General features: G+C 36.8%; 3 protein-coding genes and 1 non-coding gene across 6 annotated transcripts; 2 read left to right on the forward strand and 2 right to left on the reverse strand.

The window, feature by feature from the left end:
- Positions 1 to 3719: 3719 nt before the first annotated feature.
- LOC133788231 (uncharacterized) lies at positions 3720 to 10773 on the reverse strand. Of its 3 annotated transcripts, none has more exons than XM_062225625.1 (19): positions 10440 to 10773; positions 10139 to 10218; positions 9615 to 9637; positions 9126 to 9313; positions 8911 to 9027; positions 8789 to 8831; positions 8489 to 8577; positions 8238 to 8333; positions 8102 to 8156; positions 7396 to 7492; positions 7012 to 7198; positions 6447 to 6615; positions 6328 to 6365; positions 5832 to 5904; positions 5626 to 5730; positions 5501 to 5526; positions 4546 to 5407; positions 4385 to 4434; positions 3720 to 4294 (listed from the first exon to the last, which is right to left on the reverse strand). In XM_062225625.1, the coding sequence occupies exons 2-19, from the start codon at positions 10178 to 10180 to the stop codon at positions 4161 to 4163; spliced, it is 2394 nt and encodes a 797-aa protein (XP_062081609.1). In that variant the 5' UTR covers positions 10181 to 10218; positions 10440 to 10773; the 3' UTR covers positions 3720 to 4160. The 3 variants fall into 3 exon arrangements, with proteins under 3 accessions (XP_062081609.1, XP_062081607.1, XP_062081610.1); XM_062225623.1 differs by having other exon boundaries at positions 10139 to 10321; XM_062225626.1 differs by lacking the exons at positions 8789 to 8831; positions 9126 to 9313; positions 9615 to 9637; positions 10139 to 10218; positions 10440 to 10773.
- Positions 10774 to 25296: 14523 nt separating this feature from the next.
- Positions 25297 to 27434, reverse strand: LOC133789692 (uncharacterized). The gene is made up of 2 exons (XM_062227467.1): positions 26073 to 27434; positions 25297 to 25987 (listed from the first exon to the last, which is right to left on the reverse strand). The coding sequence occupies exons 1-2, from the start codon at positions 26405 to 26407 to the stop codon at positions 25912 to 25914; spliced, it is 411 nt and encodes a 136-aa protein (XP_062083451.1). The 5' UTR covers positions 26408 to 27434; the 3' UTR covers positions 25297 to 25911.
- Positions 27435 to 41005: 13571 nt separating this feature from the next.
- Positions 41006 to 42063, forward strand: LOC133788232 (probable glutathione S-transferase parA). Its single transcript, XM_062225627.1, has 2 exons — positions 41006 to 41509; positions 41599 to 42063. Exons 1-2 carry the CDS (start codon positions 41195 to 41197, stop codon positions 41938 to 41940), a joined length of 657 nt encoding a protein of 218 aa, XP_062081611.1. The 5' UTR covers positions 41006 to 41194; the 3' UTR covers positions 41941 to 42063.
- Positions 42064 to 42455: 392 nt separating this feature from the next.
- Positions 42456 to 42563, forward strand: LOC133792916 (small nucleolar RNA snoR100). Its single transcript, XR_009874383.1, has one exon. It is a non-coding gene; the product is annotated as a small nucleolar RNA snoR100 (small nucleolar RNA).
- Positions 42564 to 72089: the final 29526 nt, after the last annotated feature.

The raw sequence follows: 72089 nt of genomic DNA on the forward strand, positions 1-72089 counted from the left end.
GAAGTGGTTCCTTTGCAAAAGATAATGAGGTCGTCAGCAAAACAAAGATTAATAAGATTCAAAGACTTACACATAGGATGAAACCTGAACCGATTGTCCTTGGACGCCTTGATCAGAATGCGAGTAAGATACTCCATCACTGTGACAAATAATAAAGGAAAGATGGGGTCTCCCTGTCGAAGCCCCTTTCCATCCTTGAATTTCCCTTGAATCCTTCCATTTAGAACCAGAGAATAAGATGATCCCCTCAAGCATACCATAATCCAAAAGATGAACCGACTTGGAAAACAAAGCATATTGAGTAAGTTTTCCCAGAAATCCCAGTCAATAGTATCATAAGCTTTCCTCAAATCTAACTTCATAGCGCAACGAGGCGAACTATTCTTCCTATTGTATCCTTTAATCAGATCTTGTAAAATGAGGACATTGTAAGGCAAGGATCTCTGTTTTAATAAAGGCTCCATGATTTAGATTAATCAGAGAAGGAAGAACCGCTGCCAGCCGGTTGCAAAGCATTTTCGAAATGCATTTGTAAATAGTGTTGCAACAAGCAATAGGTCTGTATTCAGTAACATTTGATGGCTGGTCTACTTTCAGGATGAGAGATAGGATAGTATCATTGAGCAACGGAGGAATTCTGCCTGATGTAAAGAAATCTAAAACAACCACAGAATTTTCCTTGCCTATATCCTTCCAAAGAACTTTGAAGAATCCCGCTCCATATCCATCCGGGCCAGGACTTTTGACTGAATTAATACTAAACATAGCTGAGCGAACTTCTTGGTAAGTAAAAGGCTTTATTAAGTGCAGCTGGTCTTCCAAACTCAGAACAGGACCATGTTTAATACAGTCAGGATCAAGCTGACCTGTAGCCCTGCTAGCATTGCCCAAATGATTCTTAAAGTGGTGAAAATAATGATCAACAACCTTAGCATAATTATCCACAAAACAGCCATTATCATCAATATAAGAAATAATGCAATTAGAAAACTGCCTCTGTTTCAAGCTTGCATGAAAAAATGAGGAATTTTCATCTCCAAACCTGAGCCAAGTAATCTTGCTTTTTTGACGAAGTAAGCTAGTATAAATCTTCTCATGCCTGAAGTAAGCCTGCTGCGCATCTTTTTCTTTTGACAGTAACTCAGCATTTAAAGGATCAGAACAGAGAGCACTTTGGGCCTGCTGGTATTTAGATTTGCTCTCCTCGTAATTACAAGCAACATCACCCATAGTTCTCCAATTGAACTTTTTGAGAACATGCTTAAGTCTTGTGAGTTTTCCAACAAGGCGAAACAACCCTTGCCCCTCTAAAGGAATAGACCAGTTATGAAGAACAATTTCCCTTAATTTGTCATGAACTGCCCACATATTGAAAAACCGAAAGGCTTCACTCCCAAACTACGGAAACCCCCCTGTTTAATCAACAAATAGCAATTGTCAGAAACCACATCCCATTAAGCATATGTTACAGCTAACGGGAAGACATCAATCCAGCTTTCATTGGTGAAAACTCTATCCAATTTAGAGAAAATCCGAGCTTCTCCATCTTGTTAATTATAATTAGTCCATGTGTATTTAGGGCCCAAAGTCTTCATTTCAGTTGCCTCTCCCAAAGCCAACCATTGTCGAGCATCCTCCATCTCTTTAACAGAAATAGGTCTTCCACCAAGACGATCATCAACATGGAAGACAACATTAAAGTCTCCCATAATGATCCAAGGGGTAACCGGTCTCTGAACATTAGCTAAGTCAGACCATAAAGATTTCCTTGTCTCCAATTGATTAGAACCATAGACAACCGATAGGCAATAAGCCAAGTTCACACCAATCAAATTAACTCTACAGTGTAACAACTGAATAGTTTCCTGAATAATTTCAACCTTCACCATGTGGGCTTTCCAGATGAGCAAAATACGCCCCTCCACCATAGAACTACTATAAAACCTCCAATCAGCAAAAGATGAGTTCATAAGATCCCTTATTCTGTCCCCTTTTAATTTTGTTTCAATCAGAGCTCCAAGACCAATTTTATTCTTCCTGCAAACATCAAGAATTGCTTGCTGTTTATTCTTATTGTTTAAACCCCTAATGTTCCAACTCAAAATGTTGTTGCAATCCATTAAGTTCAATGGGAAGGGGTATATCAGCTGCTTGCTGCTGGTTTGCCTGCAACATACTGAAAGTGTTCCTATGCAGATCAGGCTGTGGTTTATCAACAAGTTTCTTCATCCCAGCCTTTCGAGGGGTAACCCATTTGGATCCACTAGGGACTGATAGAGCTTCAATAGGCCTAGGCACCTCAAGAGATTCTTGCTTATTCTGGAAGTTGTTATTCTGGGCATCAGCAGCAATATCACCTTCTGCATTATCAACTGGATTAGCCTGGTTTGAAGTCTTTGTGATCTTCTTTATAGCAGTTGGGGCATGCTTACAGACAGCAGCAGAATGACCCTACTTCTTACAGCTAGAACACTTAGTTGGTAACCACTCATACTCAATGGGTTGGTCCATAATCTGACCTCTCTCATTTAGATAATGAATATGCATTGGGAGATGTTCTGCAATTTCCATATCAACTAAGATTCTAGCAAATTTGATCATAGTCCTTGCTTTTGTGACCTTGTCCACCATAATAGGAGTGCCAATCGTGCTAACTAGAGCACTCAAACAATTAACACCCCAATATTGCAGTCCGAGACCAAGTAATCGAATCCAAACAGGGACAGATTTTACTGACCTTATAGACTCAACATCTGATGACCAAGGCCGGAGTATTACTGGTTTCTTCTCAAAATGAATCACTCCAGATTCAAGCACCATATCCCTAGTTGCCCCATCTCGAAACTTAAACCATTGTGAATCCAGAATTCATCCGGGCCACACGATCAATGCCAAGGTTACCTCAATTCTTCTGATAAACCCTTCAAATACAGCCAGAGGAGGATTTGCCCCAATAACCATGCAAATCAGGGTAGATTTCCAGAATGACGCCTCCACTTCAATCTCATCGATATCCAATTGAGCCACCAGCTTACCATCTTGTTGGATTGGGTCCTGAAAATGAAGCCTCGTATATCCAAAATTAGGAAGGGATTCCTTAAACTTAGACCAGTTTTCTTTGGCTGAGTCTTGGAAAGACTGTCCTTCTACTTCAGCTGCCCAGGAGGCTGATTGAGATTTCTCAGCAATGTCATCTTGAGGCACAAGATCCAGGAGCAGTGGATTCACACTCTTCTCCTTAGACACTTCTGCCTCCAATTCTGTTCATTCACACTCTTCTCCTTAGACACTTCTGCCTCCAATTCTGTTCTTTCTTCCTCTACAATCTGAGCATTGGATGAAGGGAGCTCCGGATCAATCACTCTAGCAAGCTTCTGCACAAACATTTTCCTTCTCGCCATGGAGAGAGAGAGGCTGTGACCACGCTTAATTCTTTCTTCTTTATCTTTAAGAGCTGTAGTTTTACATTGGGGAATATCATTGATTTCAAAAAATTTCTCAGGTGATTCGTCTGAATAACTAATTCGTGATAAATGTGACTCGCAGTATGTAACTACAATTCCACACCATCTTAAAGATAATGTAATTACAATTTTGTTGTTTTTTTTTTTAAAAAAAAACCAATGGTAATAATCAAACACTTAATTGGATTTTTTTTTCTTCTTGTAATCTTTTTTTAGTTACCATTAATAGGCGATAATAGTCTGAATTCAACGTACAAGATCAAAGAGCACCACGTTTCATCACGGACTACAAAATGTCTAGAACGTGGGATACAGATCAGACTATATATTATGAGATGCATTACGCTCCTAATGTATGATCTTAATCTTCTTCGTCTCATTTTGCTCTGATAGTTTCATTACTCAATTCCTGACCTTATTCTATCTAATTTAGTTATTATACTGTCTATAAAATTCGAGCGCACATTCCATGGGAATATATAAAACGCAATTACACCAGTCATCAAGGAAAGTTCCAGACCTGAAATGAGTTAATATTGTCCAGTACTTGATTTTTCTTTTCCTTCGCCATTGGAAGTGACCTGAACCCATTTGTGTAATCAAACTATACGAAGTTCACTTCCACTGCTTTAGCAAAATGAAAGCATATGCAACGAAAGTGTTCGAAAGCCATCTTCACGGCATTAGATGCCTTGCCTACATCAATCTTTTATGCACACAAAAGAACTGGAAAACATAGCTTTGAAACATTATTGCTTGGCAAGATGAATCGACATAACCACTATTTTGTTTATAACCAAACCTTCCTTCATGCCCAAAATCTTCTACTTCTGCATTAACATGAATACATCAATATTTATCTGCCCAAAAGTATAAAGATCTCAAATTACATACTGCTAGAAATAACGGCAATTAAGTACCTTCTTTCCCATTTTTATTTGGAAGAGGAGTTTTATCAGCACAATCATCCCTGGAAAGAAGAAAAATAAAGCGTAAGCACTACAAGTACTTTTGAGAAGTGCAAAAAAATGAATTCTATAAATGAGTGGGAAAACAGTATTCCTATTTTTGACTAACATACTCATATTTTGGGCTCCCAGATTTCTCAGTAATGTCAACGGATCGTGATGTTTCTTCAGGATCAGGCAAGCCTTTCTTCCTATCTTCTTGTTCAATCTCCTTTGAATATGAAGCATCTTTAGCCTCCTTGTCCTCACAGACCAAACCCCCATTTCTAATACAAAATTCTTCCCCCAGCTCAGATGTTCCACAGTTGGATGGTTCAAATTTCGGCTTATATTCAACATCTTTGCTAAAGCTTTCTTGTGCTGATAAATCAGGTGATGGGGTCTCACCCTGAGAACCAGCAATAGAAGATGAATCTTGAGGCCGCCTCCTTAATTCACAATCTACATGAATATCTGGCTCCAAGTCCAAGTTCATTGAGGAAGCATGCAGAGGAATCTTAGGGGTGAAAATCTCAGGAGGTGAACATTCAGGAGGCTCACAGTTAAATCTGTCCCACAAAGGGCTAGCACCAACATGTAATTTTGGGGTAGGAAATTTACTGAAAGGGTCTTTGTCCAAAAAATCGGAGTGAAAGCCATTATTTTTTGTTCCAAAATTTTGATTGAAAGAGTCTGAGCCAGGAAACATATCAATTGTAGTGTGTGCTTTCTCAAAGAACCAAACATCTTCTGCTCCAAAATTTTCCTGAAAGCTTGAGGGATGTGATGGTTTTAAATTTGAATTATTTATCATATTTGTGTGCTTTGCTGAGCCACTTGCCATATTTTCTCGTTGGATGTCATCCTTGTTTATATTGGCAACTGCCTTCTTTAAACCATGCTTATCACCAGAGCAAGCAAAAGCATTGCATTGTCCTCTCCTACCCTGCCTTGATGTTGAGTTTGGTAGGAAATTACCAGTTGCCTGATACCTCGCTGACATTATTGCATAAAACCAGTTCAGCATATTAAATACAAATGCCAAAATGAGAATAAAAACAAATGATTGTGCAACGAAAAAAAAAATACCTGCACTTGATGAGCATGATTCCTCACTGCCAAAATTTACAAGAAGATGAAATTTAAAAACTCAAAATATGACATGCAAGTCTAAAGAAACCTTTTGAAACCACTGTGTCACATTAACTACTTACCTCTGCAAGCTCGAGTTATCAATTGCATCCTCTGTCATAAAGCAAAACCGATCTGGTGGGCTTGTTTCTGGTTTAAATTCCAAGATCCTTTCTAAAGTTGGGGCCCTGTCTACCATCACATTGACTGAACCTTAAAAAGATAGAAATGTTCCCAAGAAACAAAAAAGTTTGCAATATGCTGCTTGGACCTCTAAGCAGTAGCGTACCTATCCCAGTTGGACATTAAGTAGTCATGGTCATATTCTGGTGCTGGGTGCCGAGTATATGAAAATGTTGACTCTGGTTACAAAAGAGAAGCGATGCAGTAACATAGATAAGAACACAAATATAGATATTTGTATAGCTTATAATAAGATAACTGAATGTAGCATAAAATAATTCCATCAACTTCCATAGCAACAAGACCATAATAGTTGGAATACTGAGTCACCCATATATATTCAGCACAATGAAAAATATATATTCTCCACATAACTAGTTTGAAACTGCTTGAGGATTTAATCCCTATTTATGACTCAATACATCACTTGCCACTGCTGCCAATGAATAGGTAGTAGAAATCTCTAAATGAAGTGTTTTTTCACCAAAAATTGCAAGTGAAAACAGCAAAAAGGAATCCACTCAAAAGGAACAAAAAGAAATAAAGCAAAACAAATAAAAAATTGCGAAGAAAAATTAAATACAGGATGAGATAGAGAGCACCTAATACACCAAACTTGTTCGGGATCCTGTCACCAGCCCTGTAAAGATATAACAGCTTTACCACGAAGGTTTACATGTTGCATCTAGAAACAGAGCAGGGAAAAGACAGAATTAAAGACCTCATAGGTTGATGAAGGCCTTCGAAAGAAAAATCTTCCATGTCATTGTTTGAATTTCTATATATCACATGGTCAGCCGAATTGTCGTGAGTTGGACTTTGCCAAGTTTTCCTCGACATATCATGTTCTCTCTCATCAAAGAACCTGTGGTGTGAAAAAGTAGGCCTACCTGGCAGACACAAGCCGGAGAAAAAGAAGTCAGATTACATTTCCCTCCTGAGAACATTTAGTAAAGCACAGAGAACTGCTTGAATGGAAGTGCAGCAAATTAAATGTTGATAAAGAATACAATGAGATGTAAATAACAGAAACAGCATTACCCTGCATCGTCAGTGTCTTATTCTTGTAATTTAGAAATCAATGAAAAATCACAGGCTAAAAACAATAAAAAATTCCACTAACAATTTTTTTGTAAGCTTGAGAATAGGATTAGATTCTACAAATATGCATAATCTTCAAATTGTTACTGGTAATATACCCTTATTCAGTTGGGGGTATCAAAATTAAGATCTAAATCAGCATGGTCAAAATGATTGTTTATGAGGAAAAGCATATGTATATCTACCAGTCCATTTATCTTCATTGCCATGACCGAAGGCCCTATTTCTTTTACTACTGCAATTATCCTGTTGCCAACTGTCTCTGACAGTAAACGAATTATGTTGTGGACTGTTTATTGGGTCCATAATATTTGGTGAGAACTCCAAATAATCACTACTAAGGGGAACATTAAGACCATCCATCATTGTATCCTGCATTTATCAAGTTAAAATAATCAGTCTAGTCACAATTGACATAGCACAGCTTAAAATCAACTTCCAATTTCAATAAAAAGAGTGAAGGATGGTTGGTAACTTGGGCAAGATTGTGCATATGAAAATAAGCAACTTCAGAGCTAAGCTAATAAAAAAAAGCACAATAATAAAGAAACTCGAAAAGCTTGGACCACCTCAAATTCAAGGTCATCCATCAGAGAGTTGAATTTCCTAGATAACTTCTGCCGCCCTGCAGCCCTCAGAGGAGAGGAGATACCATAGGAAAAGGTTCTACAGTGACAGAAATGTATTGTTGAGTTCTTAAATAATTGAATAGAATTTATTGTTTGGTAAAATTACAATTAGGTCACTTATTTAAAGCATCACAGTAAATTTCAGTTCATTATAAAACCAATTTTATTTTTATTTTGAAGTTGCTAAGTTTGTTTCTTTAAAATTAGGTCAAAATATCCAATTTTCCTTCTTTCTTTCTTTCTTTCTTTTCAAAATAAAAACCATGTAGTTTTGAATGAATTCTTCTCAAATGAAGATAGCCCCTACATTGCATATGATGCCTACATCTTTTGTATTGAAAATAAGAACCACAAGAATAAAATTCAGTACAGAAGAAAAAAATACATGTACTCTAGTGGGGAATTAAGGGCCGTTTATATCAACTAAATGATATATATAATCAGATTTTATGCAAGTTATAATTTATGCATGTTGCATAAACCTTATTAAGTCGTACATTAAGAACAGGAATGTTTGTAAGCACGACAAATTATACAGTACATACTTATCATAATAAATTATACATTACAGAATTTCGAGAATAAATTTGCAAAAGCAGAAAAGAAAAAAAAACATAAATAGTCCATTGGAACTGCTTCTAGTTACCTGCTGGATTGTTGAGGTGAATGGACTGGTGTTTCCATTCCTACTTTACCCAAACCTAAAAGGTGCATTAATTACGTACCCAGAAGACTACAAGCCAGTCAAAACACTGATAGATATTAAGATTGCAAGACCACACCTTCAATTGAAAACGCAACATGAGCTTCATGTCCTGGATTTTCTTCAACATTGCCATTCAGCCCATCATCACCAAGCAAATCAAGAACAAACAACTCTACAGAAAGTTTAATGACCATCAGAATTTTGGAGGGTGGGGGGAGAGAAGAGGGACAATAATTAGCAGCATAAATAAAATAACTACAGCATGGTGATTCATAATATGATGCAGTAAAGCTGTCAAGATTAAAATTAATAGTCAGTGCGACTTACGATGCTCTGTAGTTGTTGGTCGCTGATCACGTTTAGAATCAATTCCATTGAGAGCATTGTTATGACTATCAGGAGCACTAGGAGAAAACCTGTGAGGTAGTAAATACATCAAGCGTTCACAATATATGAGCACAGACAAAGTTAAGAGACCCTTAAAAATAAGAGTTGATTAAATACAAAATAATGTGAGTTCTTGGTGTTCATCAAATCATTTACAGGTGGAAAAAGCTACTTGTTCAATGGATTTAACGGAAATAGTTTTGTGCGTAAAACAGTATGCAAATATGGCAAGCGCATTACTTCTTGTGGGATGCTGTCTCCATTTGAAACCCCGATGGAATCGCTGTTACAGAAAACAATCACCATTCCTTAAACTAATGCATAATACTAAATAAATAAATAAGACTTAATAGAAAGCATACATTGTTCCTTAATGCCAACAAAGTTGGCAGGACCAACTCTGTCAGGAATGATAACAGGAGAATCATTGGTGATATTATACTCCCTTGTTGAAGCATTCACATCTAGATTTTTTCTTTCTGCAGTGTTGTAACTGAGGTAAGTAATGGAAACATCATCAACAACGTCTATAGAATAGTAACAGTGCAGTTGTCGTGTTAAAATAATTAAACAATACCACTAAAACAATCAGATTTCCTTTCTTTGGCATTTGTTGACAAGTTCAAAAGACTCAGTATGTCCAGTGATCGATGTTCTTTCTGGTACTGTCCAGATATGTCCGTTTCATCAGCGTAGGTCTCACACCTCTCTGTTTGTGGTTGACACTGCTGTTGTCGTTTCCTTTGTTCAAAGTATTGCTTTTGCCTATTGAAATTTTTTGAAAGGATTAAAACATGTAGACTTGGTACACCCAATACACATCACTAATTATGATCTTTCATCTAGCTCTCAGTTAAATTTTATAGATTCGATAGCACTTATTTCCCTGTGCAGTGACTTTCCTCCTTGATCCACCCATCCATTGCAACATTCTTAGAGGTTCAGTATTAGACTTCTAACCAACTTTGTTTCAAAGCAAGGAAGGGGGATATCTTTCAGCAACAACCATACTTACATGAATAATGATTGACAATTAATTTACAGAAATGGAAAATGATTTTTTTACCTTTTCTGTGTGGATCTCCTTGACTGAATAAATTTCCCATTTAATAAAGTGGCATCATGCACAAAGCAAATGCTTCAAGAGTCAGAAAAAAATTCAAGGCATCATATTAGATGCTATGCATAAATTGCTCCACAGAACTTCATGGCCATTCTAGTAAGAGTCTAACTAAATCAGAAATTACCTCTTGTGCAATTTATTTTTAAATTGCCATTTCTTTTAATAATTAAATATACCACGTAAAAGTACCAAACTATATGTTAAATATTGAGGTACGATATAGCAAAGAATTAGAGTTTACAAGTTTGATCAAATGAACCTTGATCCTAATCTCATAACATAATGAAAGGCAAAGAAACCAACAGATTCTAACGGATGAATTCATAATTGTCATTGATTCCTGATGAAAATTAAGTTTCTCAATTCTCAAACACGGTGTACAACTTTTTAATACCATACTGTCCATGAAAAAAAAAAAAGAATGAAGAATCCAACAGTTCCAAAAAGAAGAGAAAGCTCATACTCACAGTAGTGACTTTCCTCCTCGATCCTCCCATCCATTGCAACATTCTTAGCGATTCAGTCTTTGGACTCAAGACCCAAAAAACTGAAACATAATTGTCATTTAATAACAAATATATTATCTTATCATTCATAACGAAAGAAATCTTCGAAGGAACCAACTCCACCAATAATATACTTCATTTTTCCTATAGAGAAAGCTAACCAGGAATTCAGTTTCACTTACAAGAATTTAAGCTCATTGCATTTCTCAAAAAAAAAAAAGCGCAAATATAGAAATGAACAACACAGAAACGCATACAGTACCTGATAACGACGAGGGTGAAAAGATGGCGGCAGGAGAGATGGAGAGCGAATTTAGGGTTTTTGAGTGAAATTGAGAAAGGAAATGGAGAGAATAAGAAGAGAAAGCAATGTGTATGTGATTTAGGAAAGAAAACCCAGAAAATGTTGGAGAACTAGAAATTATGGAGATTTAAGAATAGTCGATGGTGATGATGGAGATTTTTAAGTTTCTTTCCCGCCACGGAAGCGGAAGATGGTGGAATGGAAGCTGAACTTATTTTCTTTACGAACATTTGCATTAAATTAAACCGTATTAATTTTGAATTCTAATGTTTCTTTTTTTTTTGGCAATGAAATTCATTCGTATAAAAAGTTTAGAATGTCATACTCAATTAAGACTAAATAGCTTGGAAAAAAGAATAGAATTCATGTAGTTTTACAAATTCGTCGAACACTTGGTAAGGGCAAAGTAAAAGTTGAAATGGGAATCTAAATCTCTTTTTATGTTTGGTTCAAATTTTAAAAGTTAAAATTAATAATTTATATAGGTCCTACATATATTTTAAGAGTAAAGTGAACTCTTTTGTATATCATCTTACATTTTTCAAAACAATTCAACTACTTAAAACAAACACCCCTATCACTATTAGCATATCAGAAGCAATCATTTAACAGTTTCATCCGCCAAACAACATATATGAATCACGAACACTTTTTGGACAATAAATTTACAAAATTCTCTTACAAAAAATCTAAGGTATTGTTTGGTATCACTTAAAAAAAATTATTTAATTAATTAAAATTTGATAATTGAACCTAAAATAAATTTTTAGTAATTCTAATTTAATTTATTATTTTTAAAAATTTTAATTAAAATTTATTAAATTTTGAAAATAGAAAAAAAATTTAAACCATTTTCGACTTTTCATTTTTTTTCTTCTTTTTTTTAAATCAACACATCATTTTATATTGTTAAACAAAAAATAAAAATAAAAGTTATTAAAAACATTGGTTCTGTTTGGTAAAAATTTTATTTTTTATTTTCTTAAACATGAAAATAGAAATAGTTTTCATTTTTTAAAAATAAAAATGTGTTTGGTAACTACTTTTGTTTTTTATTTTTAAAAATAAAAACATAAAAAATGTATTTGGTAACTTATATATTTGGCAAATAGTTTTGGAAGTCATGCCAGAGGAGAGGAGGAAAGAAGCCCAAGGTTATCCGGGTGAAGAGGAAAATAAATGAGAAATTGTTTAAAAAATAATTAAAAGTGAGAAAAATGTGTTTTCAAAATTTAATAAAATTTAATGAAAATTTAAAAAAGTAAAAAATGAAAACAGACTTACTAAACAAACTTTCCAATTTTATTGTCAGATTTTTAATTAAATAAATAAAAAATTGTTTAAATAATGGTTAACGAACAAGCTCATTTATTGTTTTTTGTTTATTTTTTATTTTTAAAAACAAAAAACAAAAATAGTTATCAAACATATTTTTGTTTTATAAAAACAAAAATAAAAAATAATATTTTCATTTTTATGTTTAAAAAATTCAAAAACAAAATTTTTACTAAACACAACATAAATCATTGCAAAAAGAATATCATTTAGAAAGAATAGTTATGACTGCTTAACAATTTGATTTAACAAAACTCAAAGGAAGAAATCCCATCCAATTCCGCCATTATAGCCACAATTTCTAACAGTATCATTGTAAAGCAACCTACAAAACAGAATACAAAATACTACATTCAAAAAATAAATAAAATAAAAACAAACATCATTTATGTATTGACATTCATAAGGTGTCAAGAAAATTGAAACTTATATACCAAGACAAACAGAACAGTGTCAAACCCAAAGTCACACTTATTTAGGTCAAAGAGAAATTGATTCTAGTATAATTTTTAAAAAGTAAATAAAATAAAAATAGAAAAACTGAGAAGATAATGGAAAGATTCATTAAAATTTTAAATCTTTATAAATTAGACAGATCAAAGAAGAAAATAAACTTATCCGGTCAGTGGTAATACTTCAAGAATAATCCTTCAAGGTTGACAAATAATCATCAACTTCATAAAACAAATTATAACAAAACAAAACTTAATATAACATAACAAAAATATTGGATTTGATCACTTATAAATAATTTTAAGATAAATGGGTGAGAATGACTTTTTTTAAAATGATTTTGTATTTTTATTGACTTTTATAATTTTTTGCAAAACAATTTTTGTCTAAAAATTTAATCAATTATCTAAATTTTTTGATTAGTTATTTAAAATTTTCAACAAATTATCTAAATTTTTTAATCAGTTATTTAAAAATTTTGACTAATTATCTAAATTATCAAAAGTCATTAGTTGGCAAATTTTTACTGCTATTACCGTGAATTTGTACCATGAAAAATTATTTAATAAGAAATGGTATAACGAAATAGAATAAATTATTATGAAGCGGGACGAATAATCATTTCAGCAAAAAAACGAAATAGAGCAGATTATACATATATTGAAAAACAAAACAAAATAAGATTATATATATATATGAAATATATTAGATATTATTAATTCAAATATATGATATATGAAGAAAAGAAAACACGTGGATTTATCACGTAGAGCATCTTAGTGGATATTGAAGGAAACTTATTTAATAGATATTACATTTGTTTGTTTCTTTGTTATTTTTTATTTTGTAGGTTGTTCTCGGTTACCTAAGCTTAATGTGTAGTATTGATGGTGGCGTTGGACCGGCTACTTTTGTTGGGACTTTCAGTTCATATTGTTGAGGCAGATTATGTAACATATGTGACTGCATTTTATAAGAGATATTCTTTTTCCAATGACCTTGGGTCTTTGTTAGAGAATATAACAAGTATGTTATCCAAGTTTCTAGAAGTGTCCCTAATTCATGTTTGTAGTTCAACCAATGTGGCTACTCATGAAATAATTGTACATGCTCTTAGGATGGATCGTTAACTTATATTGGTTAGATGACATCCCTAATTATCTTCATAATGTTTAGTTTTTTAGTTGTATGACCTTATTATTTTATGAATGAAGTTTCATAATTTAAAAAAAAACATTTGCATTAAATTAAGGGCACAACTACAATGATGATGCATTATGCACTATCATGATAAATTATATATTTTCAAGTATATGTATAAGTTATAATCTCAATTTTTTTTACATAATAGTGTTTTTGAAATTTTGCAGAAAATTCTCTGTGACTATAATGAACATCGTCATGTAAAAAAATTAGGTCCGCGTATATAAAAATGTACGAACACCATTCAAACCATGCACTAAGTTAATTTTCTTTTAAGAACACACATAATAATGCTAAATATTTTATTCATAAAGATGAAGAGATTAATCTGACACTCACCATTTTACCCACAAATCACAAATTATGTATTGTAAATTTATTCCTATTTAAATTTGAAAATTGATTAGAAAGAACAAGAATAACGATGGAACTTTGTGTTAGATATAATATAGTAGAGAAGAACGAAATATTAATATATTTAATTGAAGAATAGAAATACAAAAAAAAAACATTATAAAGAATAAACCAAAGCTGAGGCACGCGAAACGCTTTCCTTAAAGCAGATTTGTCCCCTCTACCTGAACGGTGCTAGAGGATTCGAGAGCAACCACTTCCCAAGATACAACATCTATCAAGCAGGACGAATGCACCATTGCGTCTGCTTAGGCGAACTCGAAACAAACATTCCCTCTATCACCAAAAATTACTACACAGACTGAAGAGAAAAAGAAAAAAAAACTAAGTGTGTGATGCTCTTTATCTGGGTCCTAGAATGAGAGGATAAGCCTCCTTTTATAGGCTTCATGGAGAGTTGAAAAATGTGTGAATCAAGTGCATTAATGCCTAAATATCCAACAAATCTAATATCTTAATATCTAAAAATAAATAAGAATTAATTACCCTTATTCTGGTAATATCAGCAGTTACCCAAAGTGATTTTCTGATAATCAATTAGAATTAATCACACTTATTCTGGTAATATCAGTTGTTACCTAAAGTGATTTTCTGACAGTCAATCAGAATTAATTACACAATATTCTGATATCTTAATTTTGACCAAAATGATTTGCCAAAATCAATCAGAATAAATCACACAATATTCAGATAATATCATTACCATTTTAGGCATCAATTTCTCATTCACGCAATATTTTCCAACAATCCCCCACATGAATGAAATTGATCAACATTAAGAAACAAAGACTCGACACGACTCGACACAACAAGGTGATAGAGTTCTCTGATTGATACCTGCATAGGATAGGTGGGTGTTAGCCTTTGAACCTTCCCTTGTGAGAATATATTTACTTTACTAATTGAACAGTAGACGCGATGTCTTTGAACTCTTCTGTCATTTGTGTAAACGATGATATATCTCACACAAATATCTTTCCGGCATAGTTTCGGTTCTCATGGTTATGTTCATTTTGGCCGTGAACATCTGCCTGGTTCTGTGAGAGGTTTTAGAGAATTGAGCCCCCATAATTCTCCTTCGAAGCGGCCTCACTTCTCTCTCACATATGTGACCTCTTATCTAAGAGCAATCCCGCATTACTCTGCTCAGACTTCCGATGCGTAAGGGTCATTAAAAGCTTGAGCTTAGCCTCTTTTACAATGGACATCACTATTTCAGCATTGGAATGGGTAGGGGTAATCCCCCACAGTGATCCTACTCAGTCTCAATAATTAGGTTGTCCCATTGAACCTAGATCTTGGGATCTCCAGTCAACTAGGTTGGGTTTCCTTTATATTGACTTTAATTTCCTTTGGGCTTAAGTCACATTCTTTCTGATGTCTTTTCAACTTGATCTCTGTTTAACCCTTTGGTTAGCGGATCTGCAATATTATCTTTTGATTTCACATAATCAATCGAGATAACTCCAGTTGAGATCAGTTGTCTAACGGTATTATGTCGTCGACGTATGTGGCTTGGTTATCACAATATATGCATATTACAGGCACAGGTTTAGGCCAATCTGGAATATCCTCCAAGAAATTACGCAGCCATTATGCTTCTTCACTACATTTATCCAGAGCTACAAACTCGGATTCCATCGTGGATCTAGTGATTACAGTTTGCTTCGATGATTTCCATGAAACAGCTGCGCCACCTAGAGTAAACACATATCCACTAGTACCTTTCGAATCTTGGATGTCAGATATCCAGCTTGCGTCAGTGTATCCTTCAAGAACAGCTGGTTCTCTAGTATAGTTCAACTCATAGTTACGAGTATACCACAGGTACCTAAGTACTCTTGTAATTGCCTTCCAGTGTTCAATACCTGGATTACTCGTGAATCAACTTAAAGTACTTACAGTGTAAGCAATATCTGGTCTTGTACAACTCATCAAGTACATTAGACTACCTATCACTCTAGCATACTCTGCTTGAGAGACACTGTCGCCTTTATTCTTGGACAGATGATGACTTATGTCAATTGGTGTTCTGGACACACCATAATCATTTTTACCAAATTTGTTAAGAATCTTGTCCACATAGTGTGACTGACTCAAACTAAGTCCAACTGGCGTCCTTGTAATCTTTATTCCTAGAATTACATCAGCCAGTCCCATGTCCTTCATATCAAACCTTGAGTTCAACATATTTTTGGTATATTTTACCATTCGTTGGTTGCTTCCGACAATGAGTATATCATCTACATACAAACAAAGAATAATATATCCATCATTTGTATTTTTGATATAAACACATTTGTCACACTCATTGATTTTGAAGCCACTGGTCATCATGACACTGTCAAATTTTTCATGCCATTGTTTTGGAGCTTGCTTAAGTCCATATAAGGATTTTACCAATTTGCACACTTTCCTTTCTTTTCCTGAAGCTACAAAACCCTCGGGTTGTTCCATGTAGATTTCTTCATCAAGATCCCCATTTAGAAAGGCAGTTTTTACGTCCATTTGGTGGACTTCAAGATTTCGCAATGCGACAATTGCCAAAATCATTCTAATAGAATTTATTCTCGTCACAAGAGAATACGTGTCAAAGTAGTCATGGCCTTCTTTTTGTTTGTAACCTTTTATTACAAGTCTAGCCTTATACTTATCAATTGTTCCATCTGTTTTCATTTTCCGTTTGAAAATCCACTTGGACCCTAGAGGTTTACATCCGAGAGGGAGGTCAACAAGTTCCCAAGTGTGATTTTGCATGATGGAATCAATTTTGCTTCTTATAGCTTCCTTCTAGAAAGGACCCTCAATAGAGCTCACAGCTTCTTTATATGTACGAGGTTCTACCTCTACCATATAAGTTAGAAAATCTGGTCCAAAAGAATTTTCTATCCTTGCCCTTTTGCTTCGTCTTGGCTCTATTTGGACTTCTTCACTCTCCTCTTCTATTTCTTGCTCATGGATATTCTCATCAATGATCTCAAATGTTCGTTTAGAAGAGCTTGGTTCATCCCCATCAGGTTTACAAGGAAATATATGTTCAAATAACGATGCATTTTTTGATTCCATTATCGTATTCTTGTGGATGTCAAGGTTTTTAGACTCGTGTACAAGGAATCGATATGCGTTGTTATTTTGCGCATAGCCAATGAAAATACAGTCAACTGTTTTAGGACCTATTTTCATCTTCTTTGTCAATGGTACTACAACCTTTAAAAGACACCCCCACACTTTTAAGTACTTGTACGAAGGTAGCCTACCTTTCCAAAGTTCATAGGGCGTCTTTTGTTCTTTCTTTTTGGGAATCTTATTTAAAAGATAGTTAGCCGACAAAACGGCTTCACCCCACATGTTCTGTGGCAATCCAAAACTTATTAACATAGCATTCATCATGTCCTTTAGAGTGCGATTTTCCCGTTTTGCTATTCCATTGGATTGAGGAGAATAAGGTGGTGTGTCCTCGGGAATAATTTCGTGTTGTGCACAGAATTCACCAAAAGGTTGTACGTATTCACCACCACGGTCACTTCTTATCATCTTAATTTTCTTATTAAGTTGATTTTCAACCTCTCACTTATAGAGAGTAAATTTCTCTATAGCTTCATCCTTGCTTTTTAGCAAGTATACATAACAATACTTTGTACTATCATCAATGAAAGTAATAAAGTACTTGTTACCTCCTCTTGTTTGAGCAAACTTTAAATCACAAATGTCACTGTGAATTAAATCAAGGGGTTCAGTGTTTCTTTCAACCGTTTGGAACAATGACCTGGTTAGTTTGGCCTCTACACAAGTTTCATTCTTATGTTTGGAATCAATATTAAACGTGGGTATGTGATTTAAGTTAATCAGTCAATGCAAAGTATCATAATTAACATGACCTAGTATACCATGCCATAAATTTGAAGACTCAAGCAAGTAAACGGAAGAAGTAGTAGTATTATTATTATTAATAGTCTTTGGCTTAACAGCCATTACATTCATCTTCCACATTCCCTCTTTCACATAACCCTTCCCAATAGGAACACCAGCTTTAGTCAGTACAATTTTTTGGGACTCAAAAACCATCGTGAACCCATGTATGCTCAGCAGCGGTCCAGAGATCAGATTTCTGCGAATGTCAAGCACATACAACACATTATGTAGCTTGACACTCTTTCCAGACGTCATCTTCAAGTACACAGTACCCTGCCCCTTTATCTCAAAGGTTGCCGAGTTGCCCATGTAGATCTTATCCCCATTTCCCACCAAAGTAAGGTCGGAGAAGGCAGACTTGTTCGCACAGACATGATGAGTAGCTCCAGTATCGAGCCACCATTCTTTTGGATTAACATCCACCAGGTTTATTTCAGAGACCACAGCACATAGGTCTAGGTCAGTGATCTCTTGGGACATGGCTTCCACAGCATTAGCCTCATTTCCTTTCTTTTTTGGTAGTCTACAATCTGACAATTTATGTCCTGTCTTGTTGCAGTTAAAGCACTTCCCTTGGAATTTTGGCTTCTTTGAAACTCCACCTTTTGGTCCTAGTTTGGACCATGGCTTGGCCTTAGGCTTCTTCCCCTTGGATCATTTGTCATGCTCCACCATATTAGCCTTGGCAGCATTGGGATTTGAGGATCGCTTCTCAACACTTTTGTTATCCTCTTCAATGCGAAGTCTACGAATGAGGTCTTCAACACTCATTTCCTTTCGCTTGTGCTTCAGATAGTCTAGCCATGCAAGGGGTAGCTTCTCTATAATAGCAGCTACTTGGAAAGACTCACTCAAGACCATCCATTCAGCATGTATTCCATGGATAATCAACTGAATATCTTGCACTTAGCTTATCACATTTTTGGAATCCACCATCTTGAAGTTCAAGAATTGGCCAACCAAGAATTTCTTGGCTCCAGCATCTTCGGCTTTGTACTTGTGGTCCAAAGACTCCCACAATTCCTTAGCCATTTTCTTCACACTGTACACACTATATAGCGAGTTAGACAAGCCATTCAGAATGTAATTCCTACAAAGGAATTCAACATGCTTCCATGCCTCAACTGCATGTTGAGTTTGCACATCTACTTCGTCCTCTCCAATAGTGGGAGGATCCTCTTTCAAGAATCTCACAAGATTCAATGTTGTTAAGTAGAATAGCATTTTCTGCTGCCAGATCTTAAAATTCACACCAGTGAATTTTTCTAGTTTCTCATTATGGCTCACAGGAACCGTTGGAACCGAAACTTGCACAAGCTAGTCCCTTGAGGATTAGTTTTTTGTGGTCGAAGTCGGAGTTCGGGGAGATCCAACAGTGCTTTCAGTAGGAATGACATCCATATTTTCAGTCATATCTGAACGATTACATAATACTTAAAGAAATAAGTACATATACATTTATATTGTAAAATAATATAAATTTGCATATGAAAACTAAATATCCATTATGTATATATAATATAAATAATATATTATGTAATACTCAGAGAATACATGTATACACTTGTATCAGATAGTATATGCAATATATTAATTCTCATGTATGTATACATACTTTATTGTAAATATGAGTATGCAAACATATGATAGAAAGATAATATATGTGAACAAAAAAAAATATTCATATCAATATATATATAAATATAAAGTATACAAGTGAGTTTATATATGAAAAATACACAAAAAGAATTACATATATTATATATTCAATACACTCAAGAAAAGATTGATATATTTATTCAGTTGATGTAAATATAAGAGTACCTGTATTAGCATATATCTATATATATATATATAATTTATATACACATTACCACGGAATGGGATAAAAAAAAATTGGCATATATCCATATTTGCATATGTAAGAATATAGATTAATCAAAATCAATTTGTATAAGGAAACTTAATAAATCTGTATATAAGAAGCATGTGAATTTCATTTAATATAATATAAAAATATAATGTAATAACCATATATACATATACATGTTTGTAAATTTAGGCTTAACATAAATCTCCCTAATTATGAATGGAATCATGTGTGGATGTAAAGAATGAGTAACATGTGTATATTAATAAATGAGAAAATGACATCAATCATATAAAAAATATATAAAACTTTCATATCAATATAAATATATATATATATATATACATATCTTAAAGAAAATTGAGAGCATAGAAAGATAATAAAGATATTATCAGCAGCGATTAAATAGCAAAAAAAAAAAAAATCAGAAATGGTTTCCGCCCTTCAATCTGATCATTTTCTCTGAAGGAGTCTAAATCTGCTTTAAGATTATTAGACATAATATAGTAGAGAAGAATGAAATATTAATATATTTAATTGAATAACAGAAATACAAAAAAAAAATACATTATAAAGAATAAACCAAAGTTAAGGCACGCGAAACACTTTCCTTAAAGCAGATTTGCCCCCTCTACCTGAACGGTGGTAGAGGATTCGAGAGCAATCACTTCCCAAGATACAACATCTATCAAGCAGGACGAATGCACCACTGCGTCTGCTTAGGCAAACTCAAAACAAACCTTCCCTCTAACACCATAAATTACTACACAGACTGAAGAGAAAAAGAAAAAAAAAACTAAGTGTGTGATGCTCTTTATCTGTGTCTTAGAATGAGAGGAGAAGCCTCATTTTATAGGCTTCATGGAGAGTTGAAAAATGTGTGAATCAAGTGCATTGATGCCTAAATATCCAACAAATCTGGTATCTTAATATCTGAAAATCAATAAGAATTAATTACCCTTATTCTGGTAATATCAGCAGTTACCCAAAGTGATTTTCTGATAATCAATCAGAATTAATCACACTTATTCTGGTAATATCAGTTGTTACCCAAAGTGATTTTCTGACAGTCAATCAGAATTAATTACACAATATTCTGATATCTTAATTTTGACCAAAGTGATTTGCCAAAATCAATCAGAATAAATCACACAATATTCAAATAATATCATTACCATTTTAGGCATCAATTTCTCATTCACTCAATTTTTTCCAACACTTTGAACATCATAATTGTGTAGTGGAAATTATTCATTTTGGCATTTGGGTGTTGTGATAATTTTATGTAAAATGATATTTATTTGGTATGTGCATTATAAAAGTTATTATAAAATAAAGGAAATTTGTGGCGAAAGTACCTAAATTATTAGGTTTGTAACACTTAAGTACCAAAGTTATTTTTTTGTCAGCAAAAGTACCTTCCGTCTATATTTTGTTGCAGTTGTTTATTTTGCCGCTAAGTCAAGCACGTGATGTCAAATTTGCTTATATCCTGGGTACTTTTGTTGCAAATATCTCATAATTTTGGTACTTTTGCCGCACATATCTATTAAATTAGGTACTTTCACTACAAATATTCATTTAATTTGATATTTTCACCAACACGTCACAAACATACTTAACAGTTAAAACTGACGGCTGCAACAAAACATAGACGGAAAGTACTTTCATCGACAAAAAAATAACTTAGGTACTTAAGTGTTACAAACATGATAATTTGGATACTTTTACCGCAAATATCTCTAAAATAAATATCAAATCTATCCATAAATAAATATTTATAATAATAACAATATATGTTTTATGTCTGAGCTCATTTGAAAATCAATTATTCTTCTAAAAGAAATTGCATACATACATATGAATTAATAAATAAAAATATCATATATAATTTTTCAAATAGCAAGAAAAACGTAATTAACATAAAAAAGAAACAAAAAAATTAAAACTAAAATCTTAAATATAAATTTTTTTAATGTTGTTAGATATTCTGATTTTATGTATAAAACAATAACAAGAAAAAAAATTAAAGAAATCATACTTAATTTTTTTTAAGAAATATGAAGATAGAATATTTTTAAGAAAAAAGAAATCCTATGCTAACAGTTATTTGCACAAAAATTTAGGATAAGGATGAATTTTTTTCCTTTTATTAAAAAAATGTAAAATAGGTATTATGAAATATTTATTAAAACAAGAAAATAACTTCTTTTTTTAGAAGTCATTCCTGAAGAAGCTGATGAGTTATTGTTTCTCTAAAAAATCTTCTAAATTAAAAAAATATTTTTTTATATTTCATCCAAACATACTAAAAAATAATTTTGTGACTTCAAAAGTTCTTTTAAAGCCATGAGAAACAGATATTTTGTCTTTCTCAATAAATTTCACTGAAATTTACAAAATAAAATATAATCAAATTTCATAAAACTATAGCACCTCAATTATTCATTCCCATCTTCTCTAAGTTTTTTTGTTGAAATTACTATACACAACCAACCAATAACATTTTTTTTTATAATTATCTAGTTGAAATTGTAATACACAACTACGAACCAGTATTATTCTTGTCTGATTTCTTTGTTAAACTGCTATACATTCACAACTAGTTAATAGCATTTTTGTCTGATTTCCTTGTTGAAACTGCTATGCAAAACCAACCAATAATCTTATTATATGATCTGTTTGTTAAAAATGATATATAAAACCAGCCATGTTAACCTTATTATCTTATTTTCTTGTTGAAATTGTTATATACACAACCCTTAAGTAAATTTTTTGTTTAATATCATTACTAAAACTACTATACAAAACCAACCAAGGATCTTCTTATGTGAATTGCTTACTAAAACTATACAAAACTAGATAATAACATATTTTAACTAGTTTGCATCCTTCAAAATATAAAAATAACAACTATTAACCGTCTTATGTGCTTTGCTTACTAATTAGATACAAAACCAAACAATAACCTTTTTTTAACTAGTTTGCAATCTTAAAAAAGATGCAATTGACAACTAATAACCTTTTTTTTATGTGATTTCTTTGTTAAAACTAGTATACAAGACAATTTATTAACCTATTTTTTATGGTTTGCATGCTTAAGATGACAAAAAATGACAACTAGTAAGCATTTAAGTTTGGACACTTGAAAAGTTGGTAACAAATCCAGATTGAGTCAAAGTTAGGCATTGCGACGCTTAAGCACAACATCGCAGCACTAAAGTCTCAAAATGCTACCATATAACTTGAAGAAGAAGAAAAAATTGTAACCCACCTAAAAGGCCATAAATTTTGCATGGTTAAATGCTAAAAGTTGGAATAATACTCAAACAATGATATATTCATAATAATTTTACAAAAAAAATGATAATTTTTGATAGGTTACTACCAATAATTCAACAACCAAAAATAGTGAACATAAATAATAAGAACAATTCAATTTTAACTATATGTTGATAATGTCACTAGTTTGTATAAATTTGAGACAAGGGTTCGTGGTTAGGATAGAGATAGATAATCATATATTGGTTAGGATAGAGATAGATAAACATATATATAGGAGAATTCTCTTATAGTGGCTTCATTTTAAGCCCTACCGGTAGGGCTTTCAGTGTTCTCAACCCGTGAACAGATTTCGGCACAATTTTTTTTTATGACCGTGTATATTGTAGCTATTTAGAGCATCCTGCAAATTTTCAGAAAATTCCGAATAGTTTACAATATCGAAAACTAGGTTCAAACATGTTGTTGCACGCGTGACTAATTTTTTTTATGTGTGTGGAAAACAACATGTTTGAACCTAGTTTTCGATACTGTAAACTATTCGGAATTTTCTGAAAATTTGCAGGAAGCTCTAAATAGCTACAATATACACGGTCATAAAAATGTCGCGCCAAAAACTGTTCACGGGTCGAGAAACACTGAGAGCCCTACCGGTAGGGCTTAAAGTGAAGCCCCCCCCTATAGAAGAATTGTCCTATATATATATATATTTGAATAATTATACCACGATACAATTTATGTAAAGTCTTTAATAAGGCTAACTTTGTAAGATGATGACCAACTTTTGGTGGGGAAGAATAAATTACATTGGGGGAGTTTGGATAAATTATGCAAACCTAAGAAGATGGGTGGAATGGGATTTAGGGACCTTGAATCATTTAATAAGGCCATCTTAGCTAAACAAGGGAGGCAGATAATTTCCTACTCCAATTTTCCTAATTGTGGCGTCGATTGTGTGGAAGCCTTTGGTGTGGGGAAATGAGGTGTTGGAAAAGGATTATGTTTGATAACACTTTTATTCCTAACGATGTTTTTATTGCAGATTCGAGACTGGAGAATGGAGACCAAAATGGCCTTTTCCTAGAGTAGCTTTTTGATAGGGAAGATGTGCAACGCATCCTTTGTATACTTGTTGGCTCTTATACTGTTAAAAGTGGATACCACCAAGTGATTAGACAAAATGATGTGGTTGAAGGCTCCAACATGGATACAACAATAAGGTGGTAGAAGTATTTTTGGAGACTTAAAATCGCAGCAAAAATTAAACATTTTGGGTGGAGGGTGAGAAATACCCGTCTACCATAACTTGAAGAAGTGAGGATTAGATGTCAATTTCAGATGCTGGAGATGTGGGTTAGCTGATGAAATATGGCTCACTGTCTTTGGAAGTGCCAGGAGGTAAGGAAAATTTTGAAGTGTTTATATCTATTTCCAACAAATGAAAGGGTGTATTGATGATAACCCTTTGGACATGTTGGAAAAATATTGTGTAACACTATTTTAAAGTGACATTTTGATGATCATTTTTACTCAGACTCACTTGTTATTAGCGAGATATCTTTGGAGATTTCTGTTCTCCTTCATGAGTTTAAAAAAATCAAGTATTAATGTGCTCAAAATGGTTATGGGGTGAATGATAATTATCACCTAAAGTAGGCAAAATGATAAGGGAAAATAATGAGATTTGTGTTAGTCACACATGGAAATTTGAGTATCTTTTCAAAGGGGTATCTATAGAATTCCATATCCTTAGTTTGGTAAGTTGATAAGAAAGTAGGCTCTCTCTTGCGCACGCATGGGGGTGCAAATCATTGCGGGTGGAGCAAAAATACATGCATCTTATGTGCACTCGCGTGTCCTACAGGCACAAATGCAGTCTCATAAAGCCCATTCTACATTAGGATTCTTTTGCAACCCATAAATGTGTCATTGCATTCAATTTGAACATCCGTCCACTCATATAACAATTTACCACATACATCCCAATCTTATTCAAAGTAAATTTATTTGACTCAAACACCATGCGAAATCCATGGTTGTTAAACAGTGAACTAGACACCAAGTTCTTCCGGATTTTAGGCACATACAATGGCACATTTACTAAAGTGTAATCAGAATCGGACTAAATCAATTGAAAAATGAATGGGAATAAAATATGAAAGAATCGAAATCATTATTTGTATCATGTTTTTACTAAAATTGTTCAAAAGATAATCATAATAATTTTATGTTGTCTACAACATTATGAAATGTAATCGGAATGTTTAAATTGACTAAATTACCATTTTTTATTAAAAATAAATAAAAATAGTTATTTTATGAGATATATTTTCAAATGACAAAATTGTCTTTTAATTTTTTATATATAAAAAATAAAATAAAAAAATAGAAGTCATTACCTTAATGACATTCCTTAGATAATTGAGGGAAAAAAACATTCTCATTCTTTTCCCCCTTATCCCACCAAATTATCTCATTCTTTATTTTAGTAAACATGTGAATGAAAATCATTAAGGGAACTCTGTCAGTGGGCGTCCTTCTTGAGGTCTTGCCCCTCGTGGATGGGGTTCTGAGGTAAGAGCTTTTATTAGGAGACTATCTTTGTGGAACTTTTTGACTCCCTTAATATCTATAAGGGTAGCTAATCCTCTTGCTCACCAAAGGTGGAGCAATCGAAGTTAGGATTTTGCCTCCACATTCCATAGAGGGTGCGCTCTATGGATTTGTATTCAATCTCAGCCAAATTTGCCTCTAGGAGAGTGACCCTTTCCTGCAACGTTGCAACCTTGGCTTCTGTTCCCTCAAGATTGGCTTCCAAGCGAGTGACCCTCTCCTGCAACATCGCGACCTTGGCTTCCACTCTCCTATTCTTTTTTGACGATGAAGAGGCCTTTGCCAAGGCCTTCTCAAGCTTAAGCTTGGTATCAGTAAGTTCCCTCTCAAGCTCCTGAACCTTGACCGTTAGACGGTCCCTTTCAGCGTTAAAAAAAGAGAGGTCCTGTGCTGAGTCGGCGAAGTGTTGAGCCACCAAAGAAGCCTGCAAAAAAATGATGATGATCAGCAAACAAAGAACCAAAAAAAAAAAGGAAAGAGTAAGACCAATGTGAGACACATTAACTCACCCAAGTTGTGGAGCGCACAAGAGTCTCCCCAAGCAACCTCTCCACTCGGTCTTAGGAATACCCTCAGTGACCCGGGTATACCTTTTCCCATAAGAGGCTGCCATATGACCCACCCAGGGTTTCCCCTCTGAATCAGGGGCGCCTGGCTGAGCAAGGATGGATGACCCACTCACCGAAGGAGGAGGAGGCGCGGGAACACCAGAAAAATGGGGGCCCGATGGACCAAGATTGATGAAAGCATGAGGAAGAGTATCGTATTCCTCATAAAAGGGCACGACAAAGCACCCTAGCATGGCCTGCGGACCGCAGGAATGAGAGGCCATGTCACGATCCATAGGGACCAAAGGAGGGCACCCCCTAGGAGACGGAGATGACCGGGGTGGGCGTTTGGGTTCTGGGGAAGCCTCCTCAGGCACCCACTCCGCGTCACCCCTGTCCGAGTGATGTTCAACTAAAGGCGTGTTGACGCGGTTCTTCGCCAACAGGTAATTAAGAAAATAAGAGAAAGATATTAGTGGTTAATAATGAACCAAAACAGATGAATGATCCTAAAATGGACTGATGACACAAACACGTTTTTAGGTGGTTCAAAGGTTAAAATCCTTCTACTCCACCAGCCAATATTATTGCTATATTTATGGTATTCTTTACAAGGTATTTCGTTACACCATAGAATCCAACCCTTTGCAACTCCCAGGGTCTCCATATTTATAGGAGAGGGCACCTAGGAGTTGGTAAGGGGGGTCATCCCGTGACCTTCTGACCCATCATGTCACTTCTGTGACATTCATGATTAATTCCTAAAACCTGACAAATGAAGTGTGGTCTAATCAACAGGTAAGGGGGGTAATGGGCCGCACGACCCAACCCAGTCGTGGGTGCCTGAATACGCACGTTCATGCTGTGTGTCCGAGAATTCAGGGATATATCAGACACGTGATGTCTGATATATGCACGTTTACATTGCGTGGTTGACTTTATAAGGAATCACGGCTTCCACCTCCAGCTCGTGCCCCGAGCTGGACGCCTTCCTGACCTGCGGTCTTTATTTTCCTGACTCGGCCCTTAACTAATCTTGGTGAACCTTTGGTTACCTTGAGCTAAAGAGGTAGGACCTGACGACAGCAGCTCCGGTCATGTGGTATCCACGTGGCTGATATAATTAGGCCATATCTCAGCTCGCTAATAGCCCGTGGAAAATCAGGGCGTACAAGGCGCCTTCTTCCTTCACTCGGAAATGTGCCACAACGCATAAGGATCCGAAACTGCGGATGAGTTGTAGCGGTTCAAGTTTACCATGGTGAAGAGGCGGGCGACCATTTTCTTAGCGGGGTCGGCATCGAGGAAGGTGTCCACTGGTGCTGCCTCCGACTCGGGAATCTTAGGGTCACCAAAATCCTCTGCACAATCAACACAATTACCAATATGAACATAAGTTCCGAAATAACCAATTCAAAGTAAAAGGAAGATAAGCTTGAAGTACTTACTTGGGGACGAGCAAAAGCGTTCACATACAAAAAAGAAACCTTTCACGAAGAAAAAGTCCTGCTTTTCAGGACCCCAGGTTGGATACAAAGCCATCTATGAGGGAAACCTGGGAATTGGCCTTCTGCAAGAAATAAAAGCCTTTGGATCTAGGGGTTGGCATGAGGTTATACATAAAGTGCGCCTCTCGAGTCGTAGGAGCACGATGGTTGAGCTCAATAAATGCCATGTATAGGCAGCTCAAGGTCAGCCAACTGTTAGGCGCCAGCTAGAGCGGAGCAAGGTCGAAATGGTTAAGGATCATGATGAAGAACGGGTGTAAAGGAATGGTCTCACCCGCCTTCAGGATATGCTCGCTCATGGCCATGTACCCCTGGGGGCAATTACCGGCCCGACAGTTATTGGAAGGAACATAAAACTTGTATTCCTTGCCAATATGGTATTTAGCGAATAGCTCCAACAGCCGATTCTCCGACACATTGGACACTATAGAAGACGCCAATAGAGGACCAAAATCTGCCCCCTCGGGAGCCACCTGCCGCCTCACTCTCTTTGCCATATCTGCAAAACCAAAGGAAAAAGGTGAGGTAGAAACAAGGCACTTTACCCTCCATTTTTTCTTCCTAGCAAGGGTCTTCCACCGAGGCGCTGAGTGTGGGAGCATTGAGCAAGGGTGAATCGAAAACAGGGTTGAGGGGAACCCAGAGTGACCTCATGGCAACCATAAGAGGAGAATGGGGCAGGAGGTTCAGGTGGGAGATTCCCCTCCATGAACTCCAACTCCATCTGTGGATCAAAAAGACTCACTCTAAGGTTTGCAATGTGGTCACTAAGGTCAAAGGGGAAAGGAATTCCATCACCCCTAAAAAATGAATCTATTTCACTCTCCACTACCCAGATTTTACGCCTAAGTTCAGCCATGTGCTCAAGGAGACGTATATAGGCATGCCTCAAAGTGTCATAGTCTTGGTGAGAGTTGTTTCAGGGGACTCCGAGTCTGAAGATAAGTCTACAAACTCGACCCTTGGAGGAACGCCAGACGATCCCTCACATGCCATGGAACCTCGTCTCCTAGGTAATAAGGGTGCACATGTAAGTGAAAAGGGTGCTACAAAACACAAAGGAATGGGCTCAAAACCTCTAGACACGAGCACTCTAAATGACTAACTACGGAGTACAAACAAGGGTATGTAAGTGGATTAGCTCACAACGAGCTCCGGCCAAGGCAACCCGTCCCGAGTAGTACTAATTTAGACCCAATGAAATAAGAAAGAAAGAAAGTATACCTTAAGTAAGAAAAATCGGGCACTGTCACGGTTGAATGGAGGCCAAGGGTCGAAAGTACTGTCACGGTCGAAAGGAGGCCAAAGGTCGAAAGTATCGTCACGGTCGAAAGGAGGCCAAAGGTTGAAAGTACCATCACGATTGAAAGGAGGACAAGGGTAAAAAGCACCACCGCGATCAAACAAATGCGAAGGGTCGAAGGTACGCGCCTACAAAAATGAAGGAGATATGAGTTTTAGTCTCCAAGTGCCTATATGGATATTGGCATAAAAGAAATGAATTCAAATAACAAAAGGGAAGGACAACCAAAGTGAGGTTGTGAGGAATCAAACCCCTTACCTCTTGAAGGCAGTAAGGACACCAAACCCACTAAGCTAAGAAGATAAAGTGTAAATATTAGGCTAGAGATGAAGGTCTATTTATAAGAACCATAAGCTCACCTTAGCCATTGGATCCGTTGCTTGATCAATGGTCAAGAAGGGGGCTTGGCACTTGCCTTGGGATCCGTAGAGCACAATGATAGGCTCACATTCACTCTCAACATCTCTTAGTAGTCTTCAACTCCAAAGTGTGTTTTTTCTATAATGCCAAAATGAAGAAGCAAGCAAATACCTCGTGGGCATCCCAAATGCATCGCACCTTGAAGTCTACAAGAGAGCCTAAAGACTCTCTCGTAGACTAAGGGGAAAGTGTGAACACCACATATTGGACATGATCCTGAAAGACCCATGCCTCACGCAAGGCCTTCGCGAGGCTGACCCATCTCGCCCCATGCGAGGCCCAGGCACACTTCGCCTCGCCCACCTCACTGAAGGTCCTACAGACCCGTGCCTAGGTGTCGCGCATCTAAGCGCCTTGCACCACCAGCCATGCACCCAGGCGCCTTGCGCCTAGCGCTTAGCGCCATCAGCCGCGCGCAACACTCACGCGAGGCACCTCTTGCGACCCTCTCGCGCGCACCACCTCGCGAAATGACCATGTCACGCGCATCACCCGTGCCTAGGTGTCGTGCACCTATGTGCCTCGCGCCACCAGCTGCGCACCTAGGCGCCAAGAGCCATCAGCCGCATGCAGCACTCACGCGAGGCGCCTCTTGCAACCTTATCGTGCGCACCACCTCGCGAGATGACCCTGTCGCGCGCATCTCCCGTGCCTAGGTGTCGCGCACCTAAGCGCCTCGCACCACAAGCCATGCACCCAGGCGCCTAATGTCATTAGCCGCGTGTAGCATCACGCGAGGCACCTCTCGCGACCCTGTCACACGCACCACCTTGCGAGATGACCCTGTCGCGCACATCACCTGTGCCTATGTGTCGCGCACCTAAGCGCCTCGCACCACCAGCTGCGCACCTAGGCGCCTAATGCCATCAATCGCGTGTAGCACTCATGTGAGGTGCCTCTCGCAACCCTGTCGCGCTCATCACCTCGTGAGACGACCCTGTCGTGCGCATTACCTCGCGAGACGACCTTGTCGCGCGCATCACCTCGCGAGACGACCCTGTCGCGCGCATCACCCGTGCCTTGGTGTCGCGCACCTAAGCTCCTCGCGCCACCAACTGCGCACCCAGGCGCCTAGTGCCATCAACCGCGCACAACACTCACACAAGGCCCCTCTCGCGACCCTGTTGCACGCACCACCTCGCGAGACGACCCTATTGCGCGCATCACCCGTGCCTAGGCGCCACGCACCTAGGCACCTCGCGCCACCAGTCGTGCACCCAGATGCCTAGCGCCATCAGTCGCGCACAACACTCACGCGAGACGCCCCTCGCGACCCGGCCTCGCACACATCACTCACGCGTGCCTCCTAAGAGGACCCCAATATCTAAAGGTAAAAACCTAAGTATAACTCAAAGAGACCGTACAGGTACGAAGCATGTACGAGGTACGACCCTTGAGACCCTGGATGTCTGATCCTAATATACACGCCAAACAAGTAGTGGTCGTACGAGTGAGGCACCTGTTGTGGTCCTCGCCAGCCAATCTCTGACACTCTTACTAAGCAAGTAGTGGAGGCACATTCGAGTACTAAAGTGGAGGTGCTCCCACAGACTTTGACCATGTACTAACGCCGACACCACAACCTTCTGCTCCACAATGACCTGTGCCACGACCCTGACAATCTACATACGTACAATCTTGTCCCATGGGACCACAATGTATCAGAGGACATTAGAGCCCCACTATAAATGGATCTTCTCCTCTCCATCTAAGGGGTTGGAAATTTTTTGTAATATCAGACTATTCTAAGAGCCATATACAAGTTCTTCTTCTATTGTACACTTGCAATTTTTCTCCAAATTTCTACAAGTTCTTTTGCATTCATTAAGTTCTGATTAATTCTTTGAGTTTTCCATCCATATTTCGGTGATGAGTTTTTGCCATCAACACATATCAAAAGCAAACTTGGCCAACCCATTAAATTTGTTAACATACTCTGTACTATCATGTTTCCCTGAACCAGATTCAGAAATTCATTTGTCTTTGCAGTCTTAACTGCATCACAATAATATCTCTCATTAAACAACTGCCTATATTCTTCCCAATTCATCGCAACTGTATTTCGCGTCTGGGATACCACTTCCCACCAATTCTAGGCATTCTTCTATAACACATACGTGGAACAGATCACCCTATCGTGACCTACCACCTCCATAAAGTCGAGGATGAAACTAACCATGCTCATCCATTGCTCAACTCATAATGGATCTAGGCCTCCCTAAAAAACTGGAGGGTAATATTCCTGAAATTTCTCATATAGTAATTCCCACCTATTCCCAACCCTAGGCTGAGCCAAAACTGGTGTCACTCCTATCATAACAAAGGAAGAGGTGTTCCCTGACAGAACCTGATGTTTTAAACACCTGATATCTTCCTCTTGCCTCCGCAATCTTGCTTGCATATCTATAAACACCTGCTGCCAATTCTGAGGGGCAGGCAGATGGCTCTAGCCTTGGCTATAATTTCCAGCCTCAATATAAACACCACCGGGTCCCATTAACTGCCTTGGATACATAACCTCTGAATTTTTCTGTAGTCAATGACTTGACCCATTGAGCATAATGAGCGCATCCCAAAGCCTTCCCACGGGAAAACCAAAAATCACCACATTCACATACCATTGTAGTGCTAAAATACATGCTCATAAAATTCATGCACCAATCAATAAACTCTTCTCTTACAACCAAAATATCATGTTCTCTACTCTAGCATACAAACAAAACATTCATATATCAACTAAGCAAGCAAGTACATAATCATATCAATAGTCAAGGGTCATGCCCTATCAGAATATCTCATGCTTCCTAATATTGAATGCAAGTAAGGTATTTATATCCTATTTAAGCAGTTAAACACACAACCACATAAATAGTTACCAAACCTTGAGTGGAGCTTGTATTTAATGATGAGTGTACATGCCCAGCGTGTCTTCAGGAACCCTTAACCTTGGCATGCTCTTATACCAAGATGTAATGCCCAGCTTGTCTTCAGGAACCCTTAACCTTGGCATGCTCTGATACCAAGATGTAACGCCCTCCTAATCAAGGACCGGTACACTGTGTATTTTAAATAGTGATAGACCCGCTAAACGAGTCATTTGACCATAATCGTGTAACTAAACGTGATTAATGGCTTAGGGTTAAATATTTTGGTCAAAGGTATAATTGTTTCACTAAAATGGTTACTTCCATACATGGCATCCCAAACTATATTTAAAAAGGTTAATTACAATTGAAAAGTTACAACCAGCCAACCTAAGCGGCAAAAATAGGGTTTGACCCTAGTTCCTCTGTGAAACCCCGTCGTGGTGGTAGAGCAGCCGCATATGTACACATCATCACCAAATCTCTCGAACTCATGGATGGTCCAGCTTTCTTTTCCCCTTACTAGCACCATATAGCACCCGTGAGCCAAGGCTCAGCACGAAAACTTAACACATGCTCATAAGCAGTTAATAACATGTTACCAAATCATAATAAGCAAGCCTAGCAGTAATAACCCTAATCATGCATGCACACCATTCATATACATGACTACAGTGTCATATGGGGCCAGTTTCCCTAGATAAATGATCAATGAATCATACCGGGGCCCGTTGCCCAAAATACATGATTAATGATCATACTGAGGCTCAATGCCCAGTCCATCTCCCATGTGTTACCACTGGGAGGTTTGCACCCTTCCAAGACGATGGGGCCCGACTGTACGTAGTCCTCTGAGTGAAGGGTGACACTGCCACTCATGATTAATGATCTAGGAACAATTAAGGAAAAAAAAAAAAAACCAAACAATTAGCACCAGAATCCAAAAAGATCGGTTAAGGTACGGGGGTTTTCTCCTAGAACTGCTTGGAGAAGTCCCCTCCAGATCCAGATCTGGGATCAAAGGAGATCCCAAGAATCTTGATCGGGAACTACAAAGGAGATCCCAAAAGGATCTGGGACGACTCTACCAGAAATACTACCTAGACCATCTATTCTACAAGTCCCTATTTTGCTCAGAACCACCCAATGTGGTGGTCCCGACCCTAACAATCCTATGGTCTCAAAGAAAGTAAAAAAAAAAGAGTAAATGACTAGGAAACTTACTATGGGGGACTGGATCTGGAAGTCTTGGGGTCTCCGGCAATAGTGTCGGCAGAATCTCGGCTTTGAATCAGCGGAGGCGATGCAGGAGCTCGTCCACTGGTTGAACCGGGATTAGATTGTCTGATGGTGGTGCAGAAAAGATGTGGTCCGGGAAGAAGCGGCGACAGAGGTGAAGTAGTCGTCGGAGAATCTCATAGAAAAACTCAGACATAAAACACTCTATCTCACAGCTCTGGTTGTTCAGAATGTGTAAAGTGACAAATGAAAATCTTGGAGTATTTATAGGGCCAAAAGCACACTTCTTGATCCGACGGTTCAGGACGACTTCCTTCATCTAACGGTCCCGGATTACGCAGGGGCTTTAATTAGCCCAATCAAGTATCAGATCGTGGATTCGTCAATTCACGATTCGCGTCCACCCAATCCAATGACCCACAATGGGAAATTTCATAAATTTCCTCATCCGACGGTCACAGTTAGTGCAGAGATATTAAATAACCCACTCAATTACCCTATCAGCATCACTCGTACATATGAGACGCCTCGGAAGTCATGCTGATACATGTCTGACAACACAACAATAAAAGGATTCTCTTTAGATTTGTGAGGCACGGGTGACACAAACGCACCAATTTCTATGGAACACATATGCAAAGCGTGGGGAATTCGAAAGGACGGGGGTCACCCAAGTGGCCCCTAAGTAAATGAACCCGCCTTCTAGGTAACAAACCAGGCTGTTGGGATTTGATCAGGAACATTGGCGCAAACTCTTTTCATGCGAGGTTAACCAAGTGGCCCCCCATGGAAACGGACCCGTCTCTCGGGGAACAAATTGGGATATTGGAATTTGATCTGGGAGAATGAAGCAAGCCTCCACTGTGCAAGCACATACGGAGGCTAGGGGGGTAAATGTTATCCTTGTTTTCCCCCCGGACACGTGGCACGACCCACTGGGTCCATGAGCTATTTTAAAGAGATCCAAGGCCCAGATTGAGCCCAATGGACGGGGAAGGAATAAGCCCTGGTGGCCCAATTACCAGGAAGCCCAACATTGTCCACTGGGCGCCCCCATAAGAGGAAACTGGGACCATGATGTGGGCCCGATTTATCTTCCTGGACCCAACCTAATGGCATCATCCGAGATGCGATTAAGGGTGGCGGACTCAAATCTAAGAATGGACTGGGACAATGACGGATGAACCCGAGTTCTGGTAAATGAACCAGAAACCTGGTAAACGGACCAGGACGTTGGTAAATGAACCTAGACCAGGCATCCGGGTTGGGCAGGATAGACTATCCCCGACACTGACATCTCTCCGAGAAACACGGAGTTTGGTCTCCTCAACTAACCTGTAGAAGAGGTTACATACGAAATGTATGCTGTCCTTCAGAACAATAGCACCACTACTCTGACAGATCTTGTCCCCAGGATCCTCTTAGCAGCCCATGCGGACTAGTCTGAAGCAACGTACTGTTGTCAGCCGAAAAGCTGGAATAGGCTCAAGCCGGCCCAATGGGCCCTGATTAGTGTATTTTATTTGATAGAATCCTTTGTATTAAGCCTCCGTTAGTGAGAAAATCTTGATTATATCCATATTGGGCCCGGATTATTCCGACCCAAGTCCATTGCACCCAACTGCCTATAAGTAGGACCAGTTGTGCACTGTGGAGAGGATCCAAGATTTTCTCTTGTAAGCAATTATTCTGCTCAAACTTGCAGAAAGCTCCATTGTCAAAAGCTCTCTAAGCTCTAATACAACTAACTCATCGACTAAGGCTCATTAACGCCCCAACCATGTAAAAACCTTGCTTGCATATTCTAAATCCTTTCTTTTTAAGCTCTCTTATCTTCCATAATCCTAGTTCCCGAAAAACTCGGTAAACACTTGGTAAATAGGATTCTCAAGGAGGATTTCATCCACTTCATCGGTTTTTAATTCTAAAAATGGTTTCAATTTTTTTTCATTAACTTTAAAAATATCACCATTGTTAGGATTTTCAATTTCGATACCCTCATGTGGAAAAACGACTCGAACAATATAGGGATCGGTCCACCTAGAACGTAATTTTCCTGTAAATAAATGCAACCGAGAGTTGTATAAAAGGACTTTCTGACTTGGAGAAAAATCTTTTCTCAAAATATTTTTATCATGGTAAAATTTCATATGATCCTTATATTTTTTGAATAGTTATATGCATCATTCCTAATTTCGTCTAGTTCATTTAGTTGAAGCTTTCTTTTCTCACCTGCCTTGTCTAAAGAAAAATGTAACTGCTTAATAGCCCAAATGACTCTATGTTCTAACTCAACAGGTAAGAGGCTCGCCTTTCCATACACAAGTCTGTAGGGTGACATGCCAATGGGCGTTTTGTACGCAGTACGATACACCCATAATGCATCAGTGAGTCTTAAGGACCAATCTTTCCTAGTTGGATTAACAATTTTATCTAAAATGTGCTTAACTTCCCTATTAGACACTTCAACTTAACCACTAGTTTGTGCATGATATGGTGTTGAGACTTTATGTGTAATGCCATATTGTTTCATCAAATGTTCAAATGACTTATTACAAAAGTGTGTAACGTTATCACTAATGATAGCGCGTGGTGAACCAAAACGGGAAAATATATTTTCTTTCAAAAACCGAAGCACAATTTTGTGGTCATTAGTGTGGCATGCAATAACTTTAACCCATTTAGACACATAATCAACCCCAACAAGAATATAAAGATTTCCAAAAGATTTAGGAAATAGTCACATAAAATCAATACCCCAAACATCAAATATGTCAATGATAAGAATAAGATTCAAATGCATCATGTTTCTTTTAGTCACACTTCCTAACTTTTGACAATGCTCACAAGCTTTACAATAAATATATGTATCACGAAAGATAGTAGGCCAATAAAAACCACATTGTAAAACTTTAGCAGCTGTTTTCTTACCACTAAAATGTCCTCCACATGCACGATCATGACAAAAAGATATGATTTTAGGTTGGTCACAATTTGGAATGCATATTCTAATTATTTGATCGGAATAGTATTTAAACAAGTAAGGATCATCCCAAATAAATTTTTTCACCTCAGAATAAAATTTAGATTTATCATGCTTAGACCAATGAGATGGTATTTCTTTAGTGACCAAATAATTAACAATATCAGGATACCAAGACAAGGAAGAAACATGCATCAATTGTTCATCAGGAATGTTTCAATGATAAGAGTGCATTCATGAGTATCAACAACTAGCCTAGACAAATGACCAGCAACAACATTTTTAGACCCTTTTTTATCACGTATTTCTAAGTCAAATTCTTGTAAAAGCAGGATCCAACGGAACAAACAAGACTTAGCATCTTTTTTCGACAAGAGATATTTTTATGCAGCAAGATCATAATAGATAATAATTTTAGACCCTAACAAATAAGACCTAAATTTCTCCAATGCAAAAACAACAGCAAGCAATTCTCTCTCGGTTGCGGAATAATTTAATTGAGCATCATTTAAAGTTTTGCTAGCATAGTAAATTACATGAGGTATTTTTTCAAGTCTTTGCTCCAAGACAACACCTATAGCATAATTAGAAGCATCACACATTATTTCAAAATGTATTTTCCAATCAGGAGGTCGAATAATGGGTGCAGTACTCAAAAGATTTTTTAATTTATCAAAGGCAACATGACAATCATTATCAAAGACAAAAGCATTTTATTTTCCAAGCAAGTGGCATAAAGGCCGAGAAATTTTGCTAAAGTCTTTTATAAATCTTCTATAGAAACTAGCATGACCTAAGAATGATCTAATTTCTTTCACAGTTTTAGGTGGGGGAAGTTTTGAAATAAAATCAATTTTAGCTTTATCATCTTCTATTCCCTCAGATGAAATCACATGTCCTAAAACAATTCCTTTGTTAACCATAAAATGACATTTTTCCCAGTTAAGCACAAGATTTTTCTCTTTACAACGAATCAAGACAAGAGAAAGATGGTGCAAACATTCATCAAAGGAAGACCCAAAAACAGAAAAATCATCCATAAATACTTCAAGGAATCTTTCAACCATGTCAGAAAAATTTTGAAATCATACACCTTTGAAAAGTGGCAGGTGCATTGCATAATCCAAAAGGAATGCGACGATAGGCAAAAGTCCCAAAAGAGCATGTAAATGTAGTCTTTTCTTGATCTTCTCGGGCAATGGGGATTTGGTTATATCCTGAATACCCATCAAGAAAGCAATAATATACATGGCCAGGTAAACGTTCAAGCATTTGATCAATAAAGGGTAATGGAAAATAGTCTTTTCTAGTAACATTATTTAGTTTTCTATAGTCTATGCACACTCTCCACCTCGTTTGTACTCGAGTAGGGATTAATTCATTTTTCTCATTTTCAACAACAGTGATCCCAGACTTCTAGCTACTACCGACAAAGAAGCCAAATGGTTAATGGATCTTTTGATGGAGATACCCCCAATCAAAGAGAATGTATCCACTATATCAATACATTGTGATAGCCAAGCAACATTGGCTAGAGCATACAACAGAGTGTACAATGGGAAGTCTAGACACATTAGTCTAAGACATGGATATGTAAGAGAAGGCATGGATATGTAAGAGAATTGATTCAAAGAGGAGTCATCTCAATATCCTATGTGAGAACAAGTGAAAAATTGGCGGATCCTTTCACTAAGCCATTAATGAGAGATTTAGTGGCTACATCTTCTCGAGGGATGAGACTTAAACTCCCTAAAGATATTCACGATTGATGGTAACCTATTAGTTACTTAACTAGTGGTAGTTTCAATAGGTAATAACAACTCAATCAAGTGAATATTAGTTGTACTCAAAACAGTCCCATATGAGATGTTGAGTACTTATGAGTTACCAAATTGAGGGTTAAAACCGAGATATTTTTTAATAGAATTCAGTCTTGTGAAGACAAGTATTTTTGGTAACAAAATACTATAATAGTTCTACCTATATGGACCTAGGGGTGGTGCCACCTCTCATGAGAATTGGGAGTATTCTCAAGAACGTCCATGAATAGAAAGTGCACATGGCCATTAACGATGCAAAGTGAGACATAGAGGTCTCAAGTGAACATGACAAATGTGTGTGTTATCATGGAAAGATGGTTCAATGCCAAGTGCAACCAAATTTTCAACAAATTTTGTGATAATTACACTATAGTAAAGTTCAAGTTGAAAAACACTTTACTTTATGCACCAATGCAATGACTTCTATAAGAGAGACTTATTATTTAATCAAGTGGGGGATATGTTATATTTTTAATAAATATAATGTTGATTGATTAAATAAGTGTTACAATAGATAACTATTTAATCTAGTGGGGGAATGTTATATTATTTTATAATATAATGTTTTAGATTAAATAAATGTGACAAAGAGTGTCACATATTGTAACATATAAAAGAGAGTTACAATATTTGGATATATGTGAATATTCAAATATGTAACATATTTGGTGTTACAAATTCAGTTACAAATTTGTAACTCCCAAATATTGCCCATTATTGTGTAGATTTGTTGTTACATAATTTTGAGTTGAATTTTTTAAAGTCATAAGTGAAATAGTTGTTGGAGACTTGGTTTTAACCCCAATAATGTGTTTGGGGGTTACAAAATCAATTGGGAATGATTTGGAACCGTTTGGAAAAAACAACATAACTTTGTATGCTAAAATTGGCCAGTGGCCGCAGCCAGAAGCACTGGTGGCCGCGGTGTGAGTGATAGAGAGCCACGGCCGCGGCCAGTAATGTCTGTGGCCGCGGCCAGGAAGGTTGGTTGCCAAAATTTCAGTTTTTTCCAATTTCTTGAATGACTCTAACAACACAAATAACTCACAAATCTCATTTTTAATTCCATAAACATTCAATTAATCATTGGTAACAGCCATGAGGTTGGTGGAATTTGAAATTAAAAGGGTGTCTCTAAACTCTATAAATAAGGGCCTATTGCTCACTTGTAAGACACAACTTTTCTATCCATTAGAGCACTTGGCTAGAAAACACCTAGATGCTTGATAATTCTAGAAAGTTATTTCCAAAATTGTGAGAGTTCCATTAGTGCTTGAGTTAGGGGGAAATAAGCTTTTGGACAAATGTTTCAAACCTTGATCAAGTTGGTGATCCCCAATACTCTTCACTTTGGTTGTGTGAGTGAGAGTTCTTTGTTCTTTATTCTTGTTATTTTCTTTTTATACTATTGTTTTCATCTTCTTCTCACATTCTCTATTTACTTTTTTACTTGTATATTTTGTTTTAGAGTTGTAATCTTCTATATATCTTTCATTCTATTACTCCTAGTTTATTTGTATTATTTTGTCTTAGAGTTGTATTTTTTACTATCTTTTTCTACCATTTTTATATTTACATGTTTTGTTATAGAGTTGTAAGTTTATTTAATCAATCTTTGTTCATTTGTATATTTTGCTTAGAGTTGCAAAAGTCTTTTTACAATTTCCATTTATGCAACTTATAATCTCTTAACATCAAAAATATAATTTTAAAAGTTTCATAATTACAAAAATATAATCTCAGAAAAAATAACTAAAAAGCAGCTAGAAAACAACTTATTGCATCAACCCTAAATAAACTAAAATATATATATATATAGCAACTAAACATCAATTTAAAATAAACCTAAAAACAATGTGGAAAGAACATAAAACAAGAAAAAGACAAAAACATAATAATGTAAATTTTTTCCTCAAATCGTAAAATTGAAAGGAAAAAAATGTTTGACTATTAAAATGTAATATTTAGCAAAATTAAGTATTTTCTATCAAATTTAATTTTTTTTTAAAGAAATTCTACAACTTAGTACTAGTACTTTTTAAATTTGTTTGTTTTTTTTTTATTTTGAGTATGCGTGCTTGCTCTAATTTGTCTTTTTTAGTGAATAAACATTTCACATATAATACTGCTTTTTTTTTTGTTTAACGATAGTATTAGACTTTTTGAAGGAAAAGGTAGTGATATTTGGTCAAAAGTAAATGTTGCATTAGTTGACCAAGCTACCCAAATTTCAATTTCAACACTTATTTTACATTTGCAATTCCTTAATAACTAAGTCATTTGTGTAACAAAAGTTAAATCTTACACACAAAATCTGAATTTGTTTGGTATAAATTTTTTAATTATAAAAATGCAAGAGTTTTCTAAATTTATAAGAGAAATTTTTTTTCTTTTTTTATTACAAAAAATATTAAATCATTGAGGGATTAAAGTTTGAGGATTGTAATATTAAATTTATAATTTTACGGACGAATTGTGCTACCTGAAAAATCTTATAAGTAATTGAAAGTGAGATTCTTGGTCTACAAACAAAGAGTTTTGCCCTGGAGATCACCGAGTTAGGTCATCATCACAATGAAAACTCAATAATATTATTGTGAACTATGAGGTAGATTGGTCAATATTGTAAAGGTGTACTATTAATGTGAATAGAATTATCATGCCTTATCTTAACTTCTTTTTTTTTTATTATGACGCATATGCATGCGTCTTCTCTCTGCTAAGATATATTTAAAAAAGAATTACAATGAAGAAGCAAAAGAGGGGAGAAGAAACCAATGAGCAATGTCCAAATCCAAGAATTTGAGCTTGTGTTAGCAAGCATAATCATCTATATATAGGTAGCTCAAATCATAAATAGAAATCACCAATTATTATCGTGTGTACTAACTATTACTAGTACTACCAAATCATATCATCAAAAGACCAATTAGAAGTTCAACCAAAATGGAGGACAAAGTGGTGTTATTGGATTTCTGGCCAAGCTCTTACGCAATGAGAGTAAAAATCGCCTTAGCTGAGAAAGAGATACAATATGAGACCAAAGAAGAAAACTTACCCGACAAGAGCTCTCTTCTTCTAGAAATGAACCCAGTTCACACCATGGTCCCTGTTCTCATTCACAACGGAAAACCCATTTGCGAGTCACTCAATATCGTTTACTACATCGATCAAGTTTGGTCTCACAAATCTCCTTTGCTTCCCTCCGACCCTTATCAACAATCCCAGGCCCGATTTTGGGCCGACTTCATTGACAAGAAGGTTGGCCCATATTACATATATACCATAAATATTTTTACTCTTGATGATTACAAACTAATGTGGTTTATGAATTTTGGTCATGAATGCAGATAAATGGCCTTGGCAAGAGGATGTGGAAATCTAAAGGGGAAGAACAAGAGGCAGTCAAGAAGGAATTTATTGCGAACTTGAAGACCTTAGAAGGAGAGCTTGGTGACAAGCTTTACTTTGGAGGTGATAAGTTTGGATTTGTGGATTTGGCTTTGGCTCCCATCACAAGTTGGTTTTACTCATTTGAGATTTGTGCCAATTACAGCACTGAGTCCGAGTGCCCCAAGATTGTAGAGTGGGCCAAAAGATGCATGGAGAGAGAGAGTGTGGCCAAGTCTCTTCCTCGCCCGAGCAAAATCTATGACTTTGTTTTGTTACTTAAGAAGATATATGGCATATAATACAATTGGAAACGAAAGAGGAAAAAAAGTGTACTAGCTAGACATTTGGTTTATTTCATTGTGCTGTTTTGTGTGTGCTTTCATAAATAATAATAATAATAATAATTAAATGTTGTTAATTCATCTGGTTTTGTACGGTTTGTGTAACAAAACTGAAAACAGAGCAAATTGTGGGCTTGGGCCCGTTTATGTTATATTCTCCACAACCTAGGTCTCACCGAATAGCAAAGCCCATTATAAAGTAAAGGGTATTTCTGTTAATTAGGAGACATGTGAATGGCTTTTTCGTAATTTCTAAACGGTTTTACCCTAAGAATTTGAAATGAAAACCCTACTCAGCCTCTCCTTTTTCGTGTATAAATAAAGGATTAGGGAAGAGTCAGATATATTGGGGCGGATGGTGCTGAGGCAACAGCAATCTATCATTAAGGTTTGTATGTGTAGTTATAGTTTTTTGAGTTTTTGATGAGTGGGTAGGACCGTGCACAATAAGCCGATGCTCTGGAACTTAATAAGGATGAAGGAAGCATGGTAGTGTGCACGGAAATGGAATTAGGGTCCGCATGTCTGCACTCTTTGATGCTTCGGCTATTGATCAGAGGGCCTGGTTACGACCCAAATCTTTTATATATTATACATTTTATATATATATATACATACATATTTTTACCATCTCTATGCACAAAATCTGACAGAGTAATTGTAGTGGTTCATTGTTGCATAAGGGATTTTCATGCTTTTCTTTTCTCTTCTTTTTTAATATTTATAGCTCGTTTAGCTGGAATGCTTATATATATTTGGTTTTTTTCCAACACGAATTTCATTATTATTTCTAATTAAAATTATTTTTATTATGGAATATTATTTTTTTTATCTAACGTTTTAACACATTATTAGTTTGTACTTGTAACGGTACTTATTTTTACTAATCTAAATTTATGCCTGCCGTGATTTTGTTATTTTTATATTGTAACGTACAAAATTATCAAGTTTAAATTTGGTTTTTTCGTTTATTTTTTTTTTCATCTTATTTGGTTTTTTATTTAATATTCTTTTGAAAATTTGAGGGTGCATTACAAATGATGTCTAGAGCCCTGAAAAAAAACAAAGCCTGTGAAACCAATTAGTTTGGCATCTAAAAAAATCATCTTAAAAAAACCAGGAATATAATCGCGACCCGATATGGAGGATAGTTATGTCTTTATGAGATCAGATATCGATGAAAATGGTTGGCTTGAAATTTAACTAAATTGTTGCATCATATGGTTATTTGATCTTAATCTGAGAATGGGAAAGAGAAGTCACACACCCTAGCCTCGCAACATCATGACCGTTGGCTTTAGGGAAAATCAATTAGTGGATCTAAACATAGAGAGAACTGTTCCAAAAGCAAGTAACAATTTTAGGTGTTGTATGGTTATGGGCAATCTCATTTCTTGTATCACAAACTATATTTTCTTTGCAAATTATAGTGGGTAAGCAGTGCTTTCCACATTGAAGGTTGTAGCTAGCTTAATCCTGATCAGTAGAGCTTGTGAGAGACTAGGACCCCACAAAATTTTAAGTCTTTCATGGAATTTAGTTTTCCACAGCTTTAAAAGATGAGGGGACATGGAAAAAAAAACTCTGAAGCTTAGGAATGTCACAAGTAACCAAGTCAATAGCCAACCTACATCTGTCAATAGGTCAGGCTGGTCATGTGGATTTGCTTTAAACCCTAGAAGGAGAGGAACAACCTCAATAGAGCACCCATCTCCTATGGTCTTACAAACAACTCTAAACACATCTCTGACTTCAATGATGAATTTTCATAACCACGAGTCGCAAGCAAAAGATTTGGCACTATTAAGCCAAGGGCTAGTGAAAAAGCAGCTGTAGAGAAAAACACCACAGCTGTGCTATGGGAAAAAGCTGTCCCAAACGGACCTAAGAACCTTTGAGGTTTTTGTCTATAAGAATATCACAATAGAAGGATGTTCACTCCATTTAGCACGATGGCTTTATTCACGTTAGAGGTTTTACAAAAGCCTAAGCCTCCAAAGGAGTTGGGGAGGCAAATATTGTTCCAACTCGCAAGACAAATCATCCGACTTGTTCTTAGAGCAGAAAAGAGCAATGTTAATGTATTTTAAGTCCTAAACATCCCTCATTAAGGCCTAAAGCTGAGGTGATCTCATTCTTTACACTAGTGGATGTGTTCTTGATGAACAAAATTGATATTTTTAAGTGGTTGATAAACTGCCCAAACCAATTACAAAAACGAGCTAGGTAGTCCTAGATGTTTCGAGCTTCATAAATTTTAGTTCGGCCAAATGTGATATTTGTAATCATATTTCCCTCAACAGATTTTTCACTAGCCAATTGCTTTTCTTTGTCCTCTTTAAGTCTTTCCCAACACTCTTTTCTAACAAATATCATTGAACATCAAGAACTGCACTTTCTTAAGTCATAAAATTTGTTGAGTCGCGTGTGATACCTATCAGTATTAAAAGTATAAATGAGAGTTATGCAGTGGAATGATTCACTTTAAAATTTTATTAATATCAAATAAGATCATACATATAAATATATTAAATCACATATAAATATATTAAAGATTATCACTTGAAGCTTATTAAGAATCCACGAATTTTTTTTGTATAAATCAATGATATTTTTATCCAAATTCTGAAAGTTCACACCTTGATCTTCCAGACCAACCCCCATATACATAAGGACGTGTGTGAGCACGTATGATTCGAAATGTTGATTTAGATACTCAAAACATGAGATCTAGAGATTTTTGAAAGAAGATGTATTGAATAGTTTTTCAAATTTAGGAAAAACTATTGCTTTCTTTTTAGAAAGATAGTCTGACAGTCTAAACTTTTTAATCGTTTAAACAACTTATTCCATAAAGTATTGCTCTTTCAGTTTTATAAAGATAATTAACTTAATTAATTAATTTTTATTTTATCAAAATAAAACTGATCAGTTATAAACTATTTAATTATTTAATTTAAATCATATTTAAAAAGAATAATCAAATATATATAATTAAATAAACAAATTATTTGAAATTCAAAATTCAAATCTAGAATACAAATATCTCTGTGTGTGGCGCCACACTCACTGGGTAGTGTGTCACACCACACAATTAGGGTTCTCCCTAATTTTCTCATTTGTTTGTTTAATCAATATTTAAGATAATATATTTATTCCAAAATAAATATCACTTAATTCAAAGTTAACTTTATCTTAAATTATCAGTTTTAAATAAATAAATATCTTATTATAAATAATATAATTATTAATCTCTATTTCATATTAATCCAAACATGATTAATATTATTTTTATCCTATAGATTTTCAAAATAAAAATTATATAGCTAAATAATTAATTGATTCATAATTAATCAATTTCCTATAAATATCACATAATTATTTCCTTGCCTTCAAAAATTAATTCATTTGCAATTAAGTCATTCTATCTACAAATCTTTCTTTTGACATCTCTACCCTTGACAGTGTAGGACATAGGTGATCTGATTACCATGTATCTATAATACTATTTAACGCCCAAAATATGACAACCACTAAGTGGTAGTTGTAGTAAAATCGGGCGGTCGATCCACAATGAGGTAACCTAAAACCAAAGATTAGTAGAAAAATAACACAAAAAATTAGTAGCATGAAATAAATAAAAATGAAAATGAAAATTGATTTGAGATTTTGATGAAATGATAAAATGAGACAAATAAAATCAAAATAAGGTGTAATCAAGAATTGAGAACTAGAAAGGTTTCAAGAATCATCCATATGCTTGTTTGGTTACTTAGTTACTTGATTTACAAAAATACACAAGTAAATAATTCACATCCCAATATTTACTTGGAAAATCTAACATTAAAGTCCATATTATTTTCCAACAAAAGTCCATTTGAGTTATAAAGTTCTTCACTTTAGGAGCACAATGTTAATCTTATGAAAAATCTAAAAATGACAAAATACCCAAGCGCAATAATGCAATAGAAGATTAGACATAAATTATGTATCAATAGTACTTTTACTAATTAGAAGTACATAGAAAGAGCATGACTAATCATATATACTATTAGTACAAGTAAATAGAGATAACAAAAAAAAGATGACGATGAAAGAACATAAACAACTCAAATGCATTATATTAAGAACATAGTAAATCAAAGTAGCAAAATAATATTACTAGCATATGGAATAATCCCTAAACTATAGAAAAATCAAATCTTATTATTAATATTAACTTAGTTATTTTAGTGAATGGTCAACATGCCCATTTTCTAAAACAACACAAAAAGTGAGCTTTAAAGCTCAAAATGGAAGGTCCAAGGCCCAAAGTACACAAAAGAATGAGTTGGTGGCAGGCTGAAGGTTTGATCCAGCCGCAGCCAGTGGGAGCACGCCACGTGGCACGACTGGCAAGGGGCAAGGGCTGGAGAGGAGGCGGGTCAGGTGCTGGGTTGGTGCGGGTCACCAAGTGGGGCGCATGATGTGTGGCGCTGTAGGAGGCTGCCACATGGCACGCTGGGAGGAGGCATGGGCTGGGTCCTTTGAGCCTTTTCTTGCTGGGCTTTTGGACCACAAGAATGTCACTTTTACTCATTTTCTTCAATTTTACTTCTTTCTTTTTTTTCTTTGTTTCCAAGTGCAAAAAAAAATACCAATTAAATCCTACAAAATAAAAAAAATTAAATTATAATAAAATATTTTCATTTATAAATTAAATCATAGTAATTCCATGAAAATATTAATTAAACTTAATTTATTTTGACTATTTAAATCAATAAATATGCATTTTCTACCACTAATCAAATACGAAGCTCCAATAAACCAGATTATTAATTAAACTATTTAATCTAATAATCTTATTTATTAATTTCATGATTACTCCACTATAAATATGGAATTGCACTATAAGTATCTATAGAAATATATTTATAGAGTTTTCTCTTGTAGTCCATTGATATAATCAATAAATGTAGTTTTGTCCTCTATTTATTGGTTCGTAAATTAGAGTTTGTCAAGATTACCGTTTTATCATTCTAATTACCTTTTGATCCTTAAGTACCATTAATTCACTAGCGAATAATTAATCTATAATCAAATTATAGATTTCAACTCAATAACTATTCAATTCCATAATTAACCCTTAAGGGAACCAATATTCGATCCATTAGGAAAGTATGAACTCTATTATTGTAAATTATGTTCACAGTCATTCATGATATTGAATTTCCAAAACAAAAGTCATTAGCCTCATTATATTAAGAAATCTTAACGAGTGAATCAAAATATCTAATAAACACAAACAAGAGTTCATGAATACTCAGGATTTAGATTGATCTACAAATGATCATCTATTATGATAAGAATTATATACAACACCTTTACTAAGATGTCTATCCACATTAGTAATCTAAATCTAGATCACTTGCATCCCATATGCTTAGTAAACCACATTAGTAACCATTCATTAAAGATTTCTTACTTTAATATGTTACTGACTATTTTATTCATTATATATGATCTTAATTCTCTCGTACTAATACAAGATCATATTCTCATGAATGAATAAGAAATTTTCTTGATATTATTATATAATTAATTCAAACATAATAAAATTGTACTTTTATTTAAATCTATAAAATGTCTTTACATGCTCTTAGGGCATTAATCCTAACAATCTTCCACTTGCCCTTAAAGCAAGTGATGCATCTCCCTTAATCTCATGTTGCATACATGACCCATAAACGACTTTGTAGGAAGTGTCTTGGTAAACGGGTCTGTCAAGTTCTATTCCGACGCTATCTTCACAACAATCGCATCACCTCTATGCACAATCTCTCTAACCAGGTGGTATTTCCTTTCTGTATGCTTTCCTTTCTTGTGACTTCTAGGTTCCTTGGAATTAGCTATTGCTCCACTGTTGTCACAGTACATGATTAGTGGCTTATCCATATCTGGAACTACTTCCAGATCATTGTAGAACTTCCTCAACCAAACCACTTCCTTAGCTGCTTCACAAGCCGCTATATACTTGGCTTCCATGGTTGAATCTGTTACACTGGATTGTTTAATACTTCTCCAGACTACATAACCTTTCTTGGAATTCTCCATAGAGAAACTTTCAACCACCTTATCTATATAATTAGCTTGAGAAAGTGCCAAGAGCTTGTTCTTCCTATCCATTAGGATTTTGTTAGTACTCCCATCGAATTTTATTAGTAGACTGCGAAGTTTATATCATAAGAATGATAAATGACTATTGCTTGAACGAGATACTCATTTGATGGCTAACTATTAATTGAAGTTGTTCAAGTACAATTCTAGTGTCCACATGTCACTAGGAAGATGGATGTATTTTGTGAATGTGAGTAAGCTTGCGTAAAAGTTGTGACTCTCGAGGAGGCAACCTTTGTGCGAGAAGGAGGCAATGCGGGAGTGAGAAGAGGATAACCTCCACGCGAGAAGGAAACAATGTGGGAGCGAGTACAAGGAAATTCTAACAAATGTACATTTGTTCTTATACCATGCTGACACACCTGAAATGGCGTACTACCACTTCAATTACATAACAAGCATACGCCTAACCACACCTTGGTAGTCAATGCCACCAACTCCCCGCTTTTCGAGCACCTACTAGTAACTATGTCGGGGTGGTGAAATGTGTTTGAAATATTATTTTGATTAATAATATATGATTGAGAAGCAAATTTCATGTTGTTAATGTTAGCCAATGTGTGAATTGTGCGATTTTGGTGAAACCAAGAATTTCGGTCTTGGACCAAAATGGAAACCCCAACTGGGTAAGTTCTCAAATAAAGCATTATTGAAAGTGAATAATTATGGAAAAATATTAAAGGGCATACAATTATTGGTTTGTTTTATTTTAAGGTCTAAAATGTGAAATTTTTGTGTAGAAAATCTTTAAAAGTGCATTTTTGTGAAAAATGTCTACTTAGCCAAAAATAGAATTTTGGATAATTAATTCCATAAATTATAAAATATATGAGTGTGACCACTTAAATTAAATGGGAAGACACATTTAATTTAATTACCCTTAGTTAAGAATTCAATTTGATGAGGTAAGAAAAGTTTGTGAAAAATTACCACTTGGTAATTATTCTTTGGGGTAATTAATTAAAATAGGATTACGTGTTTAAATAAGGAAATTAATTAGGGAATTACCTGATTAAGTGTTCAACCATAGGGAGGGGTAAAATGGTAGTTTTACATTTTTTTTTAAAACCATAGTATATAAGTTCCAAACTTAGGCTCCAAGACTCATTTGTGTCTTCATCTTCTCTCTCAAGAATTTCTCTCCTTCTTCTCTCTAAGTGGCTGAACCTCTCTCTCTCTCTCTCTGAATTTTTTTCTCTCAAACCTCAATCATCTCACCTAAACACTCTTATCTCATCCCTTCTCTCAAAACAACCCTAGATTTCCAACTATTCTCTTAAGAGCCAGGGAAAAACCAAGAAACTTCAAGAGGTATTCACTAAGCTCTTGTCTTGTTTCTTTTGTTTTAATTTTGTTAGCTAGTTTATAACTGAATATGGGTTTTGGGGAGTGTGTATGTGAATGTGGAAAGCTTGAAAAAGTGTTTGGGGAGCTAGAACTAAAGCCAAAATATCTTAGAGTCTACAAGAGGTATAATGGTCACACTTGTGTTGTTCTTTTGTCTAAATATTGTGTAATTGCCTTGTGTGAGTAATTTTGTTAGTTTAAATTCATTATTGGTACTGTATTAAAGTATATTTGATGGCTGATCATATATCCATGTAGGTTTTGTTGAATGTTTAGAAGAGGAACCTATTTCTCTAGGTCCTATGATTTTATGTGTAAAAAGTTTTAGTTTTGACTTCCAAAGAGTCAAGTGAATTCCATATTTACATGTTTATGGATTTTATTATTTTTAATATATTTTTAAGGAAGAGTAGATACTCATAGTATTTAAAAATATCCAAAAAATATGTAATATTGACCAAGTTATAATTTTTACAAAAATATTGTGCAATCTGTAAAAATGGTTTTAGAGACTGTGCATGCAACTAACTTTGGACAGCGAGTTCTATAAGCAAAATAATGTATTTTTGGCTAATTTTTGAATTAACACTCTTGTTATATTGGTAATAAAACCAGCTTATTTTCATGGCAAAATATTGAAAATGCTAAGAGTTCTATTTTTCCAAAGTTGAGAAAAAATTAAGATATTCAAAATAAGCTCTCTCGACAGCCACTTTTGTGAACGTTTTTCACCAGGTAAAAATTATTTTTTTGAACTAATATTTCTCATGGATATTATTAACATAACCTAATATTGACCTAAAATTTAAGACCAAAATAATGAACCAATTTAATTATATATTTTATTAAAATTTAAGAAAAATGATAAATTCTCGCTGGATAGTTTCAATTGGTACTTTTTAAAAATAGTTTTCACTAAGTAAAAATAAGTATTTTTGTATGAAAATAGACAATAGAATTCTCAGCATAGCTAAGATTGATTCTGAAAAATATGAGAATTTTTAGTGATAACGATTTTAAAATACAACCTTCCAAAATTTAGGAAATTATCACAAAATTTGACAGTTTTTACACTAGAATGGGGACTTTTCTAAAAAAGAATAGAATTTTGGTTTATTTTAATCTTAATAATTATGGACTTAGATTTTGTACACTAAATAATTATTAGAGTTAATTTGGATATTAGAAATAATAATTTTTTAAATTAATGAATTTTTATTTAAAGAAAATAAAAAGGTTCCAAATCCCTAAGAAATTAGAATAAACTACATTTTTAATCATATTAACCTTTGTTTACCCAAAAATGGCTCCTGATGATGTGTCACGATTTTCTTACACGTGATTGTCACATGGCAGTTTTGAATGAAGAGATCATGTTCGACCATCGACCAGATAATTATTGGTTCGTCAAGTCTCTTGATTAGGTACGACCAGTCTGGTCGCATACTTTCATTTACTTCCTTTGGGATATGCAATCTTGTAATAATTACATTTATTATGTTTCCTTTTATTACCTTGATACGCTGATCTTAATGGTAATTAAGGCCCATTAGCCCATGTAACCTCTCTTGAGCCTATAAATAAGAAGAAGAGGGCTTAAGGAGGGGACTTTTTGACTTTTGAACTTTTGATCTTTGTATTTAGAGAAAAAAGCATAGTGTGATTATCCACCGAAATTGTAATCCTTCTAAGGCTTGTGAAACTCAAGAACCCTAGTTCTTTGATCACAATATTGAGATTCAATATCAATAAGAACACTAAGTGGGCGTAGGTCATTACTATCTTATTGGGGCCAAACCACTATAAATCGCTTGTGTCATTTGCTTTCCGTTTGATTTTCTTCTTGATCTCTTTTTTGTTCTTTGTCATTTATTTGACTCCGTGTCGTTGAACAAATTGAGGGTCAACATTGTGGTGCTTTCATTGAGAGAATTATTTCGAGAATTTGAGAAGATCAAATGGCAAAGACATCCAAGAGAGCTGGACAAACTTCTGGCGCTGCATCCACTCAGCCTCCTCCTCCAAATGTTGCTGAAAATGAGCCACACTTGGATTTTGAGGAGGAAGAAATGGACTCTGAAACGTTGAGGAAAACACTAAGTGTGTTGCAGGACGAATTGGCCAATCTGAGGGCCAATAAAGAGAATGCAGCGGAGACCTTGGCGCAACAATAGAGGGAAATCGAGCGTTAGCGTCGCTGAATGAGCGACAGACAAACATGGACCACCGGCAGAGAGACGCCACAGCCGCTTTAGAAGCAGCCATTCAATTGGCTAGGGGACAAGCCGCGCTAGCTTCTCAACTGGATCAGACACCAAATGCACCACCACAACGAGCCCTAAATCCGAGTCCTCCTCTTCCGCCAGCAAGCCCTCAAAGGCCGGAGCAACCGCCTGCTGCTCAACAGGACATCCCAATTCAGGATCCTAAGCAGCAGCCACCTTCTCAAGATGGCCGAGGCAATCCCCAACGCCAGAGGAAGAATAGGGCCGGGCAGCCTCCCCGAGGCCCTAGATGCCCAGCAGCCAATGAGCCAAATCCACCGAGCAGGAGGCAACGTCCTTCTGCTAACAGAAGGCATGACGAGTCAGGCTCTGCAGTTAGGGGACCCCCATGACATAATAATGCACGAGGACCCACTGACCAACACAGGCCTCCCCCTGACGCTCGGGAGATGCCAGCTAGAGGAGGAAACAGTGTGACTAGTCGGTCGCAGTTTAGGGACGACCACAATTATAATGAGGTTGACTCTGGTAGGAGAAATGCTAGTCGGGGGCATGAAGGAAGAGGTGGAGTTAGGAACCCCCCGCCAAGAGAAAAGAGGCCTACGAGCCAAAACGCTAGGGGGCAGCCAAGACAACACAACGTCTTTGATCGGCTGGGTGCTAGCGAGCAAAGGCGCAGAGATGATGACCTGAGTGACGTGCTCAACGACAGGCGCGAGAGGCACGATGAGTACGCTCCTCCGGCACCAGTCGCCCCAGCGATCCCAGACGCTGTGTAGGCCCAAATTGATGCACTAAATCAGGCAGTACAACAACTGGTAGGGAGCCGGACATCCCACATTGAGTACGATCGGAGGAGAGGCACTCCATTTGTACAGAGGATTGCTGTAGCAGAAACTCCTAGCAAGTTCAAGATGCCGGTACTGCCAAACTTTGATGGATATGGGGACCCAGTATCTCATGTAAACAACATTGAGATACAGATGGATATCCAGAAGGTGTCGGACGATGCCCGCTGCAGGATCTTCCCCGCCACCCTATCTGATAGTGCGCAGGAGTGGTTCTTTAAGTTCCCTCCTGTTAGTATAGTATCATGGGAAATGTTTGTGAAGGAATTTTACGGACAATTCTACATTGGTCGTGTACATCCCACTGAGGCCAACTAGCTGGTCGAGATACGCCAGAAGGAGGGAGAACCCTTAAAGGAATACGTCCAGAGTTTTATGCGAGCAGTTGCTGGAGCTAAAGCAGTAGGCGACGAGGGAAAAATGATGGCTCTAACTGCTGGGGTAAGGCGCCATTCTCCCCTCTGGAACAGCCTAAGAAAGAATGGGGTAAAAAGTACCCAGGAGTTTCTTGATCGAGCTAATCGGTACATCAAGCTCGAGGATGCGATTGCCAACGAGGGGAAATCGCCTGCGAAGGATAAGGGACCAAAGGAAGATCCCGCCAAGGCTGCCAACGGGTCGGATAAACCCAATGGCAACGGCAAAGGCAACGGATACGGGAATGGAAAAAAGGGTTGAAAAAGGGTGAACAATGAGCCATCAACGTCCGAGAATAAACACCCCAAAGGCAATAGGTATGAGCCAAGATTCACCAACTATACGACCCTTGTCGAGAGTAGAACAAAGGTCTATTAGGCGACCAACTCCAATGTCCCTTATAAGCGACCAGCACCTATAAGGAAGGATATCTTCAAGAGAGATACAACAAAATTTTGTCCTTTTCACGACTATGGCCATGACATTAATGAGTGTAACCAGTTGAAGGACGATATTGAGTTCCTTATCAGACAGGGACACCTAAGGAGGTACGTACGAGCCACAGGAGGTTCTCAGTGAGAAGCTCAAGGAGGCAACGAGCAGGCGCCTGCACGCCAATGCTCGCCACCTTTACAGCCAGCTCCTGTGGCAGGTACGTTACTCACCATATGTGGCGGCCCACACCTTGCAGGAGATAGTCGGAAGGCAAGGGAGCGATACGCTCGGACCTACGCCACGACCAAGACGTTGAGATGATGAGTGTGGAGGATCGAGCGCCTAAAAAAGCTTGTACAAAGGAAGAGCTGATAACTTTCTCCGAAGACGATGCTCAGCATGTATGATTCCCACATTCAGATCCACTGGTCGTTGACGTCCAGATAGCCAACATGATGGTTAAAAGGGTGTTAGTTAACACAGGGAGCTCAGTCAACATATTGTATAAGTCTTCACTAGAGAGGATGAAGTTGTCCGTCAAGGACCTGGAGTCGTGCAATCAAACCATATATGGTTTTTCTAGCGAAGGGTTCGCGCCAACATGGTTGATTAGGCTCCCAGTTACAGCAGGAGCTGCACCCACGAACAAGACATTACTCACTACTTTCATAGTAGTCGATTGTCCTTCAGCGTACAATGCTGTAATCAGGAGGCCTATTCTGGTTGACCTGCAAGCTGTAACCTCGGTTTGGCACCTTGCCATGAAATTCCCAACTGATGTAGGGATAGGATGCGTATTGGGAAACCAACGAGAAGCGAGGGAGTGCTACAACTCCTCGATATCTAATGCGAAGAAAGGTGGATCGAGAGAAGCCATTGGAAAAGAGTTGCAAACGACCAATGAAGTACAAGCCCAATCAGGTGATTGTGTCACCAAATAGGGTGTTGCACAAAGTGAGGAGAGGGATTTGGATCCTCGCTTTGGGGATTTTGATGAAGAAATAGGACCAATCAAGGACCTCGAGGAGGTCCAACTCGATGAAGCAGATCCGACCAGAGTTGTGAAAGTCGGTAAAACCTTAGAAACAATGACAAAACAAAACTGGTGGAATTTTTGAAGAAAAACCAGGGAGTCTTTGCCTGGTCACATAAAGACTTGGTTGGGATTGACTCAGCAGTTATCAGCCATGTCCTAAATATTGATAAAAGCTTTCCACCAGTGCTACAAAAAAGGAGGCTCCTCGACAAGGACAGATCAAAAGCTCTGAAGGAAGAAGTCGAGAAGCTAAAGGAGAACAGATTCATCAGGGTAGCGTGTTATCCATCATGGGTCTCTAATCCTGTGCTAGTACCCAAGCCGAATGGCAAGTGGAGAACGTGTGTGGATTTCACAGACCTTAATAAAGCCTGCCTTAAAGATTGTTTTCGTCTCCCTAGGATCGACCAACTGGTCGATGCCACTGCAGGACACGAAATCCTGTCATTCATGGATGCATACTCTGAGTATAATCAAATTAGTATGCATCCACCTGATGAGGATCACGCTAGCTTTCAGACTGATACAGGACTTTATTGTTACAAAGTAATGCCCTTCGGTTTAAAAAACATTGGTGCGACTTACCAACAACTAGTCAATCACATGTTCAAAGAGCTGCTCGGCACAAACATGGAAGTATATGTTGATGACATGCTGGTTAAGTCGGAAAAGGCAGAAGAACACATAGGGGACTTGCAAGAGTGCTTCAACGTCTTGAACAGATATCAGATGAAGCTTAATCCCCTTAAGTGTTCCTTCGGAGTCGGATCAGGGAAATTTTTGGGATTTATAGTAAACTCAAGAGGAATCAAAGCTAATCCCGAAAAGATCAAGGCTCTGGTCGACATGAAATTGCGAGCGAAGATCAAAGACGTTCAAAGTGTAACCGGAATGATTGCTGCTCTAAGTAGATTTATCTCCAAATCGACGAACAAGTGCATCCCATTTTTTAATCTACTTAGAGGCAACAAAAAATTTGAATGGACGGAGGAGTGCGAACAAGCTTTTCAAGCTTTAAAGGCTCATATGTCACAGCCGTTGATCCTATCTAAGCCGATCGAAAAGGAAACTTTGTTCATCTATTTGACGGTCACTGAATACGCTGCTAGTGCTGTCTTGGTAAGAAAGGAGGAGAATGTGTAAAAAGCCGTATATTATGTAAGCAAGAGGCTAATAGGAGAAGAGCTGCGGTATCCACCTCTTGAAAAATTAGCCTACTGCTTGATTTTAGCCTCCAGAAAGCTGTGGCCGTACTTCCAAGCTCACCCCATCACAGTTTTGACCGACCAGCCTCTACGGCAAGTTCTGCAGAAGCCAGAAGCCGCAAACCGATTATTGAAATAGGTGGTTGAACTTGGGTAGTCTGAAATCTCTTATTTACCATGAGCAGCAAGAAAAGGACAAGCTTTGGCCGACTTCGTCGCAGAGCTCACTGGGCTTCGAGATAGTGAACAAATAGAAGAGCCTGAGCCTCAAAGCCAAACTCCCTCTTGGAAGATTTTTATAGACGGTTCTTCTAATGAACATCACGCTGGAGCCGGAGTGATTTTGATAACGCCTGATGGGCATTGATTTCATTGCGCGATTAGATTCGACGTCATGGCGTCCAACAACGAAGCTGAGTATGAAGCGCTGCTCGCTGGTTTACGGTTAGCCAAGGACATGAACATAAAGTCACTTGAAATCTACAGTGACTCCCAGTTGGTGGTTAATCAGATCATTGGAGAATACCAAGCCAGGGGCCTGAAGATGGTCGCTTACTTAGACAAAGCAAATGATTTGTTGGCACAATTTGAAAAGTATAATCTCCAGCAAGTACCTCGCGATCAAAACTCGAATGCTGATGCTTTGGAAAAGTTAGCGAATGCCAAGGATGCTATCACCCTGAATATAGTACCTATTGAACGACTGTCTGCACCAAGCATCCAAGTAGAAGAAATCTCTTTGGTGATTCAGGCGACAGATACATGGATGACACCTTTCATTGGGTACTTGACGCATGGTGTGTTACCGACGGACAGAAACAAAGCTAGGACTCTTCAGTGGCAGGTTGCTAGGTTCATCCTGGTCGATGGAATTCTGTACTGAATAGGATACTCTATGCCACTCCTCAGGTGTATTTCAGAAGGGAAGGCTAAAGAATTAATTGTTATATTATTTTAAATAATATAATGTTAGATTAAATAATGTGACATAATGTGATTTGTCACACCTTGTAACATATTATTGAGAGTCACAAAAATTGGACACATGTGTGTGGAAAATGTGACATATTTTGGAGTTACAAAAAAATAAACTTGTAACTCCCAAATATTACCCAATAATGTGTAGATTTGATATTACACATTTTGATTTGAATTTCTCAAAAGCCATAAGAGATATGGCTGTTAGAGATGTGATTTTAACTCCCATAATATGTATGGAAGTTACAAAATCAAGTGGGAATGAATTTGGAACGTTTTGGCAAATTTGGGAAATTGGTTGCTGAAAAAATGACTTAGGTCGCTGCCTATGTTTTTCAGGCTGCGACCCAAGAGGCAGAAAACATTTTAGGCCGCGGCTCATGTTTTTCAGGCCGTAGCCTGAGCGGCTGACAACATTTCAAAACTTCGATTTGATCCAATTTTGAACGTTTCCAACAACCAAATAACTCTCAAATCTCTATTTTAATTCCATAAACATCTAATTAATCATTGGTAACATCCATGGGGGTTGGTAGAATTTAAAATTCAAAAGGTATCTCAAAACTCTATAAATAGGAGCCTAATAATGCTCACTTGTAAGACCCACCATTTTCCATCCACAAAGCACTTGGTTAGAAAATACACCAAAAATGCTTTATAATTCCAGAGAGCTATTTCCTAGAGAGATCCCTTAGTGCTTAGAGAATATGGGGAAATAAGCTTTTTGACAAAGGTTTTGAACCTTGTTCAAGTTGGTGATCCCCACTACTCTACACTTTGGTTGTGTGAGAGTTTGTTCTTTTTATTGATTTTATTTTCATTCCTTTGATATTGTTGATCTTATTTACTTGTATTATTATTGTTTTGAGTTTGTAATATTCTTCTTCTACCTCTTTATATTTACTTGTATTTTGAGTAATTGAGTTGTAATGTTTATTTAATCAATTACCTTGTCTATTGTATTTTTTGCATAGAGTTGTATTTTGGTTTTTTCTATGTTTCCATTGAGTATAAATATATATTCTCTAACAATCAAAAGCTTAATTTCCTATTCAATGGAATGAGAAACCATAGAGACCTTGTGAGGATCCAATTTTGAAAAGATAGTAAGATAAGGCAATGTTCTTCTTTTGTTTTCTTAGAAAATCTAATGGTTTTCATATAGTGATATAAATAAGAAAAAGAAAATTTTATAAATGAGGTTCATTGTTTTCTAATCTCCTTTGTTTTTTCAAATATAGTGGTTAGATTATAAGATAATTTAATATCTCGAGTTTTTGTTATATGTCACTAATGTGTAAATAATCTAGTAGATTATTGAGTAATATGATAGCATGTTATAGAAATGTCTTATTATGTGATAATGATAAATTATTAGAATGACAATTTTATGAGTTTTATATGACATGCCTATATATTGATTTTGTGAATCAATAGAATATATCAATATGTGGATATGTGAATTATTGTATGATATTTGTGATATATTTACAATATTATTATGAGATTAACAATGCATGCTAATATGATGGATATATGTTGATAAATTGTGTGAAATTTATTTGAGATATAATTATGTTAATATATAAATGTATATTGATTTATGCATGAAAATTCTCATGATTATTATGATATGCCATATAATATGATTATTAAGGTGATAATAATGTAAATATGTTTATCATATATTATTGAAATGTGATGAGTTACCATTTATTTGGTAAATAAAGAGAATTATTTGAGATATTAAATTTCTTATTTAAGTGTTGACCATCTCATTTGATGAGATAAGAAAATATGAACCTAAGGGGGTTACATCTTTTAATGGTTGTGTTTTGCTATTGCAAGAAAAATGGATTAAGGTGGATCCAAAACTTGAGATAACACATTGCTCAATAGACTTATAGTCTAGAGTGTGGTTAAATGAAATATATTTGATAATTATATAGTGACAATAATTCTTAAATATTCAATGAGGAGACATTTCAAAATTGGAGAAGCAATTTTGAATATTTACACCAATGGTGAATAAAAGAGAACTTTATTCATTTTGGTTAAAGATGGTGATATGTTTAAATTAATTTCAATGAGGATATAATTTTAAACAAAACATAAATCAAAGTGTTTAAATAAATAAATGAGGGTTTATTTTCTTTTATTTAAAGTGTTTAAAAAATTGACATTTTGATTTTGATTTTGATGAGAAAATCAATGGATGTAAAATTGGTGTTTTCAAAAGAATCTCAAAGAGACTCTTAAGAAATACACAAAAGTTGTTTAAGTGATTTTGAGATTATTTAGACAACTAAAATTGAAAATTTGTGATTATTTGTTTGAGAAATTCTCACATTACATTTGTGTTCACATTTTTATTTTGTGAAATACATAAAAGAAAGAAACTAAGTGAAAGTTGCTTTGAAAGAAATGTGCATCACTTTAGAAAGCAAATAAATCAAAATAAAACATTGAGGTTTTTATCTTGATCTATTGAGAGTTTATCATGTGTCTTAGATGACTCATGATGAACTTTGAGAATTATAAGTCTAGATTTATCTTGGAGGATAAGGGACTTAATAGAAATGAAGAGATTTCTATTTTTTTTAAAATGATATTTTATTATCACTATGGGAGAAATGTGGGGGTGATGCTCCAAAGTTAATCAATTTATTTTGTTGATAATAATTGATTAATTTAGTCATCCTATCAAATAGGTGATTTGGAATTCCACATTCTAAATCATATTGGCTATATGTGTATAGAATGAACAAATCTAGACATACTTGGTGTCTAAAGTTATTGTTTTATAATATTTTGATTCAATAAGGAATCAATTTAAAACATAAAGGAGAATTCTAGAAACAAATAGGTTTCTAGAATTAATATTCAAATATTTATCTTGGATATTAAACTATAAATAGTGGGGGTGTTGACTATGGTCAAAATCACTATTTTAAAGAGATAACTATTTTAATTAAACTATGGCTAGCAACAAAGTTTGAATAAAATAATGAGAGTGTCTAAGTATGCATACATAAGAAAAGAAATGATTCAAATGGAATCATTTCTACATCTCAAGGGATGAGACTTAGACTCCCTAAAGAGATTCACGGTTGATGGTAACCTATCTTAATACTAGTAACCAAACTAGTATTAGGTTCAATAGGTAATAACAACTCAATCAAGTGAATAATAGTATTACTCAAAATTTTGTCCCATCGGAGATATGAGTACTAGAGCGTTACCAAAATGAGGGTTAAAACTAAAAGGTTTTTTTAATAGAACTCAGTCTTGAAAAGACAAGTATTTTAGGGTAACAAAATACTGTAAGAGTTCTACCTATATAGACCTAGGGGTGGTGCCGCCCCTCATGAGAATTGGGAGTCATTCTCAAGAAAAGCCTATGAATGGAATGTGCACATGGCCATTAACGGTGCAAAAGCAAGACATTGAGGTCTCAAATGAACATAGCAAAGGTGTATGCATTATCACCGGTTTGTTATCAAGGGATAGTGGTTCAATCCTTCGACAACCAAAATTTCAACAAACTTTGTGATAATTACGCTAAGGTAAAATTCAATTCGAAAGACATTTTACTTTATGCACCAATACAAACGTTTCTATAGAGAGTCATTATTTAATCAAGTGGGGGAATATTATATTTTAATATAGTCTTTTGATTGATTAAATAAGTGTTACAAAAAGTGATTATTTAATCTATGTGGGGGAATGTTATATTGTTTTAAATAATATAATGTTAGATTAAATAATATGACATATTGTGATTTGTCACACCTTGTAACATATCATTGAGAGTCACAAAAATTGGACACATGTGTGTGGAAAATGTGACATATTTTGGAGTTACAAAAAAGTAAACTTGTAACTCTCAAATATTACCCAATAATGTGTAGATTTGATATTACACATTTTGATTTGAATTTATCAAAAGACATAAGAGATATGGCTGTTAGAGATGTGATTTTAACTTCCATAATGTGTATGGAAGTGACAAAATCAAGTGGGAATGAATTTGGAACGTTTTGGCAAATTTGGAAAATTGGTTGCTGAAAAAACGACTTAGGCCGCTGCCTATGTTTTTCAGGCCGCAGCCCAAGAGGCAGAAAACATTTTAGGCCGCGGCTCATGTTTTTCAAGCCGCGGCCTGAGCGGCTGACAACATTTTCCAAACTTCGGTTTTATCCAATTTTGAACGTTTCCAACAGCCAAATAACTCCCAAATCTCTATTTTAATTTCATAAACATCCAATTAATCATTGGTAACAGCCATGGGGGTTGGTGGAATTTGAAATTCAAAGGGTGTCTCAAAACTCTATAAATAGGAGCCTAATAATGCTCACTTGTAAGACACACAATTTTCCATCCATAAAGCACTTGGCTGGAAAATACACCAAAAAGGCTTGATAATTCTAGAGAGCAATTTCCTAAAGAGATCCCTTAGTGCTTAGAGAATAGGGGAAATAAGCTTTTGGCCAAAGGTTTTGAACCTTGTTCAAGTTGGTGATCCCCACTACTCTACACTTTGGTTGTGTGAGAGTTTGTTCTTTTAATTGATTTTATTTTCATTCCTTTGATCTTGTTGATCTTATTTACTTGTATTATTATTGTTTTGAGTTTGTAATCTTCTTCTTCTACCTCTTTATATTTACTTGTATTTTGAGCAATTGAGTTGTAATGTTTATTTAATCAATTACCTTGTCTATTGTATTTTTTTGCATAGAGTTGTATTTTGGTTTTGTTAGGAGTGTGTCTTAAAAGCATGTAAAGACATTTGTTTTTCTGTGAATAAATAAATATAATAGTTTATTATTATTGTCATATTTAGATTGTTAAATTATTGTTTGAATAATTTTGTAAATATCAGAAAAATTCCATATTCATTATTGAGGATGTGATCTTGTATTAGTACGAAAGAATTAAGATCACATGAATGAATAAAAATAGTCAACAACAACAAATTAAAGTTATGGAATTTTTTAATTGGAGTTGTAAGTACGGTTTACTGAGTATCATAATGATACAAATAATCTAGATTCAGATTATTGATGTGGAAAGACATCTCGGTAAATGTGCTTTATATAATATGATTATATATGACATGGACCGATATGAATTAAAGTCTTTATACAAAAACCATTTAACAATAAAAACTTGTAATTCATATCATAACTGATGATCATTTATAGATCAACCTAAATCATGAGTGTTCATGAACTCCTGTTCATGTTTATTAAATCTTTTGATTCATTCGTTAAGGTCTCTTCAAAGAATGAGGCTAATGACTTTTGTTTTGGAGATTTAATATCATGGATGGCTGGGAACATGTATCAACAATACAGAATCTAATCTTTCCTAACGGATCGTATATTAGTTCCCTTAATGGTTAATTCTGGAACTGAATGATTTTGAGCTCAAATCTATAATTAGATTATAGATTAATTATTCACTAGTGAATTAATGGTACTTAAGGAATAAGAAGTAAATTAGAAACGTAAAATGGTAATTCTTCCATTCTAATTTATGAACTAATTAATTATAGGGTTGAACTATTGTAAGATGGTTATATCAATGGACGACTTAAGAAAAGATTTCTGTAAAAGTATATCTATAACATAAAGAGTGCAATTATGAATTTATAGTGGAGTAATATTAGAATTAATAAATTAACTGTTATAATTAAAGAGTTTAATTATTTAGTTTATTTATTGGAGCTTAATGTTATAGGTCTATGGTCCCCGAAATGGCTCAAACAAACACCAACAAAGGTAAACACAAAATGGGCAAAAAGGACTTATGTGATAAGTAAAATATTTTTCTATGTATCAAACATAATTATTGTTTAAGTATGTGTAATTAATTAATTAAGAATTAATTAATTGTTTGATTTAACAAAAATATAATTAATTTTGAATTAATTTATTTTTGGGATTTTTGGTATTTAAATAATAATAAAAATTAGGAAAAATCACATGCCATCACTAGCATGTGGTACACGTGTAGCACAGTGCACAATCATTGTGCTACACGCATAAGAGAGTGTGTTCAGTCTCTTGATTCCACAATTTTAGTTATTTAAATATTAAATAAATAATGAGATATTTTAATATGATTAAAATATTATTATTTAAACAAAAAAATCTTATAACTGATCAGTTATTTTGAATTTGTTTAAAATAACAAATATTTTAATATATTGGATATTAAATATAGGATATCAGTTTTCACAGAACGTAACTTTTCAGGGATAGAAAAATATCTAGAAATCTTTATCAGAGAAAGAGAACAGTGATACAAACAAAAGTCACTGTTCTTCACATAACCTAGGTCCAAACTTTATCAGATCTCATGTGTTGAGAACATCTGATAAATAGTTTTTTTGCCTATTGTTTGTATAGCGAGCCCACACTCGTTATTTGTGTGCTGAGAACATTTTGGAAGATCTTGGTGTGAGATCTCAAGGATTTAGCCATACAAAAAGATAGCAGCAAGGAAGGACCTGAGGTAATTTTTCTATTCTTGTCATTGATTAAATATATATATGTATGTGAAGAAGTAGATCTAGAAATCTTTTTGGGATTAAACTGACAATTTGATTGTTGTTCCGCTGCGTATAATCTCTGATTTGATCAATAAAAACCAACAGGTTTTTCCATGTTTCCATTGAGTATAAATATATATTCTCTAACATTAATGAGAGAGGTCCATGAAGGCTTTTGTGGGGACCACGCTGGGGGGCAAAGTTTATCGAAAAAGGTCCTAAGGCAAGGATATTTCTGGCCAACAATGAATGACGATTAGATGGAATTTGTGTGAAAATGCGAAAAGTGTCAGAGATTCTCCAAGATTCCGTGAGCAGCCCCTAATGAGCTAAAAAGCAAATGCAAAGTCCATGGCCATTCCTAGTATGAGGTATAGACCTAATTGGATCTTTGCCCACAGGGAAAGGCGGCGTCAAATACGCCGTAGTGGCTGTCGATTACTTCACAAAGTGGGCCGAATCTGAGCCACTTGCAACCATAACGACCAAGAAAGTGCTGGATTTTGTGGTCAAGAACATTGTCTGTCGCTATGGATTGCCAAGAAAAATTGTGGATGCTTCCACAAATTTCCTGTAATAGCCTGCCAACCCAAGGAAGCTTCTAATCTCTGAGGCATTCCTTGGCCTTGGCTAATTCTTAACAACTTCAATCTTAGATGGGTCCACCTTGATCTCATCTCTACTAACAATATGAGCCAAAAATGTCACATGCGGTAACCAGAACTCACACTTCTTAAACTTCGCAAATAACTTGTGTTCTCTCAGTCTCTGCAAGACTAACCTGAGATGTTGCTCATGCTCCTCCTCTGACTGTGAATAAATCAAGATATCATCAATAAAGACGATCACAAACTGGTCTAGATAATCCTTGAACACCCTGTTCATTAGGTCCATAAAAGCTGCTGGAGCGTTAGTCAAACCAAATGACATAATGAGAAACTCATAATGCCCATATCTAGTACGGAAAGCTGTCTTGGTTATGTCTTCATCCTTAATTCTCAACTGGTGATAACCAGATCGAAGATCTATCTTTGAGAATACCATTTTACCTTGCAATTGATCAAATAAGTCATCTATCCTTGGTAGGGGATACTTGTTCTTGATGGTCAACTTATTCAGTTCTCTATAGTCTATACACATCCTTAGCGAACTGTCCTTCTTCTTCACAATTAACACCGGCGCACCCCATGGTGAGAAACTGGGTCTAATAAAACCCAGATCCAACAACTCCTGTAACTGTACCTTGAGTTCCCTCAACTCAGCTGGGGCCATTCTGTAAGGTGCCCTAGACACTGGCTCTGTCCCTGGTGCCAGCTCAATAACAAAATCAATCTCTCAGTACGGCGGCAATCCCGTTAGATCCTCTGGAAACACGTCCAGAAATTCACAGACCAACCTAGTCTCTGATGGTCCCACTGGCATGACCTGCGTGGTATCCACCACACTGGCTAGGAATCCTATGCAGCCTTCCTGTAGTAGGTCCCTAGCCCTCAGTATCGAAATCATAGGCATTCGGGGTCCATGCATAGTGCCAACAAATACAAAAAGGTTCCTCACCCTCAAGTTCAAAAGTTACCATCTTCTTTTTACAATCAATGGTTGCTCCATATCTAGTTAACCAGTCCATCCCCAAAATCATGTCAAAATCAGTCATGGCTAACTCTATCAAGTCAACTGATAACTCCCTACCATCTACCATGATTGGTCAAGACCTAACCCACCTCCTGGAAATCACCAACTCCCCACTGGGTAACAATGTCCCAAATCCCACAGCATAAAACTCACAGGGCCTACACAAACTATTAACAATCCTACTAGATACATATGATTGTGTAGCACCAGAATCAATCAACACAGAATAAGATATGCCAGCACTAGAAAGCTGACCTATGACCACTGAAGGCCTACCCTCAGCCTCAGCTTGTGTCAATGCAAATACTCGAGCCGGAGTCGCGCTATCTAGCTTCTTAAGTTCTTCTTTCTTCAGTCTTGGGCAATCCTTCTTAAGATGCCCCACAAGTCCACATACAAAACAGGCCTTCGCCTGACACTCACCCAGATGACGTCTCCTGCATCTGGCACACTCTGGATATGTCTTCTAGTTCTCATTGCCGCCTTGGCAGCCAATCTGCGCACCCTGTGGCCTCCTATCAGGTCTAGGAGCCAAACTGGTGTTCGGGGTCTTTCTTTTTTGATCACTGGGGCCTCCGCCCCTACTGACTCCTGAGAAGGGAGGTCCCGTCCTCCTCATATCCCTCCTGGCTGTGTTATCACGCCAGATCTTATTCTTAACACCCTCTGCAGTAAGGGCTCTCTCCACTACCTGAGCATAAGTTGTCACTCCAGGTACAGTTGTAATTCTAACATCTCGGGCTATCATAGGTTGTAGCCCCTGAAGGAATCTTTCCTTCCTTGTCCCATCAGTGGGCACCAAGTCTGGAGCAAACTTAGCTAATCTGTCGAATTTCAGGGCATACTCAGTCACTGACATATTCCCTTGCAAAAGTTTACTAAATTCCTTGGCCTTTGCAGCTTTGACGACCTCATTGTAATACTTTTCATTGAAGAGGGTTTTAAACTCTTCCCAGCCCATTGTAGTTACATTTCTAGTCTGGGACACCACCTCCCACCAGATTCGGGCATCCTCTCGAAACATGTACGTGGCACAGGCCACCCTTTCATTGCCCACAACTCTCATGAAGTCCAAGATGGATGTAATCATAGCCATCCACTACTCCGCCTTAAGTGGATTTGCGCCACCCTCGAATATCAGAGGGTGTTGCTTCCTGAACCGCTCATAAACTAACTCCTAACAGTTCTCCAACTCTGTCTGCTGCTGTACGGCCGGTACTGAAACAACAAATGGGGCCCCTGAAGCAGCGTTCCCAGCTGGAACCTGCTGTTGTCTCAATCGTAATATCTCTTCATTCTGCCTCTGCAGTTGAGCTTGCAAGTCTGCAAGCACCTGTTGCCAGTTCTCAGGGGCTGGCGGAGGGTTCTGACCCTGATCATTACTTTCAGCCTGATTTCCAGCGCTGGCTGGCTCATTGGATTGCCCTGGAAGCATACTTCCAAGTTTATCTGCAATCAATGACTCAGCTTATCAGGCAATAATAACGGTATCCCACATCAACCCACGGTTCAAAACCGATCGAGTAAGCATCCACATGCATTGACAATGCTAATAAGCATCCCAATAATTCACACTCAATAATCATGCTATTAAGCAGAGAAATTTCATGGCATCATCTAAAAAAAAATGCTAATAAGATATTCTTTGGCATGCACAATCCTCTAAACAATGTTAATAAACATTTTCCTTAAGCATACTACGACGCTAGTAAGCATCCTCTATCGAGGGTACACATACAACAATGCTAATAAGCGTTTCTGACATTCATCAAGTTCAATGACGCTAATAAGCAGTCCTATAGCATTTACAAATATCTATCGTGCTAATAAACACGCTCTCAACCTACAAACAGTAGTCAAGGGCCAGGCCCTATCAAAATAACTCATGCTTCTTATTCAAACTAGCAGATAAAGCACACATAATTCATTTAAGCATATATACACAGAATTATATTAATAGTTACCCAACCCTGAGTCGAGCTTGTCTTTAGCAGTGAATGTACATGCCCAGTCCTACATCAGGAACCCTTAAACCTTGGCTGCTCTGATACCACGTTGTAACGTCCTGCTAATTAGGGTCCATTACCAGGTGTGTTTTGAAACCAGTGCTGGACTTGCTAACAAGTCATTGGGACTAAACATGTGATTAAGCCACTATGGTTTGGGTATTAAAACTTGTGATCAACGTATAAGCATTTTCATTAAGATAGAAACATATTCTTTACATGGGATCCCAAAAACATTAGTTTAAAAGCTTATTACAAAACTTAGATTACACAATAAGTCGACCTAGGCGGCAAAAGCTGGGTTTAACCCTAGTTCCTCTGAGCATCTCGGTCGTGGTGGACGAGCGGACTGCATATGTACATACCACTGCTAATGCCCTCCGACTCATGGCTGGTTGAGCTTCTCTTTACCTTTACCTGCACCACAAAGCACCTGTGAGCCAGAAGACTCAGCAAGAAAACATATTCAACAGTTCACTGAATAAAACAACCATCAAACAGTAATAACTGAAACCAATGCATTCATTAAACCCAATTGGAGACCATAGAGTCACACAAGTGCATGTAGCACTTTCTTTCAAGTTGTTGGCATCCGAGCCAGTCAAGCGTATGTCGCACTCCCAGGGTGGCCCAACCATGGTGGCCTGCACTCCACGTGCATTATGCCAATCTTAGCTTATAAACTAAGTTCTTTAAACCCTTGACTTATAAGTCAAGCCACCACGTGCCTCCAACTTATAAGTTGAAACTTTGGGATGCTCAACTTATAAGGCGAGTCTCCCAAAGTCCATCATATTCTCAACTAATAAGTTGATCCCCACTCAACACCCTAACAATACTTTAGTTTATAAACTAAGCTTCACGGTCATAACAGACAGTCACATGTTTCATATAGCATACTTATCAACAATCACAATGCATTATAATACATTCGCATAGCAGTCATAAGCATAATCATAATTATGCACGTTACAACGTACCTAATCTGATATTCACAAACATAATTATAATCATGTTCATCACCTTGACTAAGCTCTAAACATGCATTCACATAGCAGGTGCAGTTTTCTTACCTTTGGTCCGTATTCGAGTTATTAGCGACAGCCCTCTGAGTACGATCCCCGATTCAAGCCTTTAGCGTAAGCCTAGTCACAACCGTAATAAGGAAGTTCCATCAACCACAGGTAGATAAAAGCTTCCAGACCAAATCTTAGCCTCTGGGACATCGAATTCCACTTAACAAGGAAGTATGATCGATCCCGAGCCCAAATAGTTAAGTTCCCAATCTAAAAATACCATTTAAGCCAAAATTCCCCTTAAGGGCCGCGACCCTTCACACCCAAGCCGCGACCCGCCTCTAAATCTAGAGGCTCGGCCGCCCCTACCTCCGAGCCCTGCTGGCTCGAAATTCCTCTCGTAGGCCGCGACTCACCACCACGAACCCAGAAATTCCTGGGTTTCTCTTCAACCGAACCTAGCCAAAACTTAACCAAATTCACCCCACACCTCCAATTCAATTCCCACAACTTATACACTCATTCTCACCAATAAAACTCAACTAATTATCACAGTAAAACTCATCAAACATACCAAACCCATCCTCTCAATTATCAAGCATGCATAGACATCTTTACTCTAATATTCAGCAAAGCTAACCAAACAATTTCAGTTCAGAACTCTTACCTTAACTGTGATGAAACTCTTGAACCTAGCCTCTGATTTTCCCCAAGCCTAACACCTTGATTCCCCAAGCTTTACTCTTCAATTTTTCCAAAAACCACTCAAACATTCATGAAGCACTTAAAGAGAACGTGAGAGAGCAAGAGTGAGCTGCTGAATTCTTTTCTTTTCAATTTCCTTAACCTTCTCAAACATTCCCAGCTCCTCTTACATTACACTTAAAGAGAAAATGACCACCTTACCCCTTGCCCTTAGCTTATACCTCAAATGTTCACAAGGGCAATTTTGTCCCTTGCCTCAAACCCCGCTATCCACAATTTGCATCCTATAATTCTCGCTACTTCCAATATTCTCACTCGGTTACCAATAAATTCCCATTACCCCCTAATTCCCGATAATGTACTAAATTACTAAAATACCCCTAAGCCCACCCCGAGCCGGGTATTTAGACCCCGTTGTGACTTTTCTGCTAACTTGCTCATCGGGATCGCCTCTCGTCAAGTAACCCAAATATATCCACATAATAATGTGGTCTCAATCACACAAACACATATTTGCATTTATACTCCAAACGGTTCAAGTTACTAATATACCCTTCTTGTAAGAAACGGGCCCACATACACATATTTAATATCTCTAACATACAAGCATGATTATATTATTATATAATTCACATAATAACTCAATTATTGCCTCCCGACCCCCTAATCCAGGCACTAAGCCCTATTAGGAAAATTGGGATGTTACAACTATCCCCTCCTTATAGGAATTTCGTCCTTGAAATTTTACCTAAACAGCTCGGGATACTGATCCTGCATAGTTGACTCCAATTCCCAAGTCGCCTCCTTGACCTTGTTGATCCTCCATAGTACCTTCACTAAAGGTATCACTTTATTCCTCAGGACCTTGTCCTTTCTGTCTAATATCTAGACTGGCTGCTCCTCGAAGGACAAATCTGACTGCAGCTCCAGATTATCATAACTCAGCACATGAGTCTTGTTAGAAACATACTTCCGTAGCATCAAAATATGAAACACGTTGTGCACAGCCGACAACGCCGGAGGTAATGCCAACCTATAGGCTACCTGACCGATCTTTTCCAGGATCTCAAATGGTCCTACGAACCTAGGGCTCAGCTTGCCCTTCTTGCCAAATCTTCTCACCCCCTTGAACGGTGAGACTCTAAGGAAGACATAGTCTCCCACCTAGAACTCCACGTTCCTACGCTTTGGATTCGCATAACTCCTCTGTCTACTCTGTGATGCGAGCATCCGAGCTCTGATCTTCTCTGTTGCTTCATTGGTCCTCTGAACTACGTTAGGACTCAAGTATCTACGCTCACCCAACTCATCCCAATGAATAGGTGATCTGCACTTCCTACAATACAACATCTCATAAGGAGCCACTCCTATGGTTGCCTGATAGCTGTTGTTGTACGAAAACTCTATCAAGGGTAAATACTTTCTCCAAGACCCCTCAAAATCCAATACACATGCTCTCAGCATGTCCTCCAGTATCTGGATAGTCCTCTCAGACTGACCATCAGTCTGAGGATGATACGCTGTACTGAACTTTAGTTGCGTGCCCATTGCCTTCTGCAAACTTCCCCAGAACTTGGAAGTAAAAGTAGGATCTCGATCTGACACGATCAACTTCGGAGCTCCATGAAGACGTACTATCTCTTTAACGTAGAGATCTGCATACTGGTCAACGGTATAGGTTGTCCTCACTGGTAGAAAGTGAGCTGATTTAGTGTATCTGTCTATCACTCATACTGAATCATGCTGACCCACTGTCTTAGGCAATCCCACCACAAAATCCATTGCGATGTCTTCCCACTTCCATTCTGGAATGTCTAAGGGCTGTAATAGTCCTGCAGGTCTCTGATGTTCAGCTTTGATCTGCTGACACGTCAGACACTTGGCTACATATTCAGTTACATCACTCTTCATCCCCGGCCACCAATACAAAGTTCTTAAGTGCTGATACATCTTGGTGGTACCGGGATGCAACGAATACGGGGTGATATGAGATTCATCCAGAATCTCTCGTCTAATAACAGCATCCATCGGAACACAGATTCGACCCTTGTATCTTAGCAGGCCCATGTCAGATATAGAATAGCCCCTAGCTACTTCAGCTAGAACCTCCTCTCTAACCTTCACCAACTGCGGCTCTTGTAACTGACTCTCCTTTATCCTGTCTAGGAGAGTAGACTGCAGGGTAATGTTTGCTAACTGGCCCACTACTAACTCAATCCCCACTCTGGTCATATCCTCTGCTAACTCCTTAGATATTTGTCTCACACTATACAACTGCCCTGGTCCTCTCCGACTTAGCGCATCAGCCACCACATTGGCTTTACCTGGATGATAGAGAATATCGCAGTCATAGTCTTTCACCAGTTCCAACCACCACCTCTGTCTCATATTCAAATCCTTCTGTGTAAAGAGGTACTTGAGGCTCTTGTGGTCTGTATATATCTCACAATTCTCCCCATAACGGTAATGCCTTCATACCTTCAATTTAAAGACCACTGCTGCCAACTCCAAATCATGAGTTAGATACCTTTGCTCATAAGCCTTTTAACTGTCGTGATGCATAGGCAATCACCTTCTCTACCTGCATAAGGACACAGCCTAGCCCCTTCCTTGAGGCATCACAGTAAACCACAAATTTCCCTTGACCAGTCGGAAGACTCAAGACTGGAGCGGTAATCAAACGCCGCTTCTACTCCTGGAAGCTATTCTCACATTTATCTGACCATGTAAACTTCTGGTTCTTACATGTTAATTCTATCAATGGAGATGATATTCTGGAGAATCCTTCCACAAATTTCCTGTAATATCCTGCCAACCCAAGGAAGCTTCTAATCTCTGAGGCATTCCTTGGCCTTGGCCAATTCTTAACAGCTTCAATCTTAGATGGGTCCACCTTGATCCCATCTCTACTAACAATATGACCCAAAAATGTCACCTGCGGTAACCAGAACTCACACTTCTTAAACTTCGCAAATAACTTGTGTTCTCTCAGTCTCTACAAGCCTAACCTGAGATGTTTCTCATGCTCCTCCTCTGACTGTGAATAAATTAAGCTGCTCAGCATGTTAAGCTTTGGCTATGCCAAGCTGATCGTTGAGCTTTTTTTTAAACTGAGCAGACAATGCCCTCGAACTCCGCCAGTCGGAGCTCATGGTAAGAACTCCCTGCGATCAGAAAAAGATAAAGCTGTTAGTAAGAGTAAATTGACAAAGAAAATTGTTAAAGTATGGTAAACACGATGACTTACGCTAAGCACTTCGTCCAGTGCACGGTTGAAGACCTGATCGACTGCCATAGAGCTAGTCTCCTGGATGGCCTCTCGGCTGCGACGATGTTTTGCTATTTTGGTCAGCCTATCTTTGGCTGAATTGAGCACCACGCTCGTAAGATCTTCTCTTGAAGCTTCTTCTGGGCGACCAGCAGGCGCCTAGTCGGTAAAAGCTGGAGGAGTGAGTTCAGCGGGAGCTGTGGGAGGAGTTTGTTCGACTGGAGCTGGGGGATTTTGATTGACAAGAGTTGGCGGAGGAGTTGTCTCTTTGGTAGGA

The sequence above is a fragment of the Humulus lupulus genome, chromosome 7 (assembly GCF_963169125.1).
Source record: "Humulus lupulus chromosome 7, drHumLupu1.1, whole genome shotgun sequence".
NCBI lineage: Eukaryota > Viridiplantae > Streptophyta > Magnoliopsida > Rosales > Cannabaceae > Humulus > Humulus lupulus.

Coding starts and splice junctions, on each gene's coding strand:
- LOC133788231 (XM_062225623.1), bottom strand. CDS start 10,267: ATGAATGATAAGATAATATATTTGTTATTAAATGACAATTATGTTTCA. Junction 6,616..7,011: donor CAATGAAGATAAATGGACTG/GTAGATATACAT, acceptor TGTGTCTGCCAG/GTAGGCCTACTTTTTCACAC. Junction 5,408..5,500: donor ATCATGCTCATCAAGTGCAG/GTATTTTTTTTT, acceptor CAATAATGTCAG/CGAGGTATCAGGCAACTGGT.
- LOC133789692 (XM_062227467.1), bottom strand. CDS start 26,407: ATGGATCGTGACATGGCCTCTCATTCCTGCGGTCCGCAGGCCATGCTA. Junction 25,988..26,072: donor TTGTGCGCTCCACAACTTGG/GTGAGTTAATGT, acceptor ATTTTTTTGCAG/GCTTCTTTGGTGGCTCAACA.
- LOC133788232 (XM_062225627.1), top strand. CDS start 41,195: ATGGAGGACAAAGTGGTGTTATTGGATTTCTGGCCAAGCTCTTACGCA. Junction 41,510..41,598: donor CCGACTTCATTGACAAGAAG/GTTGGCCCATAT, acceptor TCATGAATGCAG/ATAAATGGCCTTGGCAAGAG.